Genomic DNA, 68,074 nt, shown 5'->3' on the forward strand with positions numbered 1-68,074 from the left:
AAGCAAATGATGTGGAAAGGGAGGCGTGAATAAAGGCGTGGTATTCAAGGCCCCGATGTGTCTGTCCTAAGAAGGCGGCTGAGCGGGGAGGAACCCAAAGCTTCTCAGGCCGGATGGTGTCTGTAGGTGGGGGCCCAGGTAGAGTTCCTGTGGGGAACAGTGAGGTGATGGCTCACACACATCTCCTGTCACCTTCAGGGTGATGTGAAACAGCAGGTGGTCAACCACAACCAGCCAGCCCTTCCCCCAGAGCCATGGAGCCGTCCTTTCCCCTGGGCTCCGGCTCCTTGGTGAATCCCCCAACCCTTCCCTAAAGTTGCTGTAGCCGCTACTCAGACACACCCACCCCACCGTTCCTTAGTACCTGCTCTGCCCTGTCTCAGCTCACACCAAGGCCCTGTCCTCAATAGTAGCCTCGGGGACAATGAAGTATCATTTTCTGCCTACATCTTAGGACCCAGAGCACCATCGGACCCAGCAGGGAGTCGAGGTGAGTACCGGGCCAATCCCCCTTGCCTGTGGACTTTCTGCCATTGAGAGAAGGAAGCTCATGTGCATGGTGCTAGGATATGAGGGGTTGAACTGAAGACCTGGACTTTCTGAGTGAATGAACCCGTCATCTCTTGTAGCCAGACGCAGGCTTCGGTGGGCCTTCATCCTGTTTCCACGGCGTTGCCAGGTATTAATGGATGAGAAAACAGGCACACTCACATTGCCCGGCAGCCCCAGTCACTGCTTCCTCTTAGCATTTATGTATTTTCGGCTTTCCGCTGCAGAAAGGGTTTCTCCATGTAGCCAAGGCTGGCCTTGAACTTGGGACTGTTCTGACCACAGGTCCTGGGTGCTAACCTCACAGATGCACACCAACCATGCCCAGCTCTGAGTGCACCCTCTTAACCCCTTGCTCCGTTCCTATGTTTTTATACAGTTTCCATCACAGGGCACACACAGCTCTGTATTCTCCCACGGCACTAGATCACATTCATAAACATCTTTTTAACAGCTTCACAATTTTCTACTCGGTGGAAATACCATACCCTACTTCATCATTTTTCCGACTGTGTATTCAAATTATTTCTAATTTTCCGTATTACGAATAGCTCGGTAGGGAGCGTCGCTGTATACCTAGTCTGCCTCCGTCCCTAACTTTTGACAATAGAGTACACTTGGGTGGGGTAACTCAGCAACAGGTAGATAGGGGCGGGGGGAGGAAGAACATCCCATAGTTCTCAGCACACACTGCCGAGCTGACTTCAAAGGCGGTAACCCACCGCTAACAGCAAGCCCAAGCCACCGACCTCCCTGACGATTGAAATGGCACCTGCCTTCTCTTTGATTGGCATTATTTCGAGCGCCTTTGGGCTAAGCATCCCCCTAACTTTATGCGTTTCCTCTTTCCCTGAAGAGCCTTTTTCTGTGCTTTGAACCTCAGCCTACTAATGCTTTGGGGCTGCCTATCAATTCGTGAGCTCTCTCAGTGGGGAAGGTTTTAAACACTGAGCGCCTGCAAATCTCTCCTGTGCATTCTCTCCCCTCTCTGCCTGCTTTATTTTGGTTTCTGCTCCTCTCAGCCTCCCTCAGCTTCTATTCTTCAGCCTATTGGTTTATTTAGTCCCGCTTCTGAGCTCCAGAGGACAACTGTCCTCTCTACATGTTCTACTTGTCTTCCAAGCACCTCAAACCCATCCCTAGCTCGATTCCACAGTTCCCTACAAATTTGTTCCTCCCAACCCCCAAATTTCCTAATTCCACGTGAGTGCCTTCAGTTTGGGGCTGTTTGGGGGAGGGAAAGGGAAAGCGGAGGCTATCATTTCTCTAAAGGTTTGTTTAATTGCTTTGTTTGCCTGAGCACATTTAAGTGCAAAGCACGAGTGCCTGGTGCCTGTGAGGTTAAGAAGACATTGGGTTCCCGGCTGGAGTTAGAGGTGGTGGTTGGCAGTCATGAGGCTGCTGGGAACTGAACCAGGGTCCTCTGGAAGAGCAGCAAATGCAGCAAGAACTCTTCACTGCTGAGCCATCTCTCCAGCCCCAGGCTGGTGTTCTTAAAGAGAAAGTGAGATTTCCCCCAATCTTCAGCCCAGAGGAAGAGGCCTGGGAAGGGGGTGAGAATGTCAGCTGCTACGTGCCTCAGTTTCCCTGCTTGCGTTTGTATTGGAGCCGATCTCAGGTGTAGAGGGATGAGCAGGCCTTGAAAGCAGACGAGCAGCCACTGGGCTGAAGTTAAGGCAACTCTGGCACTGACCTTGCTGGCTACGTTCTGGGTTCTTTCTAAGGGACAAAGGGCTGAAGCTCAAAGTCATAAACCTGTGCTATCCCTATGGTAGCCACAGACACAGGGGCCAGTCAGAACTGAAATATGTTGTAAGTGAAATATACGCCCTGGATTTCAAGGACTTGGTAGGAGAAGACAGTAATTCCCTATTTTGATTACACGAGATGATACTTTCAATGTATAGTAAGTAAACATACGATTAATCACCCAATTCTGACTTTGTAGTTATGGCAACTAGACTGGGTACAGGTGCACGTGCTGCCTTTACTCTGCTTCTACTAGATGGCTCTGGTCAAGACCTTCCAGCAGGGAAAACATGGGCTAAAGGCTGAGGAGCCAGTGATGATTCAGTGGATTTGAGTTCCAAGCTCCCTAAAGATGTGGGCCAGGCAAAGCACCTACTAGATGTCTGCAGACTCTCAGTACCCAGCCTCCCACACACAGAACTGTTGAAAAATTCCTTCAAGCTTGACTTGCTTCTGGGCTGGAGCTGAGCTTCCTGGTGTCTGCCCTGTGCACAGCTCCAGAGAGCGCCGTAGCTTTGTCTCCTCGCAGCTCACAGGTCAGTTCTCTGCTATCCCTCTTGGTCCAGGTGCTGGCCAGAAGGCTGGAGGTGTCTTTCCTCCTGCCTGGAGTCCCCATCCTATACCCACCCACTTGAAATGAAGATGGAGATGAGCGAGCTCACCTTGACCCTGGGCACAACTCCAAATGCATGACTCGAGTCTTAGGTACATTTTGTGCTTGCTCCATGCCTAACGTTTCTGTCCAATGGTCGGGAATAGAAAGGGAAGAGAAGGAGGTAGAGAGGAGACAGGCACACTCCATTAGGCTCCCCCTTCTCCTCATTCCTGTCTGTGCCCAGCTGAGCCACGGGAGGGCAGGGACTAGGCCCATCGGCCTGCGCAGCCTGCCCCTCCCTCCAGCCTGGCTGACTCCACCTCTCCCAGGTCCTGGCTGGGATCCTAAGGCTGCAGGCAAGTGGGGTGAGGGGAGCCACTCCTACTTTCCCTGCCACTGCCTCTTCCTGTTTTGCTAAAACTTTGGCTCCGGACCCAAGTGGGAGGGGGACATTGCCTGTAGATCCTGCCCCCCAAAGGTCAACCTGGCTCCCTTGGCCCTCTTAGCTGGTTATTTATAACCCCCTAGGCCCTGCTGAGGAACTGGCCCTCTCCTCCCTCAAATGTCAGCAGCTGTGGCCATTGCCCTAGGGATGAAGCCAGATGCGCAAATCACTCCAGATGTTCAGTGCCACATTTTGGAGAAGAAGCCAGGCGTCTTCTATAGTTTATAGGATGTCCCCTGAAGTCTGTCCCAGGCTCCCTTCAAGGCCAAGAAAACCCCCAAGTATCTCAGGAGGGTCAGAATCATTGCATCAATTTTTCTATCTCACTAACCTTCCTAGGCTACCCTGTACACCCCAGAGTGGTGTTGGAGGAAAGACCTTACAGACTCTACTTGATTCACTTGCAAGAATTAGTTCGGTCTTTGTCTGACACTGACTTTGTGGGGAGACGCAGACTGAGGGAAACAGAAGAGACAAGAAGCTTTCTTCTGTTCCTGGTATTGGCATCCAAGCTCCAGCCCTAGCACAGCACAGCGTGCGTCAGGCACTGTGCTGAGCACTGCATGTCCTGATCTCCCCAGTCCTAATACGGCAGCACTTCTGGCTCCGGTCTACAGAGTGGGAGCCAAGCCTCCTCCAGGTTAAACAATATGCCTTACGTTTGGAGAAGAGACCAACTCTAGCCCAGACCTCCAAATCTTTACTCTTAGCTACAGGGCAGCACCTCCATGTCTTTCCACTGTCCTCTGTGGATCTCCATCTGCTCAGGGAAAACACTGGAGCCCTAGCTACAGGGCTTCTAAAGAGGTGTTGTCTATACTGAGCCTCCCCTGCCCTCTTACCATGACCCCCTGGGCCCAGCAGGAGAGAGGAGCCTGGTAAGGTAGAGACTGCTAGACTCACTGTCAAGCTTCTCTCTGATAACCAGGGCCCAAGGGGCAAGTGATTCTGATCCAACCTTCCCTGGTCCAACCCACAATGGCCTGATGATCTGGTGGAGCCCTCTCTGCAAGCCACTACCTCTTCTGTAACCCATGCTGCTGGTGTCCCTTGTTGTTGTAGGTACACTTCTGAGCTCCAGGTTCTCTTCTCAGACTATACTGTCCTCTCGTTGGGTGATGATGGCTCCCTCCTTGCTAGATGGCAGCTTATCCTGCCTCTAGGAGGGTTTCCTGAAATATATGACAGTAGGTGTTCCCGTGAGCAGATGAAGAGGAGTCTGCTCGAGTCGGGTGCCTTAAGAGCTCAGTGTTTGCCTCTGACCTTTAACCCCATGCTCGCTTTTCAGGCCCCACTACACTGACACAGACACACACATAACTCAAATTCATTTTTTCTCACTGGGGGGGGGGGATGGGGGGAGTGTTCCTTACTGGGCAAGACCTTCTTTCCTCTCTCCTGATGACATTCTGAGGCCATGGCCCACAAAGAGATCTGTCTATAAAGAACAGGCTCTTTCTCCAGTCTTTGCAACCACTAGGAACAGAGGGTCATGCTGGGAGATATGACAAGGCCAATGTCAAACAGGCCAGTGGGTGGACCACAGTGTCCCTGCAGGGGCCCACTGGAGCGAGTAATTGCAAACTGGATGCAGAAAGGTATTTTGCAACTCAGATGGATTTCTTCTCATGATTAGAGTATGGCCCAGTGGCTGCCTCCCTGACCGTAATCTCTCCTGGCACTGGCGGCTGGGGCTGGGCCACTGGCTTGTGAAGAAGTACTGACCTAGAAGGCTGAGCAGAAGCCCTCCCTGCCCCACTTGTTGACTGACCATGTCAGCCCTGGCAAGCCACCTCCCCTCATGCCTCAGTTTCTTCATCTGCAAAGAATGGTGTGAATTAGATCAGGGAGCCTCAAACCGAGCCAGACCTTCCGATGGCTGAGAGCCTCAGGGCATACCAGGGGGACTAGGAGGATCTCCTAGCCTTAAGGTCGTGTCCGGTCAGGAGACTCCGCACATTAGGTGACCTTATAAACCTCCCGTAGCTCAAGCAGCAGATTCTAGTAAATAGAATAGTCACACTATGAGGCTCTGCTGCTGTGGGACCTACTTTATCAGAGGGCGGGTAGAAGACAATTTATTTTGTCATAGTGGGCTTGTCATAGTTCTTACCCGTGACTATTATTTTATTGCTGCATTATTGCCCTGAGGATGGGGTGGTGTCCCATCTGCTTCTTGCTGAAGGAGGTCTTGGCCTCAGGGGTCCTGGCTCACCTCAAGGGCTGGGGGTGAGGCTGAGCTGGCAGGGAGGGGTGGGAAGGGCCTTTTCTGGTGGGTGAGTCCTCTTGGCAGGGTGACTGGAGTTTGGCTAGATGCGTTTTGGCATCAATTTCTGGGCTGAGAGAGTCTCTTCCCCCACCCACCTTCCTCCCCCACTTTCCCAGCTTAGCTGCTCAGCCTGGGGACTGCCCCTTCCCGACTTCCTCCCCAGGTTCCCTCCAGCCCTTGCCAACCTCATTCTTGAGCCTCGTTAATCTGTTTGCCACCCCTCAGCTTCCTAGCCTCGCCCTTGCGCCGCTGCGCCGCTGCGCCGCTGCGCACGCCTTTCTCCCTACCTGGAATGTCACCCGCCCCCACTGATTCACACTTCTAGGCTCCGTCAAAATCCAGCTCAGCTCAGGGTTTGCTTCCTGTATCCAGGTTGCTTCCAGCTCAGACCTCCTCAGACCCGAAGCCTCTCCTTCCCACCGCGTACTCATTAACACTTGGGATAGCAGAATCTGAAAACGACTTTAGACTCAGGGAGAAGGAGCAATGATCCAGAGCAAGGCGCTCATGCCGTAGAGGGGAAACTGAGACCCAAGAGGCTGTGACTGGGCCAGGACCATGTAAACCAAGAGATATTTCACATAGCTGACTTGGTGAGAGGTTCTCAAGTATGCTGTGTGTGTTTGGTTTCTTCAACCCATTGTGGTTTTGTTTTTAAATGTAATGCTCTTTATCTCCACATTCCTGTGTGTGTGTGTGTGTGTGTGTATGTATGTGTGTGTGTGCTTTATCCAGGAACTACAATAAACAATTATACTAGTTCATACACCTTAGCAACAAAGATTCTAAAGCTTCCTGGGCACTGTTCAAGCCGCCAGACAACAAAAGTTACAAGGCGGCGGCGTGAACGTTTGCATATATTATTCATGTGATTTCTGATGAGCTGTGTGAAGTGGGTAGCCAAGACCTTGCTGTTTCACAGAGCGGGGAAACAGAGGCTTAGACAGTACCCAAGAAGTTCATGGCTGAACCGACCTAGAACTCCCTGATCCTGATATCCACAATGCTTCCCTTCTAGCTCTTTCCTTCTGCTTCTTGTGGGGGTTATCAAGGGGTAGCCTCTGCTAACATTTGCGATAGTTTCCTCTTCACCTTGGGGGTGAGGAGACTGTCCCTGGCTTCCTGCCCCTCCCCATCCTGTGCCAGGGTTTTTTCCCTATGTCTCCCCACCACTTTGCCAGTACACAGACACACACACAGACACACACACACACACACACACACACACACACACACGTATATTCAGAACTGCAGGTGTCTAGGGCAACAGACCACAAGAGAAACCACATCACCTTTGTTGACTCTGGAGGGAGGTGAGGGGAAGAGAGAGAGATTCGGGTGGTTCTCAGCCTGTTCAGTCCCCCCAGAGTCATTAGTCCTCCCAGCCTGAGCTATCTGGACAGACAACCATGGCTGTGCTGCCTTTGTAATCCAACCGCTCCACTCTAGCCTAGAGACACAGAACGCTTCTTGTCTTAGAAGGCAAACTCTTGAGTGGGGTCTGCCTGTGTGCTTGCCGCACTCCTAAGCCACCCCCCAACTTTACCCAGAATATTCATGCACCCTGTCGACACTGTGCAATGTCACAGAGGAAGATGGAGGACATGTGTCCTTCCATGTGTCTGGGTTCAGGGAGACGGGAAACTGGTTATCTGGAGCAATAAACAGATCAACAGAAACTTCAAGGCTACACTGGAGCAGGATACCCTGGTTCAGCTTCTCTACAGTTTGGAGCAGTTACACAGGCTCTGAAGCAGATACACTAGGATTGAGCCCCTCGCAGGCTCTGTGGCCCTGGGCAAACTGTTGGCTCTTTCTGTCTTCTACTCAGTATAGTGAGATGCTGTAGCAGCACGGGATACACGGGAGGTTTATTTTTATTTGTGTATGCGTGTGTATTTGTGTAGAGGTATCTGAGCCCCTGGACCAGGAGTTACAGGCAGTTATGAACCACTTGACAAGGACACTTGTAACTACTGAACCATCTCTTCAACCTCTTTTAAAGATTTATTTACTTTATGTGTATGAATACACTGTTGCTGTCTTCAGACACACCAGAAGAGGGCGTCAGATCCCATTACAGATGGTTGTGAGCCACCATGTGGTTGCTGGGAATTGAACTCAGGACCTCTGGAAGAGCAGCCAGTGCTCTTAACCCCTGAGCCATCTCTCCAGCCCCTCTCTTCAGCCTCTTGTTTTTATTTTGTATGTGTGCAGGAGTGCATGTGTGTGTGTGTGTGTGTGTGTGTGTGTGTGTGTGTGTGTGTGCTTGGTGTTTGGATGTGTGTAGGTGCATATATGTACTGGTGCTGGTACACACATCTGCAGGTGCATGGAGAGGCCTGAAGTTAGCACAATGTCCTCCTTAAGTGCTCTGTTCTTCTTCTATTTATCCAGGCGGGGTCTCCTCTTGAACCCGGAGCCAGCCAGCTTGCCAACCGCCCTCCTCCAAGAATCCCGACTCTGCTAGGATTACAGGCAGCTGCCGTGCCTGACAGCTTTTATATGGGTTGTGGGGATTCGAACTCTCCTCCTCATGCCTGCACATCCATTGAGTCATCCCACGCCCCGGGCCTGTTCCTTCTACTTCTTGTTTTTGGTCCCAGGAAATCCTTTATTTGCAGTTGAGGACTTAACCTAACCTGTTGATCTGAAAGTCCAAAAAGAGTTGGGGTTTGGTCCTGGGCTCTAACCTAATTCCATGCAATGCTGTCCCTTGAGGACTCCTGGGGCCTTGGGGAGTGAGCACAGCCTGGCTGGCTTTGTGAGACATGTGTGAAAATAATCGCAGGTTGGGGAAGGCTTGCATGGGTGTGGTCTCTAGTGCCCCACACTTAGACTTGATAGCTCTCCGAGACTTCAAATCTGGCCTTAAGTAGGCTCCCAACAGCGTCTGTTGAATGAGCAAACGGCCTGTAAGTTGTTGAGCAACTTTGGTCAGGTTTCTTCACCTTTACAGGCCATACTCCATTTATGAATGTAACAGAAATAATTAAGAATAAGAAATGGTGTGGGGGGAGCTGGAAATAAGAACACTTGCTGCTCTTCCAGAGGTCCTGGGTTCGGTCCCTAATACCTACATACAAGGTCACAACCATTGGTAGATTAATACCACCCCAGTGGATCGAACAAACCTTCCTGGTTCCTCTGTGAACACCATACATACATACATACATGCATGCAGACCAAATACTTGTATGCATAATATAAAAATAAACAAATCTTCAAATCATAAAAGAATTAGTAACCTGAGATTTGTCCAGAGGCCAGAATAGGACTATTTGGTAAACACTTGGTAAAAGGTAGACGGACCCGGACAAGAAAAGAAAAGGGAAACCAAAAGGATGTGGAGGCCTTAAGTCAACAGAAAACTGAAAGAAATATGCAGGTTTTTTGGTGTCCAGAGACCCCTGGTGGGGGGAGCAGTCAAAGAACTCATGGCAGATCCTACAGGGCCAGTTCCTCTGCACCCCCACCCCCTTTGTTTTCCTTTTTTGTTTGTTTTGTTTTGTTTTGTTTTTTTTTTTTTCCGTGACAGTCTTTCTCTGTATAACCTTTGATGTCTTGGAACTAGCTCTGTAGACCAGACTGGTACTGAACTCATGGTGATCCTCCTGCCTCTGCCTCTGCCTCCCTAGTGCTGGGACGAAAGATGTACTCCTCCACTGTCAGGCACAGGGCCTGTCTCTCATACCTGGTGTTCAGCTGAGCAGGCTGTAAAAAGTCTGGATTCAAGGACTCTTGAGAAATCCTCAGTGGTAACCGCCAAAGCAAGAAAGAGGTAGCTTGCATTTTTCTATCTCTAGGGGTCCCCGGAGGCTAATATATACCACTAGGGAACATGGGACTTAGCAATGGCTTGGGAATCCATTGTGAGACAGGGGATATTGGAGTCATGTAACTGCCAGCAGGAAGGACCCGGTCCAGCATCTCAGAAACATACCGAACATGCTGGTTTATTCTCTGCCTATGTTTTCCGGGCAGTGAGTCCTGGTGTGTGAGCCAAAGCCACAAGTGAGCGTTGTGAGTGAGCTTTGGGTGGTGAGCAAAGATGGTGGCCACACACCTTTACTCCAACCACTCAGAAGTCAGTGGTTAAAGACAAAAGGGAGCTTCATGAGCAAACACAGGAACATGAAATTCAGCACAGAAACAGCTTTAGGAAAGGAAGACAGGCATGTGGGGGGGGGGGGGTCAATGTACAGCTACAGGAGGAGAGAGACAACAAGAGAGATTGAGGGACGTCTGTAAATAGGTTTGTTTGGTTGGTTTGGTTTGGTTGCTTCCTGAAGGCTATAGGTCTCAAGGAAAGCTTTGGAAATAGAGCGCTCTGGTCTGGAAAGACACCTCAGTAGATGAGCAACTGTCTGGCGGAGCCAGAATGAACAAATCAACAGACAGAGGGTCTATCAGAGATGTCTAGCTGGAGGGGGGGTCTTGGAAGGCCATGAATATTTATGAGCCCATGAAGAACTCAGAGTTTGAAGTCTATGCTGCTCGGTGAGAATCAAAGCAACACTGAGGTGGTGCTTTCAAGCTAGGTGCCTTTTCTTGAACGCTTGTGAGAAAGGAGATCAGACTAAAGGAGATTCAGACTAGTACACTAGATGGCTGAGGGTCGGTGTGGCCAGGAGAAAAACAGTGCTGGGGCGGAGTCCTTCAAGGAAAAGAAAATCCTCTGGCTACAGAAATTCTGAAACATTTTAGAGCAGGTAAGGGATTTCAACAACCGAAGGGAGAAAGGCAGACAGGGCATTTACTCTGTAGAAGTGTCTTAGGCCAAGGCAGGGAAGTGGGATATGAAGGGACCAGCTACAGACAGGGCTGGCTGCAGTAGGAATAACAGTAACGACCTCTGAGCAAAGCACCAGGAAATGCTGGCCAGGGACGTGTGTGGTACCACATTGCAAGAGGCCAGGAATGCTAGGGAAAGTTTGTAGTACCCATTAACAGGTACAGAGGGGTTCAACTTAGCATGAGCCTGTGGCCAAAGTCCTTCTAGGCCACTCAAGACTGGCTTCCAAGATAACACATTTCTAGGTCTGCCTCAGTTTCCCTTTCTAAAGGTTCTTGGAGTTCCTAGGGCTCCGAGAGTAGACTGGGACCAGAAGGAAGCTGCACCTCACAGGCAGGGGAGGTTAGTGTTCCCGGTGGAGGACCTCTCTCCCTTCCCAGTTTTCTGACTCGCCAGATTGCTGGAGGCAACGCGGCTGACAGGCCAAGCCAGGAAGCACAGTGGGAAGGTCCTCAGCCCCTGACCCTTGAATCTGACCTCCTCCCATCTAAGAGGAGATTGGGGGAGAGGCAGGGAGGGCGACAGTGCCAAGCCAGTCCTCAGCTGAGTTTATTAGCCGAGGGAGGGCTGGAGGCGTCTGCATTCCGACTCACAGACTGGAACATTTCTGTGATCCGCTGTAATGCACTGGGGGACACTGGGCACATTGCTGAAGTTTGACTCATAGGGACGGGGGGGGGGGCAAAGGAGGGTCATTGTGGAGGGAGAGGAATGGAAGAGGAAGAGGAGAGGATGGAAGGAAATCCCTTGAGAATTTTCTCTTTTAAAAGTTTCAAAATCTGCATCACCCCCACTCCCCCTTTTTTTTCTTTTAATAGGAACAGACTGGACCCTTCTGCTCCCCTCAGCAGACAGTGTGTGTGTGTGTGGGGGGTGCCACTGGGGTTGGACTGGGCAGTGTTTCAAATCAGATCCTGAAGCGTTCCTGAGGCGAGTCCCGCTTGTGTGTGTGAGGGGTTAGGATAGGGCGGGGGGCGGGGGAGGCGGTGTCCGTCTGGGATTTCTTGCTCCGGACTCTAAGCGTGCCCTGCTCTCCCTGTGTGTAGCGCTCCCCTCGTTGACTTAAGTGTGTAGTTGTGTGCACAGGAGTCCTTCCCCGAAGCGCAAACCACCCTGGCTTGTGTAAACATGGATGCACGCTCGTGTACGCCGTGTATGCACGGGTGCGTGCACTCAGGTATCTGGGTTTCCGGGAATTGTGCGCGGAGCGCAGCGCCGCGCGGCGGCTGGGGCTTCGGCTGCTGCGCGCGGGTCCGGCCGCGTCCCGCGTTCCGGGTTCGGCGCTGCCTCCCGGGCGGCGAGCCGCGCCCCGCCGCGATCGGTGTCTGCCGCCAGCTTGTGTGCGGCTGAGCAAAGCCCGAGTGGTGTGTCCCAGGGCCGCCAGCGCCGGCCCCCCTCCCTCCCCTCCCCCTTGGCCCGCTCTCAGACTCAGATAAAGCATTTCCTTCCATTGTCATCCTACCCGGCCGGCCAGGCTGCCAGGGCCCTCCCCCTCCCGGCCCCCTCCCTTCCTCTCGCCGTCTCACAGTCGCTCCGCAGCCTCCGGCGACCGGGGGGGATGTGAGGCCGGCGCCCCGGCCCCCCGCCCGCCATGAGCCCCCGGCTCTGAGGGCCCCGGCCCCTGGATGCACAGCCCCGGCGCGGGTGAGTACCGGGCGGCCACCCCCTCCCCGCCCGCCCCGCCCTGCGCGCGGCACCCTGCGCTGCCCGCCTCGGCTCCGGCTCCGGCTGCGGCTGGGTCTCCGGCCGGTCCGGCTGGCCCGGTTCTCCGCGCGCCCTGGACCGCGCCCGCTCACCCGGGCTCTGGCCCGCTCGCGGCCCTGGCTGGTTCCGGGGCCGAAGGGCTCCGGCCTCCTGCGGGGCGCCCACATCCGCCCGCTCCCGGGCAGCGACAGGCCCCGGGGAGGCAGTGGGAGGCCCCGGGGCCGCCTGTGCATGGGCCGGGCGTCCCGTCAACCTCCTCCCCGGGATCCCGGAGGCACGGCCGGCCACCGAGGCCCGGGAGGGGGCGGTGCTCCGGGGCGGAAGGTTTGGAAGCGGGAGGGCAAAAGCTAGGACTCACTGAACTGGGGCAGGACTTGCGGGGCTGGACATCAGCGCCCCCATTTCGTGGAACCCGGCAGGGCCCTACTCAGATCCCGTAGCGGGGGTGGGGGGGGTAACGTCTCCTGGAGGGGCACTGGACTGGGAGATTTCTCTGAGCATCACCCCTTATTCTTGATCACCCATCACAGAGAAGAGACAGACACTGTGCCCAACTGAGCTGTGAGGGCAATGCCCCTAAAGGTGTGGGGAAGTGAGGGTCGCCCGCTGAATACTGAGAGGTAGGGAAGTGCGGAGCAAATGTCCCCCCCCTCCCCCGTCAGTGTTGAGAAGTATGAGAACCTGGGCAAATCTGGCAGCTGAGCTGTCTTTTCAACACTACAATTTCTCGGCCAGTAAGTTGGAAGAAAAAACCTGGGTCCTGCAGGTCACCTAATGAGTCCCACTTCCTTCTCGCCAGCTGCTGGTTTGAGGCTCATCCAGAGCTGACCATTGGGGTTCCTTTGCTAGCTGTCCAGCATTCTCTAAAGCATCCTGCATCAACTGGCGTGGGTTGGCTTGCCGATAGCTATCCCTTCCCACATCCCAACTCAGCATCTGCTTGAGGCCCAGTTCTGCCTGCCAGTTTTTCAGGGTGATAATAGGACATTGGCCCTTGGTGGCCCTGGATTGAACTCAACATCTGGAATCAAGAGCTAGTCCTTCAGACTTTCACCTAGACTTATGAGACTTTGCTCGAGTTCCTGGCCCAGCCATTGCAGACTGGGACTTTAGTTGGTTTCTGTCCTCTATCTTAAACTTAGGTGACCCATTTCTTCCCGAAAGGACCCCAATAGGCTGCTGTACGCGCCTCCCCTCTGTGCCAACGCTCTTGCACCTTTCCAGCCTCTTCTCCAGCCGCCGAAAATCATCCTTCACTCTAACCTTCTTGCTCCCTTCTGCCTGACATCTCCCCTCAGTAACCAAGTCATTTTCTTTACAGTCACTCCTGGGGGAAACTGAGGCACAGAGCAGTTCTACTGTGTGGTACCCCAGATAACTGAGATTGGACCAGGTCCTGCACCTGATGGAGCTGGGAATTGTGTCTCTGTCTTTAGTTTTCTGATGTCTCTCTCTTCTAGGCTAGATACTCTTGAGCTGTGTTTTGGAAAGGCTAGGTACAGGGTGCATCCGAACCCCCTGCTGCTCAGTTTAGTCCCCTGGCTGGGGCATTTTTCTGCCATCTTAGGGGTATAAGCTGAGCCAGAGAAGGTTTCTCTTCTAAGCAGGTCACTTCACATAAGCACACTATTCTCAATATTAACATGAACGGGGGGGGGGGGGCAGCATCTCAGTTCACTTTTCCAGAGCTCAGAACTGGAGAGACCAACCACAGAAAACCAGTGTTCATCAGGGAGTAAGGGGACAGGTAGAGAGCGCATCCTATGTCCTTGTCTGGGTTCATAGTTCCTCACCTATGGTTTCTGATGGCTCAGTCGTGACAGGATGGGTAATACAGACCTTTTTAGCGCTATAGGCACACTTCCCAGGGCTGAAACTAGGAAACTTTTGAAACCTTTTTTATGCCTTCTTTGCCCTTCTTTAAGAACTGATAGTTTTAAAGTTGACAGAAGCCCCAGAGAGAGATGAGCTAATAGCACAAGGCCCAGAGTCACCCAGGCAGGTAATGGCACCAGCCAGACTGGCCTCTGCCAGCACCTATTTGTGCCAAGTTTTTCCTAAGTCAGATGTGGTCTGGAGGCTGCAGAGGAGTGTGGGGGTATATTGCAGAGCTTGAAGGCATGTCCCCTTGGGGGCACCAGCTCCAGGACTTTGAATTTGTATATGTTGGATTTGTTCACTAGATGGGGCACTTCCTCTGGGGCAGGAAGCCTTGATTTCCTGTGTTGGGGGGTGGGCAGGGACTAGGAGTGAGGGGCCCATTGGGCCATCCCTGATGTTGTTTGGAACCACAGAAGGGCAGAGCTTTCTCTTGAAGCCGCTTCCCTAATCCAGGGGAGACAGGAAGGAGAGCTCTGGCTGGGAGGCCCAGGTTGAGGCTAGTGAAGGTTCTAAGTGCCCCGAGTTGGGGAGGGGGGTGGGTAACACAGCAGGAAGCCTGGTGAGCAGGTGACTCTGCCAGGCATTGTGTTCCTTATAATATTTTCCCTGTTTCTGTGGTAACATTCCATGGGGGCCTCGGGCCTTAGGGCTGCAGGAAGGCACTCCAGACAGCCCTTTCCTTAGTGGCCCACGTACTGGGAGCCCCCACATCTAGCTACTCCCTAAGCCTTTTCTCTCTGTAGTACCAGGGCCTGGGAATCCAGACAATTGGCCTGACCAAACACTGACTTGAGGCCCCATACTGTCTCCTGGTGGGCAAGGGAAGAGAACTGGGCTAGATTTGGGGATGTCTCCAAGCAGACTAAAACACCAACATTAGCCTCTGGTCTCTCTCTCCACCACCATCCTCCAGTCAATCTAGGGGTGGTGGACAGCCTGCCGCCTAGGCAAGGGGTGGGGGTGGCAGAGTGATGTTTTCATCAGCAGAGCAAGCTCCTTTAGTTCTGGACTTGTTCCCAGAGGCAAAATAAATTCCGGCTAGCATCTGTTTAGTGTGAGCCTCCGTGTGATATGTGTGTGTGCACTGGGTGTGTAGTGGGTGTCTGTGCTTGCCCAGGGCTGTGTGTGTCGATGCGGTGGTTCTGTGTCAATCTGTGATCCATGTGCTGGCTCCGTTGGGTGTTTGGGGTATGCACACATGTGGCACAGATGTGTGTCTTCTGTGTCATGTGCACCTTTGTAAGTTATGGGGCGTATAGAACCTATGGACAGGTTTTAGGGCGTGTGTACCTATGTCAGAGTTTGCTTTTTCACAAGTGTCCAGATCTTGACCTGTAAAAGCATTAGCCATGGATTTTTGTTCTTTCTTTCTTCATTTGTTTGTTTGTTTATCGATACAGGGTTTCTCTGTGTAGCCCTGGCTGTACTGGAACTCACTGTGTAGACCAGGTTGGTCTTGGACTCAGATCTCTCTGCATCTGCCTCCCAAGGGCTGGGATGAAAGACGTTCACTAGCATCTGTCCGTCATCTTTAATGCCAGTTACTAGACCAGTTGCTTCAGGATTCTGGGAAGAATGTGTTTAGAAACACCCTCAGGTCCCGTCCTCACCATCTTTGAGAGTTTTCCGGAGTCGGGGGAGGTACCTCCATGTTCACTTGCGTGGCGGGTGTTTGTGGTGCTGAGCTGCGCTTGAGGAACACAACCCTGGGTCAACCTTTTTGTTTATTTCTGTGGAATAAACCTGCAGAAAGGTATGTGGTGTGTCTGAGGTCATGAGGCTATTTAGAGGAAGAACTCAGTGCACGCTTCCTAAGACACCAGTATGGGTACCTATGTGGATGTTCATGCCCCGAATGGTGAAGGGGACCAGGTGGGGTTGGCTGGAATAGATAGATACTTGCCCTCTGAGTGGCATTAACTCTTCCTTTGGGGTTCCAGCCTTTCTGGTCTTGTTCTTGTTACCCTCCTTCTTCCTGTGTGGGAAAGCCTTGGAACCCCCACTGGCAGTCAGGGAAGGTCGTTTGTCAGGGTGGTAACTTGGCAGCTCATCCATTCCTTATGGACTTACCGAGCTATGTGCCTTACACTGGTGAGCACAGAGGCAGACCTCTGACCTCAGGGTGCTACAGATCTGCTAGAGAACGAGGAAGCAGGGGTGGGAAAGGAGAGGTGAATATTACACATGGTGATTAATTAGCTCTATGAAGAACACCAACTGGATCCAGCAATAAACAACCAGATGAGACCTCCTTGGACAGGGTGACTATGGGAGGTCTCGGTGACAGGAACACCTCTTCTCCTCAGTCTAGAAGTGAGTCCCCACAGCCTGCTAAGCCATTCTTGGAAGCTCCCTGGACCCAGGTGAGGGATCTGGACTGAGGTCTAGCTGAGGGTTAGAACTAGGCTGTCAGCCTGGTGAATGGACTCTTCTTTCCTCAGGCAGCTCCCTGCACCCCCCCCCCCACAGGTTGTCAGAGGGACAGAGAAGCAGGAGCAGCCAAATAGGGCTCAGACTAAGATTAAGAACATGGCAGACTCTGTCAGGGGCTCCCAAGCACCGCCCATTCCTGACCCTCCTGCTCCACCTTCTTTCCTGCCCAACCTGGGAGACCCCTGTCCCGGCTCGCACCCCTTTGGGTGTAGCTGACTGCTTCTATGACCATTAGGATTTATCTAGCTCAGGGTCACCAAGGGGTGTGGGGGTGAGTCAAGGCTCCGAGAAGACTTGTGTCCTGGGAGATAACAGAACCAGAAACAAGGGTAGGGGCTCGTGTAGGGCAGAGCTCATGAGAAGCTGCCCAGCAGGGCCTAGTTCAGAAGGGGGTATAGGGAAGACCTGAACTAAGGAGTCTCTCTTTCTGTGCCCTTACATCTGCTCCCTAAGCTAGATGACTCTCAGACCAGAGGGGCAAAGGGGTCTGGTTCACACCACCTGCTCAACTTCCGCCAGAAGGAAGTGCCCCCTTGGGTCCACCTCCATGCAGGCCTGCCCTCTCAACCCCTCTCTGGAGGTTAACTTTCACATCAGCTAATTGGGCATAACCTTCCTACTCTGGGCCTGCAGCCCTCTGACCTCTCCTCCTCCTCCTCAGTAGAGGGTTTTCCCTGGGAGACCCAGAACTTCTGTCTGGCAGCTGGGACAAGACAGTGCAGCCTCGAGGGACTGGAGGAGCCTTAAAGGAAGAGAAGAGGTCTCCGAGGTCTGCTTCCCGGCCCCTTCTTTTGGCCCTTCCAGTGCCTTTTTTCCTTGGCCTCTGCCTCTCAGCCTTCCAAACCCCAGCTGCAGGCTCCTACTGGGGGTCGGGAGAGGTACTGGCAGATCGGACTCAATGTCCCCACCCTATCCCCAGGCTACGTCCCTTCTCGTCCCTTCTCGTGTTGCCGTGCTGGGAAGGGAAACCCCGGCAGTCCGAAATCCTTGGCTTTGTGAGCTGAGAATAACCAGGGAACTCGTATTCCCTCTTGCATTCCGCTTAGCTCCCTGATGAGCTGGACCCAAGGAGCCCTAGGCCCAGCAATCCGGTTCCCCTTCTGCAGCCTTCGGGATGGCGGGGAGGAGCAGGGCAGGCTGGGAGGCACAGGTTCGGAAAGAGTCGGGGTGGGGGAATTCGGAGACTTGGGCTGTAACCGACTTGTTTTGCTTGCCCCACAAACCTGCACGTCCGGGGCATCCGCTGCGCCCTCCGGGGCCTTCAGGTTGTAGAAGTGCTCTCAGAATGACAGAGTGGTGCCACCGAGTTGGGGCAAGAGGGTGGGGGTAAAGGGGGGAGCCCCAAGCAAGGGGGAGCTGGAGGGTTAAAAATAGCAGCAGTCGGGTTTCGGTTAGCAAATGTGGAGGCGGGGAGCTGGAGGCGCGGCAAACGGAGCTGTGCTTCCCCTGGGCCTCGGAGTGAGTCACCGTGGAGAGTTGGTGAGGTAGCACCCTCTGCAGGGCTGCACGCAGGGAGCCCAGAGCTCAAAGAGATCTGGCTTTGCGCCAGAAGGGTTGTGTAAAATGGGGAAGACCGGAGCCCAAGACCGGGGTTCGAATGCAGGTGTAGCTGTGGGGGCTTTTGTGTGAGGATGCCGAGGCCTCGAAGTTGGTTTCCTCCCGGCTTTCTGCAGGCATCTGGGAATGTAAACTCTTGGTGGAGTCTCAAGTGCGCCCCCCCCACCCCCGCCCCAGATGTTCTCTCCTGTCGCCCTGCGCCACTGGCAAAGCCCAGCAAGAGGCACTTTCAGTGGGGGACAAGAGGGAAGAACGGTTGTCTGGACTGAATCTCTTTCTCCAGCCACAAGCTAAGCGCGGGCACCTTCTTCTCCGTGACTCGGTTTCTCTTATCGCTAATGTGGAAATAATAATGTTTTCACTCTCACAGGGTTGCTGTGGAGATTAAAGGAGATGGCGTAAGTGACTTATGCCACGTCTGGGAGGGCCCTGGTGCACACAAATACTCATCCCTATTACTGATATTATTGTTCACATTTTTTTAAGGTCAGGAGTAGAGAATGTTGGAGCCGTGACAGAAAGAGTCCCAGCCCCAGTTCACAGGAAAAACCAGGCCAAATTCCCTGCTCTAGATTCCTCCGCCCTTGTGGGCCTGGGACAGTAGGAGTGTGTAGCCGGCAGGAACAGGGTGGACCCCTCGAAGCAGGGTGAGGGGGGACCCTAGGCTTCACAGCCAGCTGGCTTGTCAAAGGGACTGCCATGCCACCCTGGGCAGACAGCCCCTGATGGCTTCTTCTGTGGAGTACCTTGCCAACATCTGCTGTTGGTGACCTTTCTTTTAGCTCCTCCCTGGCAGTCCTTAAGAGGAGGGTGAAGCAGAGGAGGGGTGGCAGGTCAGTGACAACAGTTGTGTTCCCAGGGTGCTGGCCCTGGAAGAGACATGAGCCATTGCTTTCAGGAAATGTCATTATTCAGCTGACAGGCATTCATTAAGTAAGGCCTGACGTTGCCTAGCCTGGGCTAGGCCCTCAGCATGATTCACGAGAGGCATGTAGATAACATGGAGTCCCTGACGATGTGGGGGTCCGAGAATATGTGGAGTCCTTGAAAGCCTAGTAGCCTAGTTCTCATGAGACCCTTGGTCATGTGTTGACTTTGTTCCCAGGGAACGCACATGTATGCAGTGTGTACAATGAGCTGTTACCACAAAGGTACTTCTGTGGAAACAGACGGTACAGGGCAGTAGCATTAACAGAAGAGAGCACGTACTGCATATGAGGGGCCCTGGACCCCCAGCACACGCCTCCCCGCTCTCTCGTGTGCTCCCTTAAAAGGCTGTCTTTTTTTTTTTCCGCTAAAATGAGATTGCACTGTGCATGCTGTTTGTCTGGGTCAGCAATCTCTACCTCTCCGTGCCGTGTCATGGTCTCACCCGGTCCCCATTTGTTCTTGGCGTTGCTTTGTTCAAAGCAGTTGCTCAGGACCACGCATCTGGCTGTTGATCTGTAAGCACCCTAGCTGGATGTGGTCTAGAAAGATCTTTGGTAAGTGTCAAGGGCAGCCGTAGCTGCAGAAGGGAATGGGGTCACCTGGAGAATCTGCCCGATAGACTTCTGATATCTTCCAAAACTAACGAGCAAAGGGGGAGGGTCCTGTGGCAGGAGTGGGTTTGGGGATGTCTGGGGTATTTTTGGTCATTAATATTGATGTGCTATCTCTACCAGCATTCATAGACTGTTGCTGTTCAAGGGCTCCAGATGCCTCTCATTTGCTTGGTGTGTACTAAATGCCTACCCCCTCGGCCAGTGGGCGGACAGACTCTGTGGCCAGTGTCCTTCACCTTCCTCAAACTCAGGGCAATTTTGGCTGTCTGGCATGAAGGTGCTCCTCTCTGCAATGGGTGCCTCCGCCCTTCCACCTGCCCCAGGTCTGCCCAGGGCAGAGGCTACACTATATCCTTCTGAGGGAATGCATTCTGAGTACTGCCTGTCTGAGAGTCACTTGCTCTGGTTATGTAACTGGCACACTCCGGAGCTTGACAGTTTCCAGAGGGCTCTCACACACAGCATGTGATTCTCCAGGGCAGCCCTGGGAGGTCTGCTTGTTTAGTTATACCCTGCTGGAGGGAGCTTACAGGAAGCCAATAAAATGTAAGATGCACATTGAAAAAACTGGGGGGTTTGGGGGGGATGTAAGATGAATAAGGAAGTAGGAACGAGCTCTCCTGGAGACAAAGGCGTGAGGGGCTCAGGCAGAGGCGGTGCTTTTGTTATTTGGTGTGTTTTGGATGGACTGTTTCATGTTTCGTGGAAGAAGCAGGCCAACGCTAGGGGTTACTCTACCGTTCTGTGTGCAGCTTGGTGGCCTTGCCACCTGTTAGGAGGTATGCTGATCATAAGCTTAGGCTCAGGAAGGCCAGGCAAGTTTCTGTCCTCCTTCCTCTCCCCCTCCCCTCTCCATCCTCCCCCCTCCCCCATTTGCTCTCTTTCTCCAATCTCTTGTCTGTCTTTTGTGGTACTGGGGATAAGCCCCGGGACTCTCTCATGTTAGGCTAGCGTTCTGTGGCTGAGCCACACTGCCCCCCTGCATGTTCCTTAACCTCTTCAAGCCCCGGTTTCTGTGGTAACAGCACCGACTTTACAAGGCTGTGGTAGGAATACTTTGTCAGCACTGACATAATACTTGACAATCATTCTTAATGTCATTACTGGTTAGAATAATAGACCGAATAACTCGGATCTTTTCCCTGCCATCTCAGGGACAGGCCTTTGGGAGGATCAAATAGAAGGGGGTCGGGAAGGGACTTTGTCAGGCACACAAACCACAGGGAGAGGCAGGACTTACGAGCTAACAGGAGTGGGGCGCACAGGTAGGCCAAGCCCAGCTGCAAAACCCTGAAGGGGGTGAAGACACGGGCCCCAGAAACAGCACTGCACTGGGGTGGTGACTGTGCTTCCTGTTACAGGGGCAAGCAGTTGAGAAAGGCTGGCTGGGATTGGCTGCTGGGTGAAGTGGGCACCAGGGCTTGGAGAGGAGAGAGACAAGGCAGAGGCTGACCAGCCCTAAAACCATAGCCTCCACATTACAGACGGGGCCTCGAACCTTGCCTGCTTAAGGTCTTTTTCTCGTGAGAGAGAAAGATACTGGTTAGACTTTAGAGTGAACTTCCAATAAGATCAGAGCTCCTGCAGCAAGGGGTTGTGGGTGAATGGAGAATTCATGTGCCCCAGTGTTTAGAAATACCAGGGCGGTTTGGACCTCCTGGAAAACCTGTCTGCTCAGGAATTCTTTAAGTGGACAGAGCAGTGCAGAACAGGCCAGGTTGCAAGGCAGGCCCTAGAGATGGGCAATGATGGTAGGCCTGGAGAGCTACCCTGAGGAGGTAGCTGGGTCCTTGCACTATAGAGAGAGCTCAGGGAGGCTGAGCTGCAGAAAGGCTTCAAGAGGTGACTCAGAATCTCACAGTTCTTTAGCAGAGAGCAGTAAGGCCTCTGAGTGTCATACTCTTACACAAATGACCTGGGACCCCTGCTTCGGGATTCATGAGGATGAAGAGCCGGATAGGTGACAGAGTCAGAGAGGGGACACTGTGCCACTCCTGGGAAGCTTGAGCTGCCACTGTCATGGTTACATCTACTTCCTGTTTGATTAATTTCAGACGGAGGGGTAGGGGCGGGGAGGGCGGCTGGCTCCTGGCTCGGGCTACCACTGTGTGGGGCTGTTTACAACAGCCGCATGTGGGATTCCCAGAAAGAGACTCCAAACCGGACATCCTGTGGCTGCAAAATACCCAGGTGTCAAGAGCTAAAAATAACTGCCCTAAAGCTCTAGCCACCCAGAGTTAGAAGGAAAAGGACCGGTTGGCTGAGTGATTGGGCACGAGGAGGGGGGGGGAGGTAGGGGGGAAGGTGGGGAGGAGGGGGGAGAAGATGGGGGTGCTGAAACCAGCACTTCCAGCCCTCAGATCTCTGGATGTCCAGCTACCATACCGTCTTGCAACGGACCCCAGACCTTCATCTGTGTAGGTACATATCCCAAGCTGCCCACCTGCCCACTGAATCTGTATCTACAAAGAACCTGTGAAGCTTGTTTCGGGGCCTCCTGTGAGAGCGTCCTAGAGCGGTGTTTTTCAACCTGTGGGCCATGGCCCGCTAAGGGTCACAGGGGTCACCTAAGGCCATTGGGGAAACACAGATATTTACATTTATGATTCGTAACAGTAGCAAAGTTACAGTTATGAAGTAGCCATGAAAATTAAATTTCTGGCTGGGGGGGAGTTGCTCCCAAATAAGGAACTGTGTTAAAGGGTCTCAGCATCAGGAAGGTCGAGAACCATTGCTTTAGAGAAAAGATACAGCAGAACCCCACTGAGTAGAAAAATGGAGCAGATGCTCCTTCAACCCCCCCAGGCCAATAGTTCTGTTATTGCTTGGTTTCTACCAACTCCAGTTCCTACAGGTGACTCTTTGGGGATGTCTTTATGGGTACCCACAGGTAAATGTGACAGCTTCTGGCCTCTCTGGCCTGCATAGGCCCGAGTTTTTATGTGGCCCACTCTGATGAACTTCCTTTGCCTTATATTTGCCCTGGGCCAGCCAACTTCAAGGTATGTATCAGATGAGATCAGGGTTCTAGAGCCTTCCTGCTTTGTGACACGGGGCCTTTAATTACTAATTTTTCGATACATGTCCCTGAGTGTATGCTTGTACAGTGTGTGTGCACAGGAACACATGGAGGTCAGAAGAGGCATAGGAGCCCTTGGAACCAGGGGCTATAGATATGTGGTAAGCTGTCATAGTGGGAGCTGGGAACCGAACATGGGTCCTCTGCAAGAGCAGCAAGTACTCTTAACTGCTGGGTCATCTCTCCAGCCCCTAACCTCAGGTTATTCAGAGCTTCAGGGTCTTAGTCTGCCCATTGATGTTCTTGCAATAAAAAAAGTAATCTCGTGGGGTTTGTTACAAGCATCGGGTGCATTAGCAGATGAAAGGCATTTGGAGCAACTGGTTCTAGCACTCACCAGTGGGGAATGGGAAGGGCAGAAAGTGCTGGCTCTGGGGATACACATACACAAGACAAATGCCTGTGGCTGAAGAGGAGGGTGCACTAAGACCAGATAGCCATTTGTAGTCTGTGATGGAGGCTCTTCCAGGTTCAGGGCCGACAGGAATAATGGACGAATAAGACGGCTCATGGCTGACCGCATTCGGGGTCACCGTGCCTCACAGTCCTCTACCCCTCACACTGGTCTGTCTAGGCTCCTGCTGGTTAGGAACTAGCACCCTCCACATACCTCTCTCTGCCTTGACAGCGCTGGCCTGAGGAATTTTCTGACGTTCCAGGGTTGCAGATGGGGCAGCTGAAGCTCTCTCTACCAGACGTTGTCATGCATATAGGCTTTCCCCAACTGACCTAGCCACAGTCCTTAATACAATGGGTCTTCACTCTCTTCCTAGGCTTCATTTGGGCACCCACTGTCTGTGCCCTGAGCTCTGGATACATCTGAGCAAGAACTAGTTCAAAGCTAAGAACAGGAAGCTTTGGAAGTGGGGAGACCAGAAACTGTTAAAAAGGTGGGGTTTAAGGAAAATTTTAGGGAGTCTGGGGCCAGTGAGAAACTTACATTCTGTCGTATGTTTTTTGTTTTTTTAGAATCTTCAAAAAAGATGTATTTATTTTATTTTACATATGGGCATTTTGCATGCATGCCTATCCATTGGAACCAGAGTTACAGTCATGAGCCACCATGTGGGTGCTGAGACCCAAACCCAGGTCCTCGCTCCAGCCCCTTTACATAGCTTTTTAAGCAGATGCTGGAGATTTAGCTTGGAGCATGCTCACACCACTGTCACATTGAGACTGTGCCTTCGTATTTAAGATTCTGGGCTGTGTATTTCATGCTTGCTTGGTTGGTTTTGAAAGGGACGGTCTTACTGTGTAGCTCAGTCAAACCTCAAAGGATTGATCCCCCTGCCTCAGCCTCGGGTTGGTTACAGGTGAGGGTGAGGGATGTTTAAACTGCTCGAAAAGCATCAAATGGCTCCCTATCTGCCGATCTCCTCAGCCCCCAGCTGTGGCCTCTGGAGGGAGGTAGCACCTGCATTTGGAGTCACCTCTCACACTGGTCTGCTGGTTATGAACTGGCACCCTCCACACACCTCTCTCTGCCATGACAGCGCTAGCCCAAGTGACCAATCTCTTGCTGCTCCAGAATCTCCTAGTGTCGAGTTCAGTCGGATGCCTGGAAGGAGGGCCCTCTCTCCATGGCGTTCTCAGGCCTTTGAGGCCTGACAAACATGACATTTCCTCTCCTTGTTTATTCTTGGACTTTCCTGGGGCCCTCTTGCCTCCTCTGCCAGTCTCCTGAAGGCATCAGGCCTTGTTCTTCCTGTGTCTTGGCTAGAGACTCTAAGCTGCAAGCTGGGGTTCAGGGGACTCTGCCTGGAACCCAGGACTTTGTCTTCCTGCCTCCATCTGCTTCCCCCGTGCAGCTGAGGCCTGGCCTTCCCATAGCTTCCTTTAGAGCTAATATCCAGGGACTAGGGAGCTAACCTAGGCTCAGGCTTCTTGTCCCCTTGTGAGACAGCAATGTAAGGCCCAGAAACCCAGCTTGTCCAGGGGCCCCAGGGTGGATAGAACCCTGTGGTTTGTGTTCGAGTCTAGTCTGGAGATTACTGAAGGCTGTGATGTCCTGACGGGGGCAGGATCTCTCCGTTCTGGGTGAGACTGATGCTCAGGTTCAGGAAGGAAACTTGGTGCATCCAGGCTCCTCACGCTGAGTGAACTGCTTAGGTCTAATTGTAACTGCTTCCTAAAAATGGAGGGCATGAGCTATAGCCAAGCCCCTGAGAGAGTCCCAAACCCAAACAAGAGCCGAGTAAAGGGTCAAGCCCTGGGCAGTGTTCTTGGTCCCTTGGGTCAATTCTCCTTCTTTTCCATGAAGTAAATTTCATTCATAAATGAATGATGACTAGCCCCGGAGAAATGTATCAAGGTCATTGCAAGGGGGTCCCCTAATTCAGGCTGATACTGAGGTATACAATATGCCCCTTTTCTCTTAAGCTCAAGCTCATCAAGCTACCAGGGGATGCCTTTCCTCTTCCTTCAGAGAGGTATTCCCAGTGTTTTGAACTCAATGGCACTTAGCAGAGAGCCAGGAAGAAAAGGGGCTCTTTGTAGAAAGTGCTGTTGGAATCAGCCTCTTTGTCAGCCACACACGTCCATGTGGCTCTTCTGGACAGAGTTTTTGTCATAGGTCACCGCCACAAACTATCCCTTCCAGTCGTCACAACAAACCACAAGGCCCAAGGTTATTAATTTTTCTCCCATGCATGGAGTGCACAGCGCCCAAATCTGTGGTTAGCAGGGGTGTGAGGCACGGGAGGCCTTCCTGCGAAGGGGAAATGTAAGTGAATTCCCAGGATGCAGGGGACTCTGGGCCCAAAGGTATTCAAGTGTGTTTTCTGTTGCTGTGGTCAAGGCCATGACCAAAAATAAAAGCAACTTTGGGGAGGAAAGGGTTTATTTAGGTCATGGTGTATCCATCATTGAGGGACTCCAGGGAAGTGATTCAAGCAGGAACTGGAGGCAGGAACTGAAGCAGAGACCATGGAGGGAGGGCTACTTACTTACTGCCTTGCTCTTTCCGGCTTTCCCAGCCTGCTTTTCTGTACAACCCAGCACCCAGGGGTGGTGCTGTTCACCATCAATTAGTAATTTAAAAAAAAAAAAAAAAAACAAGAACAACAACAACAACAACAAAAAAGGATACAAAATAACAACAAAAAGGCCAGGCCGATAGAAGCAATTCTTCAGCTGAAGTGCCTTCTTCCCAGGTATATCAAGATGACAGCCAAGATTAAAGGTTCTTACCAAGAAGCTGAGTGTTGGCACAGCCTTTAATCCCAGCCCTCCAAAAGCAGGAGGAGATGGATCTCTGTGAGTTTGAGGCTAGCCTGGCCTAGTTCCAGGACAGCCAGAGAAAACCTGGTTGCACAGAGAAACCCTGTATCAAAAGGCAGCGTAGAAACCTTTTTAGACCAGGGCCCGCAGAAGAAAGGGGGGGGGGTTCTAAGATATCCAGAATGTCTGTTATTCCTGGAGAGAGAAGGCTGCTTTTGGAATAGCTGTATCTTGGGGATCACAAACCTTGAGAAATTATTTGTGTATTAGTCAGGAAGTCGTGAGAGGATCATTGTGTGTCATTGTGTGTAATTCGTTAGTTCCCGAAAGGGCCTTAGAAAGTACGGATGCAGATGATAGCGGCTGACAGACGCTACCGCCGACACCGTAATGAATGACACGCAGAGGCGTGGGACACTGAGTAGGTGAGGGGTGAAGAGAACGGGTCAGGATGAGCCTCGTACCGAAATGGGCTTGGGCAGACTGACTAGAGATAGGACAGCATGTCTGCCCAGAACTGTGTGCCGAGGCATGGATGCTAACATGGTGGGCCGTTGGCTTAAGTCTCTTCTGCCTGGGGCTGCACACTAAGTACAGGTCCAGAGAGCAGCATCCATCTCCCCTCGGAAAGCATCCTTCTGCACTTGGTCTGGTCTGAGGAGCATATCCACCAAATGCTGCCTGCAGAAAAATCCCAGATTTCCGTGTTCTTCCTGCGAGGGCCTTCTGTCCTTTGGCCCTGAGCTGGAATGGCGGGAGGGTGCGTTCACCGTGAGCAGGCGCTATGAGAACTCGCGTCCACGGCTCCTCCCAGCCTGCCTTGCTCTTCCTGTTGCCAACCAGCCGACGGTTCTGTTGTAGTTCTGTGGGTTCTTGAGTGGGCTTGGGAGCCTGGGAGAAGTGGCCATTTCCAAAGACTAGCCCAGGCTGTCTCAGAAAGAGGTCTGAGGCTTTAATGGGTCTCTTTTCTGGGAAAACCAAGGTGGCAGACACAGAATGGGCAGCTGGGGGGGGGGTGCTGCGATTCTTGGGGTGTGTATCGCCAGCATTTCACAGATCCTACCAGATCTCCCCTGACCTGTAGCCACAGCCCAGTCCTGTCCCCTGACATTTTCTGAACGCTTCTCCGGGCCTGCTCTCCCCAGCTCTCTCTTGCTCTCCCCAGCCACATGTTCCCACTTCTGGCCTGAGCACCTTCCAGCCTGCCTTTTCCCCTCAGGCTGCTGGAAGCATGCTTGGACTGCCCAGGGAAGATGGTATCTTCCACATCAGGGAGGGCTGAGGGCATTGCGGGGTGAGCTCGGGCCTCCTGCCTGAACTTCTTGCTATGCGCTGTGCCCAAGCAGCTGAGTCACTCAGTAGCTGGCTACCAGGGAAGGAGCTGAGGGCACTAGCCCTCCTCCCTTGCTCCACCGATATACCCTCACCTCTCTTTCTACAGATGGGACCCAGGTAAGCCTGGATGAGGGATGGGAACAGTCTGGGAGAGGAGAGCCTGGGGCTTTGACAAGTGGGGATTTAGCTGGGTCAGAGAGTTGGAAGATGTGGGTTCCAGGGAAGGGACAATGTTTGGTCTCCAGAAGAGTAAGAACGCGAGAGGCATCTTAGGGTCCAGGCTAGGAAGCATGACGGGAAAGGGAAAGCCAGACGCCATGCCTGTCCTTGTAGGGTATGGCAAAACGGAAAGTAGGAATGTTTGTGCTCAGATAACCCCACCCCACCCCACCCCAATCAGGCCCCGCCTTGCCCCAGTCAAGCCGCGCCCCACCCCAGCCAGGCCCCGCCCCATCAGACCCCTGTCCCAGCGAGTGAGCCCTGTTTTGTTTTCAAGTCATTCATCCTCATCTGGGCCCTGCAGGGAGAAAAGGTGTCTCTTATTGGTGAGAGGACATTCTCCTAGGTCCTCCCTGCTGGCCTGGGCTTTCCCTGCACCCGTCACTCCCGTCACTCGTTCTTCCCGGCAGACTGGATTGCAATGGACTAACTAACTTCCTGTTGCCGGCCAGATTTAGAATGTGCCCATGGAGGTGGGTGGGAGACGTCCCTTTTTCTTTAACTCCCAATGGATGATACCCACTGAGGATCTTCTGAGGGCGCAGTGATTGTTTCCACGTAGCAGAGAGAACCGGAAGGTCAAAGAATCTTAGCCTTAATTCAGCTGTGCGGAAAGCCTGGGAAGACAAGGACACATAGAAGAGGGGGCGGGGAGAGGAAACGGTAGCAACATGTGACCTCTGCTAAATGAGAGACACCTGAGTGTATCCTACCGCCTACCGCTCTGAAACTCCGTCCTAGGCCACTGAGGAGAAATAGGAAGATTCCCCCCTGTGGTTCTACTTACTGTCTGCCTTGTGCTAGGTTGTATTCTAAGTCCTGGGTTGATGAGCAACGGCAAACCAGACCCCAGCCTTCGGGGCTTATACTGCTGCTGCCGCTGGGCTCTTAACGATGCTGTGAGCAGCCGGCATGGAGGCCAGGAGGAAGGGCTGTTGTACACTGGCCTGTATCCAGCCGGGCTCTGAGCAGCAGATGGGGTTTGGGAAGTAGAATGCAGGAGTGCAGACAGGAGACATTGTGAGCCAAAAGCCAGGGGGATAAAAGGTGCTGGCTTTGTTTATGGGATAAAAGGCCGTGCTGGAGTTGGTGGCTTTGGTGCCTGAGTTGTTGGCTTTGTTAAGTGGAGCAGGCCAAGTTGAGGCGGGTGTTCATGGGGAAATGCCTAAAGGATGTTTCTCCAGAGAACTTTACCACTCCTGTACCCTGCCATGGGGCTAGCCTATGGAGACCCCCAGATGGTAAGTCTCCCAGAAAGTCCTCTGTTCCCAACATTCCCTTGCTCTGGAAGTAGTAATGTTGAAAGCTGTTAGGCGGCTGTTCCTACTTTGGTAAGACTGAAACCACAAGCCTCAGGTATAGGAAAACCACTTTGGGTTCTCCTAAGCCCTGTGCCAGCAAGGGAGTGATCTCGGGAAGCCACTACACCAGAACTGGGGAAGGCTAAGGCCTCTCATGGGCCAAGAATATGTTGCCAGTGGAGGCCCATACTCAACCAGAATGATTTCTTGGTTAGCCACATGAACAGGGCTGAGGGCAGCAAATCCAGGTATTGTTTACTGTGGGTGGTATCTGGATGCATAGTCGTTTTCTCAGAGTGCTTAGTAACTGGAGGGCCACAGTAGGCCTTGCTGGACACTTCTCTCATGTCCATCTCGTAGTCATTGTTAGAGTGACGCCCCTTCGGGACAACTACCCACAACTTCTTTTCTTGCCCAGTGTGAGCCCCTTCCAAAAGAGGTGATTTCCTGTGTGTTGGTGGGAAACCGGAGCATTGGGACAGACAGGGACGAACACCTTGCTGGGTGGCTCCAGGCCCTCGCCCTGGCCCCCACTTGTCTCGTCCAGGATAACAGATAGGCAATAATTAGTATCCAAGGCAGGGAGACTAGGAGCTGAGGGGGTTTTGTTGCACACATGCACCACAACTGTTAAGGTTATGACTTCTGTGCAGGCCGCAGGCTGCACTTCCAGAACTTTCTCACTGGTGGTTTGCTGGGGAATGTTACCATTCCCTGTCAGTGCCAGACCCCAAGGATAGTTGTTATGTTCTATGAGATAAATGCCTGAAGAAGGCCTCTGTGGGGAGATTCCCCCCTCTCTTGTATTCTCATCCTTTTCGTTCAGTAGGACCACCTCCTACCCTGAAGCATTCCCAGCATCTCAGCATCTCAGCATCCCTGGCTGCTCAGCCAGGCCAGCTGGCTATGCTGGCACAGGCCCTGGTCTGCTGGTGAGCTATAAATAGCTCCTGCACCCACGGCCTTGGCAAGGTGCTCCTGGCGTGGGTGCAGAGGACACTGGAGAAGAGGCAGCTGAGCCTGCTGTCCTTGCCAGGCCAGGCCCACAGCTGGCTGGAGTAAGAAACAGGAGCCTGTACCACAAGCTCATAGGTCTGGTGAGCTGAGGAGTCTACCATGAGAACAGGGTTCAGTAGGCCCTAGGGGGCCTGCCAGGGCTGATTGTAAGCTTTGGGCACTATGTCTGGATCCCAGGACCAGAATGGTACAGAAAATGGGGAGAGTGTGGCAGCTGATGTGTGAGGCCCATGAACTTGGGGTGCTGAGCACAATGAACCTATTTACCTGGCTGATCGCTCCTGCCCTAAGCCAGGCTGACCACATTCCTAGAAGGACAAAGGCAAGGAGGATATAGAGCCTAGAACGACATCGCCATTTCATTGAATCTTGTAACCTTAGCCCCAAGCTAAGCAAGACACCGTGCTTCCAGTCAGATGGCTCAGTTCTCGCCATCGGCAAGCAGAAGCGAACGTGTCTGTAGTCTGCAGACCTCCTTTCTCACAGGTAGAATGGAATCCAATTCCTACCTGTAGCTCACCTAAGGCCTAAGGGAGGAGGAGGCTCCCTGAGGGTATTTTGACTGATGTTCCATCCACCCCAGAGGATTCAGTTGTCTGTGACCAAGTTCCTGCAGACTAGTCTTCCACCTGACTTGGCTGTGTGTTCCCAGGCTGTCCTGCCCTCCAGCCAGACACACCAGGCTCTCAGTCCCAGCCCATGGACCTTCGAGTGGGCCAGAGGCCCACAGTGGAGCCGTCACCAGAGCCGGCGCTTCTGACCTTGCAGCGCCCCCAGCGCCTTCACCGCCATCTCTTCCTCGCCGGCTTGCAACAGCAACAGCGCTCAGCTGAACCCATGAGGGTAAAGACAGAACCCCACTGACACCCCCCGGCCTCCCTAGACCTTAGGTCTGTCCTTTACTCCTGCCCCTCCTGAGCTGCCAGCTCTGTCTACAGCTCTCGATGGACCCACCGATGCCGGAGCTGCAGGGCGGACAGCAGGAGCAAGAACTTCGGCAACTTCTCAATAAAGACAAGAGCAAGCGAAGTAAGGGTGGGGCTCGTCTCCCCTCTTCTCTGCCTGGGTGTCTGGGAGGGATGAGTGGGAAGGGCACCATTGACCTGGATGCCCTCTGTTGGCTCTGCCTCTCAACAGAGGTAAGTGTGGGAGTTTCTAAAGGCTTCACAGGAGGGGTGGGGCCTCCGGCTTAGCTAGCTCTTGCCTGAGGAGTCCATGAGATATAGTGTACTGAAAATGTGGCCTTGGCAGTTTGCGGAGAATGTTCCCAAGAGACTTCTCATCCACCCCTTGCCAGCCTTCCCATTTCTCTGCCTCTACAGGTGCCATAGCCAGCAGTGTGGTCAAACAGAAGCTGGCTGAAGTGATTCTAAAGAAACAGCAGGCAGCCCTTGAGAGAACAGTCCATCCCAGCAGCCCCGGTATCCCCTACAGGTAGCTCGTTGTCCCTCAGGTCCTTTCTGTGCCCCCTCTTTCCTACATACTCACCTGTGGGTGTGCACCTGTGGGTGTACACATGGCTCCTCTCTTCCCCCACACCTATTACCTGTTTCTTACTCTGTGCCTAAATATAATCTATCCAATCCCCCTCAACCCATACACGCCCTCCTTTCCCCTTCAGTTTTCTCCCTACATCTCACCTGAGGCCCTTCACATGCACAGTGGTTCCTAAAAAAGGCTCCTAACAGGAGATGCTGAGTCTTCAGGGAGTCCTAAGCTCCAAGGCTTGGGCTTTATACCTGAAGCCTGCATTAGCATGGGTGACTCGCTACTGCCCCCTGGAGGTGACTCCTGTCATGCTGGCTCCACACTACCCAGCTCTGTTGGTGGCTGCTTTCCTGGCAGGCAAGCTCAGAAAAGCACCTGTGCAGAATGGGATTGTAGGGCCTTGGGGCACCCTGGGCTTCTGAAGTAGCCTTGACACTCACCCCGCAGAACTCTTGAGCCCCTGGACACAGAGGGTGCTGCCCGCTCCGTGCTTAGCAGCTTCCTGCCTCCCGTTCCCAGCCTACCCACCGAACCCCCGGAACACTTTCCCCTGCGTAAAACAGGTGAGGTGGGCAGATTAAACAGACCTTTGAGGGGCTTAGATTAAACAAAGGGCTTCAGATTTAGATCAGGAGTATGGGGTTGGGGGACTGAGGCTCTTGGTACACTGCTTATTACTACCCCTCACCCCCAACACTCTGGCTTTGCCTCTTCTGTTAACCCATGGAGGAGGGATGTTAAAGGGCACAGAAGAGGGCTGGCATGATACAGAGGCACTCAGTAGGCAGAGGCAGGTGGATCTCTGTGAGTTTGAGGCCATCCTGGTCTACATCGCCAGACTGTCTCAAAAGAGTGGGGTTGGGGGAGGGAGAGAAAGTAGAGAAGGATGGCTGACCTATCCACGGAGTGACACTAGTTGCCCCCGCAGTGTCTGAGCCCAACCTGAAGCTGCGCTACAAACCCAAGAAATCTCTGGAGAGGCGCAAGAATCCCCTGCTCAGGAAGGAGAGTGCCCCGCCCAGTCTTCGGAGGAGGCCTGCTGAGACTCTTGGAGGTAAGAGCCCAACAGGGAGTCAGTCGCCACCCATGGTGCGGTCCCTTCTTTGGGCCGGGTTCCATCCACGTGGGACCGCTGACTTTGTACCTGGTGCGTCTCACACACCTGCCTGCGGGAGGGCGAGTTGAGGCTAAAACCTAACCCTGCTGAGTCTCCCGGGTGGACATTTGCTGGGGAAAGGAGGGAGAGGTGAGTGAAGGTAACACCTCAGAGGTTCTGTGGGACAGTGGTGGGCCGGTAGCTTTTTCGGTCCTCCAGGAAGAAAGCAGCAAACATCCAGAAGGAAAGGAGCTGTGATTGGGAGTCCTGTCCAGGGTCGTCCATTCCTGACCCCTGGCCGTGCCTTCCTTTTTCTTCTGCCCTCAGATTCCTCCCCCAGCAGCAGCAGCACGCCTGCGTCAGGGTGCAGTTCCCCCAATGACAGCGAGCACGGCCCTAACCCTGCCCTGGGCTCAGAGGTAAGGCCTTGTTGGGCACTGGGCTCTCCTGGGTGGGGGAGGGCAGTTCTGAGTCTCAGCCTTCTTCCAGCAAGTGGCCTAGCTGGCCTGAGGCTTCAGGGTCTGGGTAGTCCTTAGCAGGGCCTCTTGGGCGTTCTGGGGACGGCATATCAGGGGTAGAGTTCCAGGACTGGTGACCCGTCACCCTGATCCTCATGGCAGGCGCTCTTGGGCCAGCGGCTGCGGCTGCAGGAGACTTCTCTGGCCCCGTTCGCTTTGCCGACAGTGTCCTTGCTGCCCGCAATCACACTGGGGCTGCCTGCCCCTGCCAGGGTGAGTGGCTGGGGCACCCCGCCCCCACTCCGTGCTTCTCCGGCCTCTTTTCCTGCCTGTGTCCTGTTACCTCACCTTCACCTTCCTCTCCCAGAATCCTCTCCAACTCTGACTTTACCTTTCTTTCAGGCTGATGGTGACCGCAGGACCCATTCAACTTTGGGCCCTCGGGGTCCTGTCCTGGGGAGCCCCCATGGTCCCCTCTTCTTGCACCACGGTCTGGAGCCAGAGGCTGGGGGCACCTTACCCTCTCGCCTGCAGCCCATTCTCCTGCTGGACCCCTCAGTCTCTCATGCCCCACTTTGGACTGGTGAGTCTTGCTGCTTTTCCCAGAATGGGCAGGATTTGTGCACCCTGACGGGGGGGGGGCAGGCTCTGGGAAAACCCCACTTTCCAATCGCTCACTGTCTGTATCCCCTTGCCAAGCTTTGCCTCCACTCGTACCCTGTCTCCTCCTGTGGCTCCCAGGGTTCCTTCCTTACATCCATCTCATTCTTTCCAGTGCCCGGGCTCGGGCCCTTGCCCTTCCACTTTGCCCAGCCCTTACTGACCACTGAGCGGCTCTCTGGGTCAGGCCTCCATCGGCCACTTAACCGGACCCGCTCAGAGCCCCTGCCTCCCAGCGCCACTGCCTCCCCTCTGCTGGGCCCCCTGCAGCCCCGCCAGGATCGGCTCAAACCTCATGTCCAGCTGATCAAGGTGAGGGGAGCCAGGTAGGGGAGGTGCTAAGGCGTGCCTAACTGAGCCCCTGTGGGCTGAAGGGTACTTAGGCAGAAGAAAGGCCTGAAAGGCTAGAGGAGTGATTGCCGGAGACCTAGCCAGATGAATGGAGCCGTTTCCAACCCTCTACCCTCCACCCACCCTCCTCTCTATCCCACTTCTCAGCCAGCCATCTCCCCTCCCCAGAGGCCTGCCAAGCCCAGTGAGAAGCCCCGACTGCGGCAGATACCCTCTGCTGAGGACCTAGAGACAGACGGTGGGGGAGTGGGACCTATGGCGAATGATGGCTTGGAACATAGGGAGTCAGGCCGCGGGCCTCCTGAGGGCAGAGGACCTGTTTCTCTGCAGCAGCACCAACAGGTATGGCTGTGCCCAAGGACCCTGAAGAAAGTTCAGTCAGAAGGCTTGGGGCTTGGCATAAGATGGGAAAGGGTAGGGGATAGAAAGACTCGGACCCACACCGAGGTGCTGATGCGCATGCACATGTGTGTTCGTGCGTGCGTGCGTGCGTGCGTATGCATATATTCCCGCAGCCTGCTTTCTCTAGTATACCCTGTACCTGCTTCTTGGCCTTTCACAGAACTACACATACGCCATCTTCATACTTCTCTTTGCAACTGGCTCTCTTGTATCTAAAGGTAGCTGTGGCAAGATGTGGGAGAGCAGCAAGTCCCTGGCTTTAGATTAATAATAGCATGGGGGTCAGGGCAGTGTTCATTTGTCAGGACCACTGCAGAAGGAGCTAGACACGCAAGATACCTTGAAGCTCAATCGAGGTGTGTGTTGGGCGGGAGAGGGGATGTGTCCTGGGGGCTGTGAAGGAAGATCAATCTAACATACCTCTGCTCAAAGGTCCCTTTTAGAAGGATAGCAAACCTTTTCAATGACGACTTTCCTAATCCTGTTAGTGTGACTTGGTTTTCCCCTGCAAAGACCCTATCTCCAAAGCCAGAGGCTTAGGACTCTATCGGGAAAGGGAGTCCACCAGCAGCAGCACTTGGTGGTGGCCGTCTACCCACGAGCATTTACCGTCTCAAGCAGTTACTTGTGGTCAGTAGATTAGTCCTAGGAGACCTGATCTCAGACAGTATCCTGGGGCCCAAGAAATTCTTGTGAAGTTGGAACATCAGACTGGGTCCAGGTCTTCAGAAAGGTCACAGAGCTCAAATCTGGAATTTCTCTAGAAATGGCGTCTGTCCGGAGGGTATCTACATCTTGGGTGTGAGCAAGTGGCCAAATCTGAGAAACTGGAACCTGTGGTCATGTTTCCTTCAGGTGCCACTCTGGGAGCAGCAGCATCTAGCTGGGCGGCTCTCTCAGGGAAGCCCCGGGGACTCTGTGCTGCTACCTCTGGCCCAGGTCGGACACCGGCCCCTGTCCAGAACCCAGTCTTCCCCAGCGGCACCTGTCTCCCTGCTGAGCCCAGAGCCCGCCTGTCAGACCCAAGTCCTCAACAGCTTGGAGACACCTGCCACAGGTAAGACCAGAGAGGGATTGAGGGAGGCAGAGAAGAAGGTGACCAGAGCTTGAGTCCACATCTGTGATTGGCTGTTCAGGGACAGTTCCAGAGGTCGTGGAATAATCCCTTCATCTTGTTTGATTTTCATGGTGCCCATGAAGCCTGCAGACTCATCAAGACTTGGAAAACCTAAGTTGACAGTGACTAGCTTTTGTTAAAGGACAAAGCTGGGTCGGGGCCAGGACAGGAATTCGAGTCTCTCACTGTGACCAGTGGTCCTTTTAAGACGAAAGCAAACACAAAAACAAAAGCCAAGAACGTTACTTAGCACTGCTGGGCTTATAAAAAAAGCTCAAGAGTATTTCAAACATTGGAGAAGTATGAGAAAAAAAATAATTAATAGTTATATAAATGAATATCATGTTATAAGTAATAAAAGAACAAGAAAATCATCAAGTGTATCGTTGCCCTAAACTCTGCTCTACTTGTAGCGGTAAATATAAAAAGGAAAGACAGAAAGAGAGAGAGAGAGAGAGAGAAAGAAAGAAAGCGCACTAGGCCACACTACTGTTGTCTGTTCTGTGACCCCAGCGGTGATCTCACCACCATGGCTACTTCCAGCAGCACCTGCCCATCTAGTAGCTCCCATGACCAGTTGCTGCCACACCAGCCCCATGCAATGACCGCCCGTCTCACGGTTAGCTGTTACAAATCCCTATATCCCGGCAAAATCAAGATTCTAGAGGCTTGTACTTTATCAATCAGAATTATATCAGTAAATTCTCACCCCACAAAAGCTCCTCACAATAAACTCAGAGCTAATTGATATTGATCTAAACTGCCCACCTAGATAAGGCAAATTATACCGTGATAATCCGTCCGTTATTAGATCTCTGGGTCGCCCTTCTCTCCCTCCTTCTCTTCTCTCCTATCTCTCTTGCCTCTCCAAACCTCTGCGCCCGCCTCCTTTTCTGCTGTCTGGTCACAGACCTTACCTTATCTTGTGTCTGCTCTCATCTGCATATAGACATCAATCTACAATTCTGGGTTTCAGTTACACATCATACCTGCCTAACGTCATGAGCATGAAGCTATATTTTGTACCCTGCTTAACTGAATTTTTTGATTGATTTAGTTTTTTTTAATAGTGTTAGGAATTGGACTTAGAACACTGCTTATGCTAGGCAACTGTTTGGTCTCCAGGGTGCTAAAGCCAGCTCTGTATTCTGACTTATCAGATAGCATGGTATTAAGCATGGTATTACAAAAATTTTTGAATCCTTAAAGTGAGATTCTCATATATATATACATATATGTATACATATATATATATATGTGTGTATGTATATATATGTATATATATATGTATGTATATGTATGTATATATATATGTATATATATATAGCTTTTTGAGGCAGGCTGCCTCTCCCAGGCTAGCTTTGAACGTGTAGCCATTTTTTCTCGTAGATTCCTAAGTGCTAGCGTTACAGAAATAAATCACCGGATCCAGCTCAGTGTTAACCTTAATTATTATTAGTTGGGTGTTTAAACATTTGTTTTAGTTTTCATTTTAATTTCTGTCTCGTTTTTTTGTTTGTTTGGTTTTGGATTTTTGTTTTTTGATGTAGTCCTGGCTGTCCTGGAACTCCCTCTGTAGGTCCTGCCTGCCGCTGCCTCCAGAGTGCTGGGATCCAAGGCTCACCAGGCTTTAGTTTTAGTTTTCTTCATTTGTTTTTGAGACAGACCCTCATTATAAAGTCCTGGCTGGCCTGAAACCCAGGGGCCTGTGATCTACCAGCCTTTTCCTCCCAAGTGCTGGGATCAAAGGTGTGCACCAGTTTGGCCTTTAAACGTTTCCTTTGGTCTGGGATTATCTCTCCAGGGCCACTCTTACGGAGTAGCCTTCCTGGGTCAAACAGTGTGAGCATTTTGTAAGTCTGAGATGACACAGACCCTTCCAGCAGCAAGGTGTGCTTGCTTCCGGAGATTTCTCTCAGGCAGAGTGAAGTACCGTTCCTGACTACCCCAAAGGGTCGATTCCGGGACCTCAGACGCCATCTTGTAAACCCTCCAAACCCACAGATTCTCAAGTTCTTCATGTAAAACAGCGCACAGAGCCTGTGCTTAACATAGGCATGTCTTTCCACATATTTAAACCACATCCGTTTTGCTTTTGAGAGCTAATACCACGTGGGCGTTATGTAAATAGTTTTCGGTGCTGTTTGCATATTGTTTACAAGGTAAAATAGTTTTGAGTGTTTTCCATGTGCAGTTGGGAGATTGACCAGGTGGCCAGTGACTGTGGGATGCCATCTCCCATGCTTAGGTTTCCCTGGAATTGTTTTTCCTCTGTGTTTAGAGCCCCTGGCTTTGTGACACCCAGAAAGAGATGTGCATTAATAAATATTTAAATATCCCAGCTCAGAACTTTCTTCCTGCCTTTGGCCACTTATGTTCCTAAATGAAACACACAGACACAGCCTTTATATTTTAACACATCTTAGCACAATCTCTGTGCAATGGCCTACCCTCCATGTTGTTAGAATGCATTTTCCTACCAATAACTCCGAGTTACTACTTAACTAATTCCTATGTTCCATCTTGGCTGCTTGCTCTCAACTGGGCAGCCTCCGGGCCGAGTACTCTTGGTCCTTAGCCTATGGCAGCTCTCTTTTCCCCCCCTCTTCCTCCTCCCCCTCTCCCCCCTTTCTCTGTGGCAGCTCCTTTCTCCCTCTTTCCTAGTGATCTCCTCGCCCCAAGCCCATGAAAACTCAACCCCACCTATGTCTCTTCTCCCCAGCTATTATTTACCAATCAATTAACTGGGGACAGGGTTCCTCAGTGTCTTACATGTGGACTTTGGGGTAAGCAGTTTTGGGGACCCAAATTAACATTAGAATACAACAGCATTAGGCCAACCCACTACAGAGATATCTCTCTGGGTTTAGGGCATGAACTCTCAAAGGCATAGGAGTGCGTTGGGCTTGGTTAGCGCTACCCAGAAGGCCAAGCACAGCTGTGGATATCAGGTTGTCAGAAGCCTTTATGCCGGTGCATAGGGAAACAGCTCTCCAGGAAAGGCTGGAAAGGGAATGAAGACGTCCCCATGCCTGACTGAAAAGGGCAACAAGGGACATTTGCATGCCTGGCTCTCTGGCCGTGGGTTGGTCTCCATCTGTAACCACGGGGGAGGTCTCCCTGGCGTTCCAGCCTGGTATCTGCTTCTTGCAGGGCTGGTTTATGACTCGGTGATGCTGAAACACCAATGTTCCTGTGGAGACAACAGCAAACATCCCGAGCACGCTGGCCGCATCCAGAGCATCTGGTCCCGGCTGCAGGAACGGGGTCTCCGCAGCCAGTGTGAGGTGAGGAGGTGGGGCTATGCAAAAGAAGGGGTGGGAGAGTGGGTGGTCTGGGGGTGGCAGAGGCGCGGGGGGCGGGGGGTGGGTGGACAAAGTTTAGAAGCTCTGTGGGCCCTTCCTCAGTGTCTCCGAGGTCGAAAGGCTTCCCTAGAGGAGCTGCAGTCAGTCCACTCTGAAAGGCACGTGCTCCTCTACGGCACGAACCCACTCAGCCGCCTCAAACTGGATAACGGGAAGCTTACAGGTAGGGGAGGGAGACAGATGACTTCTGACTCTGAATCACCCCACGCTTGCCCATCTCACCTAGTTCTGTGCTCTTGATCCAGCAGAACCCCTCCAGCCTCCTGGATATTCCCAAGTTTGCTGCCCCAGTGCCGTATTCCCGCCCCCTCCCGGCCCCTCCCCCTCTCGCTGTCCTCCCCGCCCCCCCAGGCTCACCTCAACCTCCATATCTCTCTGTATTGCCTCTCCCTCCACACCTGTTTACCGTAGGGCATCTGTATACCTCACTCACATGGCCTGGGCCTTTCCCCACAGGACTCCTGGCACAGCGGACGTTTGTGATGCTACCCTGTGGCGGGGTTGGGGTAAGTATGCCTAGAGATCTCAAGTGGGCATTGCCAAGGGCTTTTGGCCTTTGTTCGGTTCTCTCTCGGCCCTCTGCCACCTGTGACTGTGGCTCCGTCAGACTGGGGAAGGCAGGGTCTTTCCCATTAAGGTCTTCTAACTGGAAGCTCCTTGTGATAGATTTTTCCCAGTTCCAGCACTGTCCCGTGGGTGTGGAGCCCAGTGCCTCATAGTTAGAAGGTATTTGGTAGGTGTTGAGTGAGGCTCGAGGTAGGGTCACACTGGAGCTTGAGACCACCCTTTGTTAGACCCCAGTGGTCAAGCACTGGCCCTTCATTCCACACTGGCTCCCAGAGTTGGCAGCCCTGCCTGTCCAGGAGTGGTCCTCTCTTGGGAACCGGGGGTATGCCGTACTTGACCTCCAGACCTCGTGTGGGGCTGTGGGTACCTCGCATGTACTTAGAGGTTTAGGACTTCCCTGTGCTGGACCCAGCTTGCCAACTTTGCTCCCCTCGTCATCGCCTGCCGGGGGTCTTTCTGCTGCCTGTGGCATGGCCCTCCTGTCATGGTGTCAGGCAAGGCGTGTGGCAGTGAGGTGGAGGTTGAGTCCAGGAGAGCAAGAGGGAGCTGTCAGGGGGGCTGTTGGGGAGCCAGCTAGTGCCCTGTTCACAACTCCCCATTTCTTGCCACTTTCTGGTTTTTCCAACTGTTGTTGCTTCTGTTTTCTCCTCCCTCCTCCTCCCTTTCTGTCCTTTCTCTCTCTCTCTCCAGCCTCTTGCGACTCTTTCTGCCTTCCTCGCCTCTCTCGGTCAGCCTCGCCCTTCCCATCTCCCCATCATGGCCCCCGGCCCCTCCCTAGCCTTGAGGCCCAGGGACTGGGTTTGGGGGGCCTCCCAGCCTGGGCTAGGGGCCCTGAGTGGAAGACAATGTTGCAGACGGCCCCTCCAGCTCCGACCGTCCCGCAGGGCCTGAGCAGAGTCAGCTGGGGCTTAAAACCCCTCCCGGCCCAAACCCCAATCCCGCCCAGGTAACGCCATGCCCCCTCCCCTGAGTGGGGAGGCAGAGTGCTGGCCACACACAAGCTGGGAAGAAGTCCTTCTGGGACTGGGGGACACAGGAGGCCTTGCCTTTGGGCGGTGGGGCACTGGGGAGGCAGCTTTGTCTGCCCAGCTCCCTGCCCCTGGGGTCCTGGCCACGGGGTGGGTGGTACCTCACTGGGCCCTGTCACCCACGGAAAGCACAAGATGATGCAGACCTGACCCTGGCCCCCACAGGTTGATACTGACACCATCTGGAACGAGCTGCATTCCTCCAATGCAGCCCGCTGGGCCGCAGGCAGCGTCACCGACCTTGCCTTCAAAGTAGCTTCCCGAGAGCTAAAGGTAGGAACTCTAGATTAAAGGCTGGTAAGCTAGAGAGTTGGCGCCGGGGTGATGGACGTGAGTCCGGATCTGAAGCTTTGAGCTTCTCATTCCTTGTGGATATTGCCCCAAGGTTTTGAAAGGGAAATCGGGGCTGGAACCAAGGTAAGGCTTAACCCCCAAGTTCATGTCTCTTACATACTCAAGTCACTGGGCATTAGGGTGTTGGACAAACCCGACCATCCGAGGTCATTTAAGACCTGTTTTGTGACAGTAGGCACATTGTTGCCATTTTTGAATACTGCAGACCCACTGGCTCCATTTGGGGATGGGGTCCTTCCTATTAAATGGGGGGTTGGGCTCATCATTCTAGAATATTTGTCTCATGATGATCCACCTGAAGCACACAGTCCCATTGTCTGAGAGCACGTAGCCCAAGGCAGGAACTATGCCCCCAGTATCAAGAGCCTTGGCAACGGTCCTGATTTGGAAATTCTACCTTGACATCCAGAGACCGCCCCACCTGGAGATCCAACCCATATACATCCACCAAACCCAGACAATATTGCTGATGCCAAGAAGTACATGCTGACAGGAGCCTCATACAGCTGTCTCCTGAGAGGCTCTGCCAGATCATGACAAATACAGAGGCGGATACTCACAGCCAACCATTAACTGAGAACAGGGTCCCCAATGGAGGAGTTAGAGAAAGGATAGAAGGAGCTGGAGGGGTTTGCAACCCCATAAGAACAACAATATCAACCAATCGGAGCTCCCAGGGACTAAACCACGACCCAAAGAGTATACATGGAGGGACCCATGGCTCCAGCTGCACATGTAGCAGAGGATGGCCTTGATGGGCATCAGTGGGAGGAGAAGCCCTTGGTCCTGCCAAGGCTCAATGCCCTAGTGTAGGGGAATGTCAGGGGAGGGAGGTGGGAATGGGGGGGCACCCTCATAGAAGCAGGGGGATGGGGGAGGGGTTTATGGAGGGGAAACTGGGAAAGGGGATAACTTAGAATTGTAAATAAAATATATCCAATAAATACTTTAAAAAATTACCTATCAGCCCATTCACACATTGATGAGTTAAAGACAAAGTAAAAAGAAAATCCCAGCTCTGCCGTGTGCAGTCACGTAACTTGGGTTGTTGAATTCACTGAGCTTTGCTTTCTCATCTGTCAGCTTGGGATGATGATGATGCTTTGTACTCTAGGGATGCTGTGGGGAGAAAATGGAGCATCTGTGAAGTACGCACAGCACATGGTCCCATTTAGTAGTCAATAGGCGTCACTGTGATGACAGCTAGGACGTACCAGTGAGGGGTCCTGTGTTCAAGGGCAGCCTATAAGACATGGCGACAGCGTAGAGGGAGAGGTCTGGACGTCTCAATGGGACATGCTGCCGCTCCTGCCTTTTAATCCTTAGAGCACGTGGCTGGGAGGTGAAAGCAGGCTCGGGCCAACATGGACTGAGGTGGCTGCTGAACTGATGAATGCCTTTCTCCCCTTTCAGAATGGCTTTGCCGTGGTGCGACCTCCAGGACACCACGCAGATCATTGTACAGCCATGTAAGGTGTTAGGGAGGTGAACCTATGTGGCGTGAGGTGGGGGCGGTCCTCCCAAGTCCTCCTGTAGACAGAAGAGAAGGAGAATGGGCTGGCAGGACCCTCTTTTCCTTCCTCTAGGGGCTTTTGCTTCTTCAACTCCGTGGCCATTGCCTGCCGACAGCTACAACAACACGGCAAAGCCAGCAGAATCCTCATTGTTGACTGGGTAGGTCCTGGTCCCTAGAATCAGAGCCAGGCCTGCCTGCAGAACCCTGAGCCTGCCATTGAAGATTCGGCTGCATGTCTGAGTTTGTCATTAGCCTCTCTCTGCCTTACTAAGATCTGGGTGAATGCAGCACCCACATCATAGAACTGCTGGTGTGTGGGAGGCTGCTGGTTTGTGTAGTATACACTTCTGTGGGGGATGGGAGTTCACTTACTGTCTTTAACCTCTGTTGGCTTCTTTAGGACAGGGCAAGTCATTTCCCCTCCACAGAGTAGCCATAACAGTAAGACCTAAGACCAGCAGGTCATCGGTCACATCCAGACACTGACAGTAGCCCATTTAGAGTCTTGACGATAGCCCATTTCACAGATGAAGGAAACTCCTGCAGAGGTTACTACCGGTGACTAGTCACTCAACCTCATGAGATGGGAGACCAAGATTGGAGTGCTGGTCAGTCAGCTCTGGAGTGCATGCCTCTAACTGCCAAGCCGGGTCTCAGCTGCATGGTCAGATGTGAAGGGGATATTTCTAAGTAGATACTGAGAGCACCAGGGGAGTTTTTCACACTTGAACCTATGTATGGTCTGGTGAGTTGAGGGCAGACAGCACCCAGTGCTTCCTAGAAGAGTGTCTGGGTCCCTTTAAGTTTGATCACTGACCATGTACGCTGCCTCATGACCGTACAAGACACAGTGAGAAGAATATGTCCATGCAGAGAATGGCAAAAGCCTTTAATCCCAGTACTTGGGAGGCAGACGCAGGTGGGTCTCTGAGCTCAAGGCCAGCCTGGTCTACATAATGAGTCCCAGGCCACTCTGGTCTACATAGCAAGTGCCAGGCCAGTCAGGCCTACATAGTAAGACCCCAGATGGGAAGTATCTTTCCATGTGGAGGTGGAGGATCACTGCTAAACAATAGATTACTTGGGGTAACTCAAATCATGTGATCCTAGACACTGTAGTTTCCCGACCCCCACCAGTCTAGAGTCCCAATGCTCAGCATGGCTACTGTCCTTGAAATCCTTTCAGTGTGTCCTTACTTTCACCTTCCTGCCTCTGGACTTCCCCTTACCCACTGCCCCCTGTACTGTACAGGATGTTCACCACGGCAACGGCACACAGCAGACTTTCTACCAGGACCCCAGCGTGCTCTACATTTCTCTTCATCGCCATGACGATGGCAACTTCTTCCCAGGCAGCGGGGCCGTGGATGAGGTGAGCGCGTGCTGGGTCGGCGTCTTCCAGCACATTGACTTTCCCCGTCTCCCTGTGTCCCTCTCTGGAAGTGAAGAGGTCGGAGGGAGAGCTTGCGGCTCTGTTCGCCTCACGTCTGCTTTCCGTCCTGTTTTCCAGGTGGGAACTGGCAGTGGTGAGGGCTTCAACGTCAATGTGGCTTGGGCTGGGGGCTTGGATCCACCCATGGGGGATCCTGAGTACCTGGCTGCTTTCAGGTAAGTCTGCTGGGGTCTAAAGGAAGCCAGTCCAGCAAGACTCCCTCTCCTCCCTTCCCCACAACCGAGGTTGGAAGTGATCAGTTGGGTTGTCAGCCTGTTCCCATTTGACATAGGATAGCTCCAGGGGGGGTGGGGGGAACACAGCCAAACATGGTGGCACATGCCTTTAATCCAAGGGAAGCAGAGGCAGGTAGATCTTGGAGTTTTTGGTCAGCTAGTCTGCAAAGTGGGTTTCCAGATAGCTAGGGTGACACACAGAAGCCCTGTCTTGAAAAACAAACATGAAACAAACAAGAAATAGGTGTGCATTTGGAGGGACCATAAGAATGAGAAAGTCAGAGACAAGGTTGAGGACGTTCTCGTAGATCAAAACTGCTGCATTTAGTCAAAGAGGGCTGCCTAGAGGAGACGGATCACTGGCTAGCGTAGAAACGATGTCCTTCAATGCCGTCCACACGGAGGGATGGCTTTACTTTAGGAAACTACCCTGGAAAAAGCTTTGGGCTCTTGTAAGGAGTCCTTGTCTCCTTCACCCCAGGTCCCCCACGACTGTTTAGGAAAATGGAACCCTAGAATTAGATCTGTTGTCCTTTTCTGGAACATCTCTCCGTGAACATTAACTCTGCGGGAGCCCTGAGTGGGACTTCCTGGCATCTGTGCTGGGCTTAAATGCCTAAATGGACACCAGCATTGGGTCAGGGGCAGGCGGGGGAGGAAGAGGAAGGAGTTTGGCAGCCCGGGACGGAGGGTCTATTTGCCCTTGATTGCTCTCTGGGCGGTGCGTTGCCTAGGTCAGCTCTACAGAGTGCTCAGTTTCAGCCAAAGTGCTGGGTGTTTTCAGTCCCCAGGGCTTAGTGCACAGAGCATGCCCCACGTAGCTGGCTGTGTGAAGCATACACTGTGCTTGCAGCCCACACTTCTCTGTCCTGTCCTTGATATCTTTGCCTCCGTCCTGCCTTTTGCTCGTTAGATTCTCTGTATGGCTGAGTCCAAGGCTGGGGTCTCAGAGCCACAGCCAGGGTGAAGGGGGTCAGAGCACTAATCCCATTAGGGCACTGTGCTGCTTGGTGTCCTACGGGCTGGTGTCCTCAGCGAAGTTGGCAGGAGGGGCTGGCATGGGCTGGCCTGCACCCTGTGTTGGGCCGGGTTGATGATGTCTCTCCTTGCAACTTCAGGATAGTGGTGATGCCTATTGCTCGAGAGTTTGCTCCAGACCTGGTCCTGGTGTCCGCTGGGTTTGATGCTGCCGAGGGTCATCCAGCCCCGCTGGGTGGCTACCATGTTTCTGCCAAATGTAAGGGGCGGGGGCCTCAGCTGTGGGGGAGTTGTGTGGGCTAAGAGTCAGGCCGGGTGGGGACAGGAATGCACTGCCAAAATGAAAGGGGCAGGAGGCAGTGGCCATGGTCCAGGGCTACATGTAAGGCCTGGAGCCGGGCTGGAGGCCCGCACAGCCTCACAGCTCAGTCCTGCTTTCATGAGGCCAGATCTCCATCGGTCAGACCTTTGGAGACGGGTCTGCCAGATGGGAGCCCAGTTGTAGAAGCCAGGTTTCCAGACTGAGCTTCGGAGGGAGAAAGTTAGAAGATCGGTGTTCTCAGAACAGATCTGTCAGTGCCGTCCCCGGGGCCCCTGTCACCTGCTAGCCGTCGGACCGTGCATATAAGACCCCCTTGCTTCTCAAAGCTCAAAATGAAGCACAGGAAGGGGTTTTGCACGGGGATCTAGTCTTTGTTTGAGACGGTCTATAAAGGAAGATTCAAACGGGGAGATGGTAGAGGCAGGAGATGGGCTCTGCCTCTCCTCCATTCCCATATTCTCTCTCACCTCAAACATCTAGGTTTTGGGTTCATGACACAGCAGCTGATGAACTTGGCAGGAGGCTCAGTGGTGTTGGCCTTAGAGGGCGGCCATGACCTCACAGCCATCTGTGACGCCTCAGAGGCCTGTGTGGCAGCTCTTCTGGGAAACAAGGTAAGTAAGCCCCCTGACCCCCACTTAGTAATGTTTCAATGGTGCAGATGAGCCTGGCCCTCACAGCTGCGGGGCAGACTGGGTAGACAGAATGGGAAGGGGTAGGGATAGGGCTGTCCTCTTTGGGTGGTGTTTGGTAAGTGACACAGTGGGAACCTCCTCAGGTCAGGTCTAGGACCAGTGTCTTCTGACCTCCCAGAGCAGTGAGCCAACCGCATGCCTGTTGGTGAAAGCTGAGTCTGGGGTGCCTGACGGAATGTTTCTGTAGGTGGACCCCCTTTCAGAAGAAAGCTGGAAACAGAAGCCCAACCTCAATGCCATCCGCTCTCTGGAAGCTGTGATCAGGGTGCACAGTGAGTTTTCCTCTGGGGCACTTGCTGGGTTCATACTTGAGAGAGCCTCAAGGGCCCACCATCCTGGGGCCAGGGTCTCCAGAGATTCTAGTGCCAGCCAGGTCAGATGCACACTGACAGTCTCGAACAGGGTTCCCAGGTACCACCACCTCAGGAGTAATGGTGGGCATATCCCCGTGACTGAGTAACAGCCCTCCAGCTAGACCCACCATGAACACAACAGTGGCTTCCTATGGCAGGGACTGGCCCCTCATTTCTGGCTAGAGTCTTGGATCAGGGGGCTGACAGCAACACTTAGCGCTTGCTCGTCAGAAAGCCTTGGTTTAACCTCTTCAGTGTTGATCACAGGGACCGGAGAGCCATGGGAAGGGCCTGCCTGGGCCTCAGAGTGTAACCACTTCAAAGAGCCCACATTGGGAAAACATGCTAAAGATGGAGCATCAACTAGGTTAAAGCTAGTTAAACACTGCTCTGTGTTAGACATCTTCCGCGAAGGCCCAGAATCTCCGCTGGGGTACAGTGCCCAAGTAGGTTCCCTATATCCAGGCTTTGGCTGGGGAACCAGACAGAAAGCCACAGATAGAGCTGACTGTGGAACGGCCTATAGGCCAGGTTTAGTACCAAGCTGTTTACCATTGTCAAAAATAGCAGGACACGCGTGTCCCACAGACCAGAGGTGGCTGTGCAGAGCAGCTGCGGGGATGTTTTCCCCTTCTCTGTGCCCTGGTTTTCTTAGCTAGTCCCTCACCCCCACCCCCATTTTCAGGACCGGGGATTGAACTGGGGTCTCACAAGGCATTTACTCTACTGCTGGGTTCCAGCCCCAACTCTTTAGTTGTTTGGATTTGGTTGGTAGCAGGTCTCATGTAGCCCGGGCTGCTGTCCAGCTACCTCAGCATCTGCTGGAATTACAGGCATTTATTAGCATGCCTGGCTCCTAGGGATAGGCTGGGCAGTGTGGGGGCCACATAAGGGGAACCCTATGCTTTAGAAAGCTAAGGCACAGGCATATGAGCAAACCTTGACGTGATATGCCACCATACCTGGTTTTATTTATTTATTTTTAATTATTTTTTATGTGTATGGGTATTTTGTCTGTACTTAACCTTCATGCACCATGTGTGTGCCATACCCTTATTGGCCAGAAGGGGGCATTCAATCTCTGGAACCAAAGTTTGATATGGTTGTAAGCTACCAAGTAGATGCTGAGAGTCAAACCCAGGTCCTCTGGAAGAGCAACCAGTGCTCTTAACTACTCAGCCCTCTAGATTGGAATTGTAGCCAAGGAGGATGGGAAAGGGTTTTAGTTATCTGTGGAGATGGTCTCATAGCCATACTGAATCTGCTCTGTTGCCCAGGGCTGTAGAGAAAGGGTGAGTTGGGGGAGGGGTCCCCTAAGCTGATGATGTGGCCACTATTCTTGGGCTCTGGGCCTGAGACACCCCAGCCTTGGTATCGGTCTAGGATATAACTCGGCTTGTCTTCCCCAACTGAACCCAGCTTTTTGTCCTAGGGAAATACTGGGGCTGCATGCAGCGCTTGGCGTCCTGTCCAGACTCCTGGCTACCCAGAGTGCCCGGAGCTGATGCAGAAGTGGAAGCTGTAACTGCACTGGCATCCCTTTCTGTGGGCATCCTGGCTGAAGACAGGTAATGCCAGAGCCCCAGCCCTAGGCCCTCAGCTTCCCAACCTCCTTAGGTTCTCCCATCCTGAGGACCTCATGCAGCTAATCTGTCTCGGACCTTTAAAGCAGAACTTTGATGGCAACCCTACGAGGGCCTGCCCACAGACCTGGGGCCCCCCATCATTCCACCCTTGTCACTCCCAGGCCCTCGGAGCAGCTGGTAGAAGAGGAAGAACCCATGAATCTCTAGGGTTTCAGAACAGATCAGCCTTCAGACGTGGCTCCCCTCGTCTCTGTTGCCAGCCCTGGTCCTGGGTCTTCAGAGATCCTCTGGGCAGGTAGTCAAGTCCAGAGCACAGCCTACCCTGAACGCTCTTCCAAGGAACTTGAGAAGATCACTGGGTCTGGGATGGGGACCAGGGAGGACTTTGGGGAGGAGGCAGGCTGGGCACTAGGGCCCAGCTGGGCTCTTCCTGAACCGATTAGGCCCTCTGATATCCAGGCCCCTAGCTGTGGCTTCCATCCCTCAGGACTACACAGAGGGGGACTGGCTCAAATGGGCCCATCCATAACCACTATTCTTAGCGTGGCCTCAGCCGGGGTGGCCTTTACCCAGGTTCTGAAGGGGGCTGGAGGAGTAGGAGGAGCCAAGGGTCCCCTATTCCTGAGTGCAGGAGTTTCCTCTCACCTGCTTCCTCAGATGCCTTCCTGGTAGCACTGGGCTCTGAGAGCCTTTCTGAGCTGCTCTCTCCCCATGAGTAGTCACCTGCAAGCCTCCCATACAGTCACTGTTTCACCAGAGGCCACCCTGTGTGGCCTCTCTCAGTGCCCCGGTGCAGCAGACAGGTGCTCTCTGAGTCCTGTGTCTCCTAACCCAATGGTGCCAAACCTTCATCTCCTTTCAAAAGCACAACACAATCCCAGGGATGCCTGGTCACTGCCCCCAGTATGAGCCTTCTGTTTCTGAGGTCCCCCAACCCCTCAGCTCTGACTGCTGCCCCACACAGGACTAGCTTGGCTGAGGGGTAATAAAGTGGGAAAGTTGACAGACATGGGGGAGGGGAGGCCACCCAGATGCCTAAAAGGCTTTGAAGGTCTAGGCCTGGGACCAAGAAAGAGTATTTGTGTGTATGTGTGTGTGAGTGTGTGCAAGAGTGTGTGTGTGTGTGTGTGTCTTCCCCCAACCCCACCATACCTTGTGTATGTACGCATGTTTTTGTAAAAAAGGAAAAAAAAATGAAAAAAAAAAACATTCCGAACAATATACGTTTTATTTGCTTTAAAGTCCTTGTGAGAACACCTCCTGCATGTCGGTCCTGGATGGGACGTCGTTAGTGGGGTGGGTGTGCACCCAGCACCCTGCGATGGTCTGGGAAAAGGGCCTAACTAGGATCCTCTAGTCCCTTGTCCTTCCATGGCTACTGCATGCAGGAAGAAACCACTCCAAATACATGCTCACCAACTCACGTGGAAAGGGAGATGGCCCCGGGCTGAGCACACCGGACCCTGTGGGATTTGGGAACAAGTTCTCAGATTCAGTTTGCCAAGACCCCCCAAAAGGTCATAAATCACACACGCCTGGGCTTAAGTCCTAGCTGGGAGTTCAGTAAAGTCTTTGCCTCCTGCGTCGGTAGACACCGTTCCTTGTTCCTTCCTGCTCTGAAGTACCATGGCGGTTCCAGCATAAACTATGGGTCAGGCAGAACACAGGCCAGGACAGGTGTACCCAGCATGAGAGGGAAATACTAGTTCCTGTCTTTCTGGTTCTGAATGTGCACATCCTGGTCACTAGGTACCTTGGAGCCCCAAGCAGTCTGAGTATAAATGAAAAAAGATTCCCTTTTCTCTCGACCTTGCAGGGATGATGAGTCTGTGGGCATCCTAACCCTGCCTGGGACAGAGCTGGGAGAGCAAAGGAGATCTGAGCTCCTGGTTTCCACAGACCAAGAGGGACCAGAGATGGGGGAGGGGCTTCCCAGTAGCCCCAAACTTAGGGAGATGATCAGATAGCTAGAGCCCCCATCTTGCCCACTCTCGTCCCCTCTCAAGACTCCCACCCCCCAAAGAAACACCCTGAGGCTGGTTAAAACGGCTGCTGTATTTCTGTTAATGACACAGGTAAGGCAGAGAGCTGGGGACAGTGCCCAAGTGGGACAGTAGACGTGCAGAATGGTAACCTACCGTAGAAGGGTACATGTAGCAGCCCTTGCCCTCCCTCTACACTTAGGTCAGGCCTTGGACCCATGTCCACTCAGAAGAGTTCCTTCAGGAGAGAAAGTGAAAGATCAAAGTTGGGGTCTGGTGCAGGGAGAAGGTCCTCATGGTCAGGGTAATCTTGTGCACTGGTGGGGGGGGCAGGTGAGGTGCACGGCTGGAGCCTCAGTACAGATGGGGAGCTCCCACTTGCTCCCTGCAGGTTGCCTCCTATCCCAAAGCCCTTCTAGGTGCAGGGGTTTGTTTCCTGTGGTCCTCAAGTCTAGTGTCCTCTGAGGAGGCCTGCTCTGGTGTATGTGGTCATGTGTGCATTTGTGACACACGGGAATGGTTGGCTGGTGCTAGCACCGTCATGGGAAACAAAGTCTGGATGGGAAGGTAGAAGGGACAGACGCTGGATTCTGTTCAACTGTTACTATTTAGGGAAAGAGTCAATGGTCACTTCCCTAAGGACCAATGGATTTAGCTACCCGACCTTTGAGGACAACAGGATAAGGAAGCTGGGATGGAGATCTCTACAAGAATTTCCTCACTTGACCTTTGATGCCTCCACACACACGGCTTCTGTGAAGTCTGGGGTGGCAAGGAAGCCTGTCCCAGCCCCTGCCCCAAGCCATAGTTCCAGTCCTAGCCTTTGAATTCATTGTCATGGCCCTACTCACAAAGATCCCTCAGAGTGCTAAGAAAATAGATCCATTTGGAAAGGTCTAAGCTGCCCTCTAGCCAGGCTAACGGGCATATTGGCAGTACCCCTTTAACAGCTTTATGTCTTCCACCAAAAGGGGACCTGACAGATTTCTGGGAAACCGAACTGGTCCATATGCTCTGCCATGGTTCTGGAGTCCCCAGGGGTTGGGGCGAGCTCCCTCGATGACTCAGAAGCTAAGTCCAAATTGGCGGCCCCCAGGCTGACGTGCCCTCATTCCCAGGGTTAGAAATCACTGAGGATGCTGATGTCAGCGAAGTCAGCCCGGTATCGGTGGGCGTAGAGGCTGAGTAGGAAGGCCCACTTGAAGGAAATGAAACTCCAGACGCAGGAGAGGTAGTAGCTGTTCGGGTCTTTGAGACCTGCAGGGAAAAGAGCCAGAAGGTAACCTAAGAGATCTGCCATAGCACCACAGCCGAGCCCTGGACCAGGACCCCCTCTTCCACCGCACACCCTTCCAGCCTCCTGACCTCTGAGTCAATGCTATCGAAAGGCAGGTGTGCGGTGCGGATTTAGAGTAACACTGCATGTTCGGTCACAAAGCTAGGGTCATGAAAGAGTTGACCAGGTCTGAACCACCCACTGTGCTTCTGTGGCACAGGCCCAGGCCCCTTCCAACCTTCATCACACAGGGACGGCCTCTGATAGTTCTTCCACCAGGGGGCGCTGCCCTCTGAAGCTAGGCAGAGATGAAAGGACCCCAGCGTCCCAAACACTTCATACCAGACTCAAACCCTCCTGCTCCTGAGGAGATGGGGGATGCTCTCATTCTCCTTATTTTAACAGTAAGGAACCCCAGCAGGGGAGATCAAGCAATTCATCCTGTCCCTAGAATAGCCAAGTTGTGGGTTGGAGAAATGGGTCAGCGGTTAAGACTGTTCTTCCGAAGGTTCCGAGTTCAATTCCCAGCAACCACATGGTGGCTCACAACCATCTGTAGTGGGATCTGATGCCCTCTTCTGGTGTGTCTGAAGACAGCTACGGTGTACTTATAACATAAAAGGATAAATAAATCTTTAAAGAAAAAAAAAAACAAAAACAAAAACAAGAACAAGAATAGCCATGTTGCTAGCTACCCCCGGGCCCTCTTCCTTCCTCCTTTCCCCGGAGGGTCCTCACTCTGGTGCTGGGTGATCGCCAATGCCAGGAAGGTGCAGAAGGCGGAAACCGAGACTGCAGAGAAGAGAGCACCCACGAAGAAGAAGCCACGAAGCCCTCTGAGCCAGGTCCTCCAGTAATCCTGCATGTACATCACGTGAGTCACCAAGACCCACAGGGCCAGGACACCTGTGGGGACAGACTCAGTCAGCAGGACCCAGGCACCTGCAATGTCATCTGGCATCCCAGTGGTGCCAATCTAGGGCCCTTGAGGTCCACAATGACACCAAGACTGGCCCTCATGACCTTGACGTAATATCTGTGAGATGTGACGCAACCACTTGAACGTGGGGGCGTGAGACTCTAGCTGCCTTCTGGAATGTGGGGCATTCAAGAGATGTGGAAAACAAAACCACACCGGTCTCTGTTGTTTCTTTTTTCCCTACCTCTTTGTTCTTTCTCTTCCTCCTCCCCCCTCCACTTCTTTTGAGAGAAAGGGTCTTTCTTTTTTGTTTCTCCAGACAGGATTCCTCTCTGTAGCTATGGCCATCCTGGAACTTGCTCTGTAGACCAGCTTGACCTCAAATTCAGAGATCCACCTGCCTCTGCCTCCTGAGTGCTGGGATTAAAGGCATGCCATTGTGCTCTGGGGAGGCAGAGGAGGGTGGATCTCAGGATCCAGAGGCCAGCCTGGTCGACAGAGCAAGTTCTAGGACAGCCTGGGCTACACGGAGGGACCCTGTCTCCAAAAATCCAAAAACCAAAAAAAAAAAAAAAAAAAAAAAAACCTGATGCCAAATACTTCTTCTAAATGCTGAAAAGAGTGTCAGTTTTAGTTTCTAATATGCACATATCCACAGATAGAATCCCCCTAAGCAAGATTTGTTTGGAACTTCCCTCTGAGAACTTTATATACAGACTTCCTGATGCCTATCTGAAGCCGTTGAAGGGTGGAAGCAGGCCTTCTCCCACACTCTTCCTGTGCCTGCTCTCCAGGGACTACACCCTCTGGTCCCTGGAACCTGCAGCTGAAACTTGGGCACCAGGGCTCTTCTCAACTCTACACTGGTCTTGCAAAAAAAAAAAAAAAAAAAAAAAAGGAAGCCCTGTCATGAGGTCCCCAGGGCCACCCACCACCCAAGTGGCCTATTTGCTTTGAGCTAGGCTTCCTACCACTCTTCCAGTATCTGGCAAAGGGCAGCCTCACACCCCAGACCCTTCTGGGCATGCCCTCTCAGCCTGGTGGGCACTTCTTCTAGGATGGCAGCTGTCCTCGGTCCATAACAATAGACTACAATGCAAACCTCCGTGCCAGGCAGTGCCTGCTGGTGCAGTTCAAAGAATGAAACAAATGCCAATCCCATTGGCAAGGCCTTGGAGCAGGGCTGTGGGGCCAAGCAAAGGAGGAACTGGGGACGAGCCGGCCAGCTCTCCGCACAGCAGGCGAGCCCCTCAGACTCCTGCATCCAGAAGCAGGGAGCCTTTCAGATCAGCAAACAGAGGGACAGACATCCCATCTGGCTGCGAATGGGGGTGTAGCAGGGATAGAGGAAAGCAAAGGGACTTTGACAGCCACCAAACACCGTATTTCTCAGGCTGGGAAATGAGCACAGACATTTGTTAAGTCGTTTCTGCTCTTGACAAGCCTAAAATGTTCTAAACCTCTTCTAAGTTAGTTAGGAGGCAGGGAATGCGGGTGGCAGGTGACCAGCTTAATTATCCTATCGCAATGGGGTGAAAACAAAAACAAAAACAAAAAACAAAAAAACAACAAAAAAGCAGGGATAATAGAAACCAGGAGACTTAGGGCCATGGCACCGTTTCTGTCCTTGGTGCTACCAATTGTTTAAAAAAACAAAAAAATGAGCCCTGAGGTCCTGCCCGTCTGGCTAAGCAGGGAATCCTGGACTTCTTCCTGAGTGGGCATGAGCCCACCAGCCACTTACCTACACTGCTTTCCCTACCTGCTGGTCTGACACCCCCCCTATCACCATCCTTTCTGCTCAGCCCAGTCTGGCCCTCAACCTTCCTCCTTGGAATGGGTTCCCATTACCCGGGAGCTCTGGGTGGAAGAAAACAAACATGCCTCCATCTGTCTTGGCAGGAAGCCACAGCAGGCGAGAGGAAGCCAGAACCCTAATCTCTTCTTTACCCTCCATGTTCTGGATTTTATTCCAGCAACCCCCACAGAAGTGCTCCCATCCCTCCTCAAGTTTTCCCCTGCAGGGAGCTGGTTGGCTTCTCTCCTTAGGGGTGCTGAGAATTAAACCCGGGGCTCTGCACACAGGACTTGCTTTACTCTAGAGCTCCACCCCGTGAATGCCACCCCGAGCACGTGGGCTTTTGTCACTGAGCATTCTATTTCAGGGACAGTCCGGTTCCTTCCAGAGACTTGTCCCCTCTCCTCACACCAGGGGTGCAATAACTTCAGTTCTAAGATCCTTTCCCACTTAAAGATTCTGGAATCCAGCTTAGGAGGTAAAAGGAGGTCAGAGCTGTTTCTCTGTGGCTGAGCAATTCTGGTGCTAAAAAACAAAAACAAACAAACAAAAAAGCTAAACTAGGAAGTGTAAAGGCTAGGAAATCATCTCAGACCACCAGCACGATCCAGGGGTTCCCCCAAACTCTCACCTCCACAGACGCCCAGAAATACTGAGAGCAGGAAGAGAAGGAGGAGGGGGAGATCAGGTGCCCCTGAACCTCCAGCCCTGTACGCAGGTCTCCTCCGGGGAAACATGATCCTGCTGGAGACCTTGTCCCACCCTGGCCCTCCTTGAGTGGTTACAGAGGAAGTGTCCCTCCCTCGTCCCCCTCCATACTCTTGTGGGAAGCAACTATACCCTGCCTTTCTCTGTTCCCTTTCCTGAGATAGTCAAGGGCTCCAAGATGCCTGGTCTATATAGACAGCATCATGGACCAGAAGCAGGTGAGAGCTCATCCTGGCTCCCCTCCCCTAGGTTAGACCTGCCCAGGCTCTAGGTTCACAGGCTGACAGGAGGCACCCAAGGGAGCCTATAGAGTAAACACAGGCATTTGGTAAAAGCATCTGAGGACACATCTCAGGCATGTTGCTCTGCCCTGATGACAAAGGAGACCCAGGGTGCCAGAGTGCCTCTCCATCAAAGCTCAGCTATAAAGAATACGGAGCAGTTTGGATGTGGGGGACAAGCACTTTCCATGGTTTCTAGACACAGAGCAGGCATGTTACCTAGGGCTCCCAGTGCTAAGCCGGGGGTGGGGGGTGGGGGTGGGGTGGGGGGTGGGGTGGGGTTGGGGGTGGGGTGTGTCTGGTGATGCCTCTCCATGAACCCACGCTTTTTTAGGCCACTGCCTTTTTGCAAAACCACTTCCTTCCAGATTCCTGCCAGGATAGGAGTGGGTCCTCACCCCCAAACACTCATATGAACCCTGTTCCAGAAGCCAGCATGTGCAAGAGCGGCATTTGACTAACACGGGCAAACCCCATGTGGATGGACCCTGTGACTCAGCGATTTCTGGGCTGCAAAATGCTGAGTCAGAAGTGGAGTGCTTGCAAGTCAGAAAACCCGCTGACATTCCACCCCAAAAGAGGAAGGAGGGCGACTGCCCGTGGACCCCCCCCCCCTTGGCTCCTCACAACCAACTCGGGTTACCAGTGTCCAGACTACCTGGGAGACGTGCGTCCCTGTCTCTGAAGGCAGCTTCACAGCAAGCCTGCCTCAAGTCAAGCAAGGGCAAGGACAAGCAGAGAATGGGTCAGAGGGAGGCCCGGGGCTGAAACCCTTCCTCCTTGTTGTTGGTATAAGACAAGGTTTGTCTGTGCAGCCCTGGCTGTCCTGGAACTCAAGATCCACCTGCCTCAGCTTCCCTTGTGGACCACCGCCTCCCGGCAATAAGCAGCCAGACACATCACTTAGGAGAGCAGCACACAGAACCGCACACCCAGTGGGGAGCCTGTGGCATCTCCTCCTCCTCCCAGCAGGCACTGCCATGCCTCACACAGCTCCTTCCAAGGGTCTGACCTTTAACCCAGTCAGCTGTCCCAGCAAAAGCCCTCCCTCCCTCCAGCATCCAGAGAGCTTATCTCAAGCCTCAGTATCCAGCCATGGGCCAAGGCAGTGCCTCCCAAACCCAGAAGCAGCAGGGCCAATAGGAAGGGTCAGTAGGGGGGTAAGGTTGTGCACACACAAGCCGGTGGTGCTGGCTATCTATCCCAGGCGGGTCAGGAGTCCACAGGTGGTCCGCAATGCAGGCTTGAGAACTCCCAGCCAGAGCATCAAATCCAACCTTAGTACCTCTGGCTTCCTCTCCACCTTAGGATAGCACTCAGTGCATTCAGAGACAATGAGTGAATTGGTTTTGTTGCTATTTGGAGTTTTTTTTTTTTGAGACAAGGTTTCTCTGTGTGGCCTTGGCTGTGCTGGAACTCACTCTGTAGACCAGGCTGCCCTCCAACTCAAGAGATCCACCTGCCTCTGCCGCCCTAGTGTGGTGACTGAAGACGTGTGCCACCTATGCCCAGCATGAACTAATTACCTCAGGGTATTCCATTCTTAGGTCTTTGGCCAATGATTTTAGTCATGGAATAAGACTTGTATTATAAATGCTATCCTTACACACATGTTCCCCATACACATTACTCCATGCGGCTTTCGCACTGTTGGGTCCGTTTTCTCGGTAGGACTTTTAATGCCTTTAGTATGCTAACCTGAATCCTTCTGAGTTCTAGGGATGGAAATCGGGTCTGCCAGGCTTTCAAGATTGAGCCATCTTGGAGGCTCATCATGTGGCCTTTGCATCCTTAGACAAACTGATTTACCGTAAGCCTCGATCGATTTTCCTAACTGTAGAATGGGTGGGTACAATAATGTTACTTCAGAGGATTACTATAAGGATTAGATGAAAGAAGGAGAGTAGATTGTTGAGCACAGCAAAAAGTATTAAATTATGCAAATAATATATTTGGCCTTCACACAGAGAGGTTAAACGGCAAGACCAAAATTAGACATTTGATACATATCATTGCTGGGCCTTCACCACCTCCAGGTCCCTCAGGGATTAGTAGATACCCACTGGCTCTAACCAGAGCAGATGGGTGTAAAGGAAACGTCCAGTGACTCGGAGTCCGCAGCACAGTCCTGGTCTCAGCCGAGGGCTCTGGGGCTGGAAGGGAGCTGGCTGATGGGTTTCCCCACGAACCCCACTTATTATAAGAGATGTGGTAATCCCGCACTAACACTGTGTCGTGGGAGCGAGGGTGGCCAGGAGATGGGCGCGCAGAGGACGCTCTAGATGCCACGGGGTGGAGGGTAGATTCACAGGGTGCAGGGACGAGACAGCCCCGGAGTCGCAGGGCTGTGCGAACTACAGAGGCGAGCTGTGGGCACCCTAGGTTCCGCCACGTTCAGAAGGCACCAGGTCCCAGAGGCCGGGGCATTGCCCAGGAACCCGGGCCTGCGCTGTCTCCGATCTCTCTGGAGTAAACAACGCTCCCGCCCCCGGGACAGCGCCACCCCAGCCACCCCGCACAGCCCGCCCCGGTCGCCCCGCGCCCCCCAGCCCGGGGTACCTGCGAGACCCCCCATCGCCGCAGTCCCCGGTTGTCGGTAGACCACGGTCCAGACGAAGAAGATGGAGAAGCCGGCCACCGAGCTGAAGCCCGAGTAGGCGGCGCGGACGCCGAGCTGCCGCCGGGACGGGGCCATGGGGGAGCGGAGGAGCAGCGCCGCCGAGTCACAGGTGCAGGGCCCGAGCTGGAGCCCAAGCCCCAGCCCCAGCCCGAGCCCGAGCCAGAGCCGCTGCCACCCGGTGCTCCGCCCCCAGCCCGCCCCGGGTGCCGCCGGCACAGCGCCCTCCCCGGCCGGAGGCCTCTCCCGACGCCGCGACTTAGCAAAGGCCGGCGACCCCTGGTGGAAGGGCACGGTCCTGGGCTCGTCCCCAGACCTCCACCTACCTACCGGGTCCTTGGCGGGCTGGGAAATCGGTCTTTACTAGAGCCAGCTACAATGATCACTTTAAAGATGTATTTTATGTGTATGAGCGCACTGTCGCTGTCTTCAGACACACCAGAAGAGGGCATCGGATCCCAATACAGATGGCTGTGAGCCACCATGTGGTTGCCGGGAATTGAACTCAGGACCTCTGGAAGAGCAGCCAGTGCTCTTAACCGCTGGGCCATCTCTCCAGTTTTTCATTTTTAAAATACTCTTGAGGTGCGGTCTCCCCACGTAGCTGTCTTGGAATTCCCTATGCACACCAGGCTGGTTTGGAAACTCATAGAGACCCAACTGCCTCTGCCTCCTGAGTCCTGGGTTTAAATTTTGAATGAGAAACTCAAACACATTAAAATTACTAGTTAAGGCTGCAGAAGCTAGCCAGGTGTGGCGGCGCATGCCTTCAAACCAGTAGAGGCTGAGAATCTCTCTCCAGAGACAGACAGGGAGACCCACTCACAAACCAAAACAAACAAGGGGGGGGGACAGTAAAACTGAGCACAATGGCCCACACGTGGGAGCCTGGCACCTGGGAGGTGGCTGAGACAAAGAGGCGGCAGACCTAGGGAGCTAGTTTGATTCCTTGACTCTCCTGAAATGAAATAAGTAAAATAACAATTGGAAATCTAAACATCCAATTGACGTATCAGTTCTTTGTACCAGCTGGGTGGTGATGGTGTACACCTTTAATCCCAGCACTCTCTAGGCAGAAGCAGGTGGATCTTGGTGAATTGGAGGCCAGCCTGGTCTACAGAGGGCAGCCAGGGCTACACAGAGAACCCCTGTCTCAATAAATAAATAAATAAATAAATACATAAATAAATACATAAATACATAAATACATAAATAAATAAATAAATAAATAAATTTTTTTCTATCCATATTCCCAACCAGTGGGTCCTCTCCACAAAAGTTATACACATCGCACAAGACTGCTCCCCATGTTTGCCACCATTTTAGCTTGTTAAATTAGATAGTGATCAGTATTTTCAGGCTTGCCTAGGACCCGCTAGGTAGATGGGAGTCTGGGGACGAGCCCAGGACCCTGCCCTCCCACCAGGGGTCACCGGCCTTTGCAAAGCCGTGTCCAGAGAGGCCTCCCTAACCTCGGAAGCACTAACCTCAAATCCCTTCTCTCTTTCGTTCCACAGCTCTCGGGTCCAGTCCCTTGCTCGCTTGCCCCAGCCTCTGCAGTACATCCACAGCAGAACCACACAGCCAGCAGCTCAGCTGGATGGACCGCTGACAGCGGAGGTCAAAGCAAAGTGGGGTTCCGCACTCCAGGACCCAGAATCCTCCGGCTGGCCCCCCGCGGCGCACCCTTAGACCCCCACGGCGTAAGGAGCATCCTTTCACTACGGCAACGAGTACCACAAATCTAATGATCTGAAGCAACACAAATGCATCATGGTACATAGGTCAAGGGTCCAAATAGAAATGTTACTAGACTGAAAGCCAGAGAACTCCAGGGCTGCCTCCCCGGGGAAGCTGTATGGAACAGGGCTACTCCAGCTTCCAGACTGGCTGAGACTCCGCCCTTCCCCTCCTCTCTTTTCCTTCCACAAGGTCTATAGTGTTCAAGGATAACTACCCTGTCTCAAGACCCTTAACCCCCCCACTCAGCAAAACTCATCAAGTAAGGCACTCACAGCTTGTAGGGACTCAGATGGGGATATCTTGAAGGCTCTGCCCGATTCGCCCTTCTAGAAGACAAACTCCATGAGCAGCCGTGGTTCTAGTTTTGGGGACACCAACTCCCAACAGAGTGTCAGGCATCCAAACCCCCTTGGTACACATCTGTTGAACAGATGACTGTGAAGGACCGAGGCAAACATTAAATACCAACCAAGGGGATTTAGACACAAGCGCCCTAAGTCGGACCCAAGCACGTGACGTAAATCACATTTATCTTACTTCAAAAATACTCTGGGGGTTGGGGGATCTTTAAAAATATCCAAATCAATTTCAGTACCGCTCTCGCTTTTTCAGGTTTGAATGTTTGCTGTGATTGGTTTGCGATGTTTGGAATTCTGAGACAAAGTCTCACTGTGTAGCAGAGGCTGGCGTCTAAGATCCTCCAGCCTAGTGGTTAAAAGTACTGGCTGCTCTTCCAGAGGTCCTGAGTTCAAATCCCAGCAACCACATGGTGCCTCACAACCATCTGTAACTGGATCCAATGCCTTCTTGTGGTGTGTCAGCGACAGTGTGCTCAAATACATATAATAAATAAATAAAATCCTTTTAAAAAAAAGATTTAAAAAATCCTTGAGCATGGCTTTCAGACGACTAGAATTACAGCGTGGTCGATCGATCGACTGCACCTGACTTGGAGACCCTTTTTAAAACAAGGGATGATTTTGATATACAAATTCATTTCAACCATCTTCTGGGTGGCGTGTGGAGACAAAGTGATAGTCACCCAAAGGAACACAAAGCCTTGAGGTCCGCTGCCATAGATAGTCTTCGGGCTGGCCAGGATGGACAATACTCTAGCAGTACATGCAACTAGACATGCACAATGGAATGTTCTAGAATTTTTTTTTTTTTTGTAGCTGGACTGTTGGATTTGAGCTGGAGTGGGAGGTTTTGAGCTTAGAAAGAATTGTGTGTGTGTGTGTGTAAAAAAATAATATATATATATATATATATATATATATATATATATATGCAAATATCACCTGATACTACTGTGAAGAGGGACTGCCCAGGGAAGGCAAGAAGCAGGGAGATCAGTGGGACCTGTCCTTTCCTCCTTAGTACAATGGTTACTGTGGCTATAAAATGGGGACCAGACAGCTGCTGTGCCCAGTTCTAAGAGTTCTAAGGAGCAGTCGCTGCTTGGCCGACTTCCTGGCACACCATGAGTTCTCAGTAAAAGCCAGAGAGCGTAATTAGTAGCAGACAAACGCTGCCGTGGCAAGGGCTGGCTCAAGCAGAGACAGAAAGGAAAGAAGAAACGGATTCTGGAAAAGGATTTATTTATTTATTTATTTATTTATTTATTTATTTATTTATTTATTTATTTATAACCGTGAAAGTCAGGTGTTCGGTCACTCCCACGGTGGATGGGGAGGGAGGTTGCGGGGGGGGGGGGGGGGGCGGGGCAAAGTCCTGTGAGCATCCAACCGAGTGTGCAAAGCAGTTTGTATGGAGACGGGGTTGTGCAAGAGAAGAACAAGGGGTGATTATGTAACAGCACCATGAGGCCCAGGCTATGCCAAGGGGACAAGGCTAGGCTGAAATGGGTACGCATATAGGAAAATGTGGGTGAGGCAGGGAGCTTAAAAGGCCTGCAGGCTCCGGTAGAGTCAGAGGTCTGGCTCCACAGTTTATAGGCCATGTCTCCTAATAACTCAAAGCTACCCAAAATAACTTTCAGCCACAAAGAAAACAGTGTGTATCCGGGCTATGAAGTCCCTCCACTCCCAACCCTGGTCACGCATGGCCTTTGAGTGGTTGATATATGGCGAGTTTGGCTGCTATGCTGAGTTTTTACTTATGTCTAACGTTAATTAAAAGGGCTGCATATGGCTCAGTGGTCACAAGATCAGACAGCGCAGCTTGGAACACTCAGATGTTCCACACTTCTAGAGAGAAGAAATGCTCTTCCTGAGCCTGTCACAAACACTCAGGTGTTAAGGAGTCCCATATAGCAAGTCACCAGCGCCGCGGTAGAGATCGCTATTAATATTTTAAAAGGGTCACATGGCAGGAGCTATGTCTTGGGGAGATAAGTTGGATAAGTCATATCTAGATTACAAAAATCTTTTAGAGAAGAAACACTCACACGGCTTTTCCTATAGGTGTACTGGCCATAAACCACCTCCTATTTAATCCCAGAACTCAGGAGGCAGAGGCAGGCAGGTCGCTATGAGTTCCAGGACACCCTGGTCTACATAACAGGTCCCAAGATAACCAGGGCGACTGAGGCCATGGGAAAAGGAAAGGGGCCCATAGACTTGTGTGTGAATACTTGGTCCATGGGAAGCATCACTATCAGGTGTGGCCTTTTAGGAGGACGTTTTGTCATTGCGGAGGCAGACTTTGAGGTTTTATATTCTTCATCTATCTATGCCCAGTGAGGCCTCTCCTACAGCCTGCAGATCAAGATGTAGAACTCTCAGCTCTTTCTCCAGCACCATGTCTGCCTGCATCATCTGTTTCCTGCCATGATGATAATGGACTGAACCTCTGAAACTGTAAGCCAGCCCCCAATGAAATGTCCTTTATAAGACTTGCTATAGTCATGGTGTCTCTTCACAGCAGTGGAACACTAGCTAAGACAGCTACATAGAGTATCTCCCTTCCTCCTCTGTGTGTGTGTGTGTGTGTGTGTGTGACCATTTAAAAAGTAGTCACTGTAGCAAGCTCAAGTAAAGGCATATTTCCAGGCCCAGCTAGGCCTTTCTACCCTGACCCTCTAGGTAGATGTATCTGAGTTGAACCAATGCCACGGGTTCTTGAGCAATGACTTGCCAGCAGAAATAGCACAGGGCATTTCTAGGTAAGACGCATATAAATCTCCCATATGTCGTGAATGCCCTCCATCCACTGTGCTGACTCCAGAGACTGTGTGGAAGGCCCTGTGGGTCAGGAGTAAATGAATGGTGCCCAGGCGGTCGACCCCTCCGTCTCCCCGGGTCTTCACTGGATCCTGACAGTGAGTGTGCGTGCATATTTATTGGGTTACACCACTGGGATTTGGGGGTTGCTTTTATGATCAGCTGTCCCATCATCCCCCCCTTCAGGCCATCCGAAGAATACTTGTCTTGATCACCAGTCTTTAAAGTCACTTTCGAACTAACTCCCTTTTGCTGACATCCTGCCTCCTAAGAAATTCCTTCCTCCCTCTCCCCCAAAGACACATTCCAGACATTTCTCTTCCTCCATGGTGCTAGGGCTACATCCACTGAACTGTCTTCCAGAAACCTGAGTTAACGGGTCCTGTGAGGGCTTCTCTCTACTCCTTCATTCTTCACAGAGGAGCTTCTGATGTTCCTGGGGGACACATACTTGTTTACTGAGGTTCCACAACTAAATCTAGGTGTTACTCCTAAGTCTCCCCTTCCCCTCGAGCAAGGCCTGAGCAGACCTAGTTGAATCTACCCTGTCCCCAGTCTACACCCCAGTGCCACCGCCGTGACCCCTGCCACAGCCTCCTAACTGATCTCAGTTTGTTTGTTTCCCTTTGGACCCTTTTTCTGCCTGACATCACAACATGTTACTCTCAGATTCAATCCCTGCGTGGCTTCCCATAGCACATAAGTAAACTGACTAACACTTTGCTGGCTCCTAGCAGCCTCACTTGCTGGTAGGTTTCTTAAATGCTGCACATTGTTCTAGCCCTGAGCCTTTGCGCTCTGTGTCCAGAAAGCTGTTAGAATGTTCCTAAGGTTGATCCGTCATTCTGAAAAACCAGCCTGCCTCCATTTTAGGCTTAAAAGCCCTGTTATAGTAAAGACAAACTAGGTTCATTCCTGTTTATGATTAAACCTCTGTCTCTCAAGGGCTGGGCTAGGCCCTACATGTAATCTTAACCATGAATGGTTCTGTACCACCTGTCCTAGGAATGACAACCATGTCTTTGCTTTAAAATGTTGTTTATAGGGCTGGAAGAGATGGCTCAGTGGTTCAGAGCATTGACTGCTCTTCTGAGGGTCCTGAGTTCAATTCCCAGCAACCACATGGTAGCTCACAACCATCTGTAATGGGATCTGATGCCCTCTTCTGGTGTGTCTGAAGACAGACAGAGACAGTGTACTCACATAAAACAAACAAATAAATCTTTTTTTTAAAAAAAAAGTTATTTATAACCATCTTCCAACCCTACCTTTTTTTCCAAAAGGTTATATGCCCACCTGTGACGACCTTGTTATGCCTAACTGTTGTTCTGATTACCTTGTTATATCTGTTCCAGGAGAGACTAACTTGTTGTGCTTAAGAATATGCTCATGTAACCCCCCCCCCCATTTTGCCTGCCAAATCCAGATTTAAGAAACCCCCTGCCCCTGGCTATAAAAGCCTTGTCTTCCTCACATCCAATGCTGACCTCTCAAACCTTGCCTTAGGAGGAGGCAGCCCACGAACACAAATAAAGAAGCTTGTTTTAATTAATTGTTTGCTTTAATAGATTTGGCCATGATGGGTTGGTGACCTTTCTCCTCCCATCTTTGGGATTAACAACACACTCAAGCCTCAGTTCAAATGTTCTTTCTTCAAAAAGCCTACTTACGATCTTTATGACCCCCTCTCTAAAACAGGACACTTCTGTGACACTTTACCCTTTCTGAGGTTCTTTCTAGACAGTTCAACCATTATACCCAAAAGCAGTGGCCACTAACCAAGGCATTAGTGTGGAAATCAGAGAACAGGATTGGTGTTCTCTTTCCACCGGTGGGTCTCGGGGATTGAACCTTGGTCATCAGGCTTGGCAGCCAGCATCTTTAATCAGAAGCCATCTTAGTGTCTGATTTTCCCTGCTTTACAAGTGAAAAACATATATCTCAGGAAGCCCTTCAGTCTAGAACAGTGGTTCTCAACCTGTGGGTCTTGACCCTTTCAGGGGTCGAGTGACCTTTTCACAGGGGTCGTCTAAGGCCATCGGAAAACACAGGTGTTTACATTATGACTCCTAACAGTAGCAAAATTACAGTTATGAAGTAGCAACAAAAATAATTTTATGGTTGGGGGTCAGCCCAGTCTGAGGAACTGTGTTAAAGGTCGCAGCATTAGGAAGGTTGAGAGCCACGAGTCTAGAGCAAGCCGGAATGGCTATTTCTGATTCCCCAGGGGTCCAGATGGGAACTTAGCAATAACTGAGGGACAGAAAGGCTAGCAGTCCTCGCGGAAGTACCCCGTCCTGGCTCTAGGGGGCGCCCTTCTCCAGCCTTGTACTTTCACACACTGAGCTTTGCAGGTTCACTAAAGCCTTACAGACCTAAATTCAACTTGTGGATTCTTAGATTCTTCTGCCCAGATCTTACCTCATCACCCTGTCCTCCCCTAAACCCGAGAAGTTCAAAACCGAAGCCCTCGGTTACGACAGCCCGACTCTATGCCTGAAACGGAGGAACCTAGCTTTCTCTCCACGTCTGCAGCTCCCGCTTCCTTCTGAGGTCTAGCCTGTGGACCAGAGATCCTCAGGGAAAAAAAAAAAAAACTGCCCTAAAAAGGAGCTGCAGGTGTCTGGCCACAAGGGTTCCAGTCACTGAGCACCCCTGCTTCCAAGGCCCTAGGATGATGCTCCCTTGACCCTCTGCCTCAAGAACAGGCTCTTAGGGCTGAAGTAAAACTGCTTGAAATCCACCCTCACACTGAGTTCTCACTTCCCTGCTTGCCTGAGAGTCTGCTGACCCCCAGTCGTAAAACTAATTTCATTGCTACTTCACAACTGCAGTTTTGCTGCTGTCATGAATTGTAATGTAAATGTCTGTGTTTCCCGAGGGTCCCAGAAGACCCCCCCCCTGCCGTGAAAGGGGTCGTGACCCACAAGTTGAGAAACACTGACCTAGAGGGTCTCTCACAGGCAGGATATGGAGGGAAGAGATGCCAGGCAGAAGTCACAGGCCTTTCGATCAAAGCTAAAGGGTTTTGGAAGGAAGCAGACAATGTTACTGTCACTGTGGCAGCCTAGGAAGAGAAGTGTGAGGCTTCAGCCATAGGACCATTTCCAAGCTCCTTCCTCTATCCTGGGGTGTGGAAAATGTTGATGTCTGGGAAGCAGAGAACAGGTAAATAATAATAATAATTAATAATAATAATCCCGTGTTTACCTCAGCATGGACTGCAGCCTGGGGCTTGTGGGACTGATTCACTCGGGCGGGTCCCAGGAGGCTGAAGCATCAGGCTGCGGCTGTGAGGTGGAGGGGCAGCCACTAACGCCTGGCGCACAGCACGTGCAGTGATGATGATTCTCACTGAGACTGGGACTTTGGGATGGGTTCGTTATATGAGTAACTCACCTGGAGGCTTCCTCCAGAGCAGGCAGATAGATCCCTGCTCCCAAGGCCTGCGGTGAGTAAAGGTCTAGACATCTTGTTCTTGCTTCTTCCAGAGCAAGGGCCCAAGCAGAGCTCCCGAGAGGAAAGTCTGAGACGCCATGCTTGATGATTTTTTCTGGAGGAGGAAAGGATGGGCCAGCAATGGTGGGGGGGGGGGGGAAGCAAGAAAAGCAGAGCTATGCCACAAACTGGGTGGAAAGATAGACCTATGGGGAACCATAAGGGAGGTGGACATGGGATCTCTCTTACTACTCCCATCTCAGGGTAACCCTGGTCCCCGCAGGCTGCTTTGAGCATGGGAGGAAGACAGCCAGAGCGAAGGAGAGCCAGTGTAGTGGGTTAGGGGTTGACAGCCAGTCCTGAAGCCTGTTAGTTCCTGCTCTCTGACTGTTGGCCTCTGCAGAGGACTCTCGGAATAGTGTGCAGTATGGTGGGAGTCAGGCATGGGACATGGAACGTGGGGCTCTGCAGGAGCCTGGCACGGATGGGACACTTGCAGAGAAAGCTGCAATGGTGCCCAGGCTCACTAGGGCACTTCGTGAGGGCTGAGAGAGTCTGGGTCTGCCAGGTCAGCCAGAATTTCCAACACAGTGTGTCTACAGGGAGCATATAGCTAACCTACCCCTTCCTCTGAAGGTAAAGAATCCTGAAGGAGAGGAGGAGGAGGGTGAGTGCCTTCTGCAGTCTCAAGGTGGGAAGTCCGAACAACCAAGCCTACGGACCATGTCCAGGCAACTTAATCTGTGAAGGTCTCTCTGTGGAATTACAGACTTCCCTTTGTCTACCGGCTTCCTTCTCTGGCTTCCATCTTTTGCACCTCCTCTGGTCTCTGACCAGAGTGTCTCTGAAGGGAGGAAGCGGGCAGTAGTCTGGTGCCAGGAAGTCTTGGACCGTGCAACTTCCTTGCTGGCCCCAGCATTTCCTGAGGGGGAGTCAGGGGGCAGGATTGGGACCCTTCTGAGGCTAAAAAGAGACTATTCCTGGCCTGAATGCCAGGCTGTCCTCACTGCCCTGTTCCTCCTTCCTCCACCTCAGACAATACTCTGGAGACAACTGGAACAAGCCAGCAGGCAGGATGTCTCATGAGGCCTACCTAGCAGGACCTCTCCAGGGCTCCTGTAGCCACCCCCACTGCCAGCTTCCAAAACCAGGGGGCAGGGAGGGCTGGACAGAGGCCAAAGGCTCAGCCTAGGGGAGGATAGAAACACTTGAGACACTGGTTAAGGAAGTCTGGGAACAGTGGAAAAGCAGTCCTAGGAGGAGGAGGAGGTGGTCTGCAGGTGGCCAGCTGTGGGGGGAGTGGGGGCAGTGTTAACTGAGGAAGGCAAAGGCTACTGGAAGGAGAGAGAGACAGAGTCTAGGGGAAGTGGATGGAATGAGAGTACCCATTTCTGAGCACTGACCACCCCAAGTTCAAATAAGATGTCTCCAGTACTCCTCTCTCTCTCTCTCTCTCTCTCTCTCTCTCTCTCTCTCCCTCTCTCTCTCTCTCTCTCTCTCTCTCTCTCTGTGTGTGTGTGTGTCTGTCTGTCTGTCTATCTGTCTGTCTCTGTGTGTCTCTGTCTCCTATGCCTAAGTGTGTGTGTGTGTGTCTGTCTGTCTGTCTCTCTCTGTCTCATGTGCCTAAGTGTGTGTCTGTCTGTCTGTTTCTGTGTGTCTCTGTGTGTCTCATGCGCCTAAGTGTGTATGTGTGTGTGTGTGTGTGTGTGTGTGTGTATGTGTGTGTGTTACTTTCTCATTCTCCTCCTCCATGGAAGCAGAAACAAGGAACAGAAAGCAGCAGGTAGCTTCTTCATACTCATCTGACAGGAATTTTTCTGAGTAACTGACTTGAGCCTCGAGACTTAGCCTTTTGTCTTCTATGCGCCTGTCTGCACCCACCATCTCTCCTCCACTCTCTGGCCACCACCCCAGGTCTCTTCAGTCACCCACTAGGATCTTGAGCACTTGCCAGAAGCATGTCTCCCACCCATGTCCCAGTAACCCCCCTGCTAGTCTGTAGACCTGCCTGCAAACCCCGCTCGCCCATTTCCCCAACCTAGAAAGGCAGGCACCAGCTTCTGCTCGCCCCACTGTGCAGAGTGGCCCTCGACCTGTTAGTCCTAGGAAGGCTTGGCTCAGGGCCCATCGCATTCCAGCTCCCTGCCTCTGCCCCCACCCCAGGAATGGGAGGGAGAGGAGATGAACTGGAACCACTTCAGGGAGAAGGAGCCCAGGAAAAGAGTCAGAGGACTTTCCAGAGCCAGGAGGCAGAGTCCAGATGGGGGGGGGGGGCTGGGTGCTGCTCTTAATTTTTCCCCATGGTTGTTTAGCCATCGCCAAGGTAGATGTCCAGGGACACCGGGAAAGGGCGGGCATCGAGCCTTAACTCCTCCAGTATGTTGTTTAGGGCCAGTCTCCAGACTGCATCTTTTCTGCAGTCCCACAGAAGG

General features: G+C 52.5%; 2 protein-coding genes across 7 annotated transcripts; one reads left to right on the plus strand and one right to left on the minus strand.

The window, feature by feature from the left end:
* Nucleotides 1-11,924: 11,924 nt before the first annotated feature.
* Nucleotides 11,925-48,897, plus strand: HDAC7 (histone deacetylase 7). Of its 5 annotated transcripts, none has more exons than XM_080939499.1 (25): nt 11,925-12,046; nt 30,344-30,534; nt 30,630-30,720; nt 31,014-31,125; nt 31,627-31,742; nt 32,108-32,233; nt 32,603-32,694; nt 32,896-33,006; nt 33,136-33,316; nt 33,509-33,705; nt 33,892-34,086; nt 35,002-35,203; nt 38,417-38,550; nt 38,671-38,791; nt 39,085-39,134; nt 40,389-40,496; nt 41,991-42,046; nt 42,164-42,251; nt 43,346-43,465; nt 43,604-43,701; nt 44,880-44,998; nt 45,542-45,675; nt 45,944-46,028; nt 47,542-47,677; nt 47,857-48,891. In XM_080939499.1, exons 1-25 carry the CDS (start codon nt 12,028-12,030, stop codon nt 47,900-47,902), a joined length of 2,928 nt encoding a protein of 975 aa, XP_080795625.1. In that variant the 5' UTR covers nt 11,925-12,027; the 3' UTR covers nt 47,903-48,891. The 5 variants fall into 5 exon arrangements, with proteins under 5 accessions (XP_080795625.1, XP_080795626.1, XP_080795628.1 ...); XM_080939500.1 differs by having other exon boundaries at nt 33,913-34,086; nt 47,857-48,890; XM_080939501.1 differs by lacking the exon at nt 11,925-12,046 and adding an exon at nt 27,189-27,271 and having other exon boundaries at nt 47,857-48,897.
* A 58-nt stretch (nt 48,898-48,955) lies between these two features.
* On the minus strand, nt 48,956-57,454 carry SLC48A1 (solute carrier family 48 member 1). 2 transcript variants are annotated; one of them, XR_013975585.1, is made up of 4 exons: nt 57,219-57,454; nt 51,692-51,859; nt 49,834-50,934; nt 49,097-49,158 (listed from the first exon to the last, which is right to left on the minus strand). XR_013975585.1 is itself a non-coding variant. In XM_080939504.1 (3 exons), the coding sequence occupies exons 1-3, from the start codon at nt 57,352-57,354 to the stop codon at nt 50,798-50,800; spliced, it is 441 nt and encodes a 146-aa protein (XP_080795630.1). In that variant the 5' UTR covers nt 57,355-57,454; the 3' UTR covers nt 48,956-50,797. The 2 variants fall into 2 exon arrangements, 1 of the variants encoding a protein (XP_080795630.1); XM_080939504.1 differs by having other exon boundaries at nt 48,956-50,934.
* Nucleotides 57,455-68,074: the final 10,620 nt, after the last annotated feature.

This window comes from Micromys minutus (genome assembly GCF_963924665.1).
Source record: "Micromys minutus genome assembly, chromosome: 27".
In the NCBI taxonomy this organism is placed as follows: Eukaryota; Metazoa; Chordata; class Mammalia; order Rodentia; family Muridae; genus Micromys; species Micromys minutus.

Excerpts from the sequence above, each read along its gene's own strand:
- HDAC7 (XM_080939499.1), top strand. Across the intron at positions 43,466-43,603 it reads GCAGCGGGGCCGTGGATGAG|GTGGGAACTGGCAGTGGTGA; the intron begins GTGAGCGCGTGC and ends CCTGTTTTCCAG. Across the intron at positions 45,676-45,943 it reads CAGCTCTTCTGGGAAACAAG|GTGGACCCCCTTTCAGAAGA; the intron begins GTAAGTAAGCCC and ends ATGTTTCTGTAG.
- SLC48A1 (XM_080939504.1), bottom strand. The coding sequence starts at position 57,354 with ATGGCCCCGTCCCGGCGGCAGCTCGGCGTCCGCGCCGCCTACTCGGGC. Across the intron at positions 51,860-57,218 it reads GGCGATGGGGGGTCTCGCAG|GTGTCCTGGCCCTGTGGGTC; the intron begins GTACCCCGGGCT and ends CTGTCCCCACAG. Across the intron at positions 50,935-51,691 it reads GGCGATCACCCAGCACCAGA|GTCTCAAAGACCCGAACAGC; the intron begins GTGAGGACCCTC and ends TTTTCCCTGCAG.